This window comes from Lactuca virosa, chromosome 4 (assembly GCF_052849685.1).
Source record: "Lactuca virosa cultivar CGN04683 chromosome 4, Lactuca_virosa_CGN04683_v6, whole genome shotgun sequence".
In the NCBI taxonomy this organism is placed as follows: Eukaryota; Viridiplantae; Streptophyta; class Magnoliopsida; order Asterales; family Asteraceae; genus Lactuca; species Lactuca virosa.
In genome coordinates this window covers 245361277-245433365 of record NC_136429.1, presented here as the reverse complement: position 1 = coordinate 245433365, position 72089 = coordinate 245361277, and the positions used below count along the sequence as shown (strand labels likewise).

The 72089-nt window shown below is 34.5% G+C and overlaps 1 long non-coding RNA gene and 1 pseudogene across 5 annotated transcripts; one reads left to right on the top strand and one right to left on the bottom strand.

Moving 5' to 3' along the window:
• Positions 1 to 42311: 42311 nt before the first annotated feature.
• On the top strand, positions 42312 to 43090 carry LOC145105774 (large ribosomal subunit protein eL32z pseudogene; annotated as a pseudogene). Its single transcript, XR_013707405.1, has 3 exons — positions 42312 to 42414; positions 42498 to 42679; positions 43084 to 43090. The product of XR_013707405.1 is annotated as a large ribosomal subunit protein eL32z pseudogene (transcript).
• A 1255-nt stretch (positions 43091 to 44345) lies between these two features.
• Positions 44346 to 47784, bottom strand: LOC145108164 (uncharacterized). Of its 4 annotated transcripts, none has more exons than XR_013708090.1 (6): positions 47295 to 47784; positions 47091 to 47183; positions 46912 to 46985; positions 45843 to 46794; positions 45070 to 45262; positions 44346 to 44828 (listed from the first exon to the last, which is right to left on the bottom strand). It is a non-coding gene; the product is annotated as an uncharacterized LOC145108164 (long non-coding RNA). The 4 variants fall into 4 exon arrangements; XR_013708089.1 differs by having other exon boundaries at positions 45070 to 45895; positions 46739 to 46794; XR_013708087.1 differs by having other exon boundaries at positions 45070 to 46794.
• Positions 47785 to 72089: the final 24305 nt, after the last annotated feature.

Genomic DNA, 72089 nt, shown 5'->3' with positions numbered 1-72089 from the left:
ACGAAGGGACTGAGTAGGGTTAAGCACTTGCAGCACGCTAGGAGCATTGCGATGAAGGACGATATTAGTTTAGATTAGATAGTATAGAAACGTGTAATAGATAAATTGTAATTAACATTTGATGATTAAATAAAAAGTGTATGATTTATGAGTAAAGTTATTGTCTTATGTTAATTGTTTAACTATTGTTTCATTTTGCATGTTTTGACTTCATGAATAATAAGATTATTCGAATGTTCCACAGTCGCTCATACTTTGGGAGTAGGTATGAAAGAAGATTGTCATGAATTGGTTTGTAGATTGTCTAAAATGTATTAGACATAGCAAAGGTTTGCTGCAAAGTTCATGAGTGCTTATGAATAGGATTTGAGCATTGTAATAAACCCACGCTTCCTGGAATCACTTCATGGAATTTATCTCGAGTGATCGCAAGATGATAATATCATATGGTCTTAAAACCTAGATATATGGTTTATTATTCACAAGTTGGTTGTGCATTGATAATGCGTAAACGCATCAGTAACTTGATGTTATAAAACGCATTGTTGTGCGTGATTCGATGAGTAAATCATAAATGCATATAAGTCGAAGTTTATTTGTTCCATTTATCCTAAGAGGGTAAATGCGATATTTGGGCCCCTCGATGATTTGGTTTGACTTATCTGTCGGGCCCGATCAGGACTGAATTGATGTGTTCAATTAAGTTCTATGTCAGACGAATCAGAGATCGAGAAACAAACTACTGGAAGATAAGTATGACTATGTTCCATGAAATTGTCCGCATGATATCTAGAACGGAGGACTATACGATCCCTTATCTAAAGGACAGGTTACTGATAAGATCAGAGTTCGACAGCGTCTTTGAGAGCTACGATTGCTAATCAGATTATACTTACACTGTAGTTACTAGACTTATCCAAGTGGGAGACTGTTGGATTAGTGTCTAAGCCCGTAACTATCTTTGGTAAGTACTTGACCCGGTTGTGCATGGTCCTTTTGGGTTGACTTCACCAAAGCAACTAGATAAGATGATTTATGAAAAGAGAGGTTATTATGGTTTATTAATATATTATATGAATAATATATTAAAGGATAAATCATATAGTTTAATTAATATTAGACAAGAATTAATTAAGAATTAATTTTGTGGCTAAAAGACATTAATTAAATAAAGGGGACTAGAACACTCAATTGTGTGATAGTTGAATATTGGGCTGAGAAGCCTTATGGATTAGCCATGGACGAAATTAAGGATGTGTCCATCTTAATTTCGGCCATAGAGGCCTTATTCCAGAAGGTTCCTTGGACTGCTTAAGGCCTAAGCTGTCCATTAGGGTTTTGACTTAAACCCTAGTAGCTCAAGTATAAATAGACCCCTAGGGCATCAGTTTTCGGCTACTGGAAACCCTAGAAGAGTTCATAGCCGAAGTTGTGCCTCCTCCCCTCTCTCCAATATCAATATTTTTTGTGGTGTTTGTAAGCCATTAGAGGAGTGACATTTGTGACTCTAAGCTCCAAGAGAAGAAGATTCAAGCTATTCTTGAAGAGATAATCATCTAGATCTGATTCTATATGATAATTTCAAAATATGTATGCTAGATCTAGGGTTTATAAGTCTTTCATGTATTGCATGCACAATAGAGAAACCTAGATCCAAGCTTTAGGGTTTGCATGAGCACATAGGATGTTCTTTTGTATAAAACCCATCAGTAACCTTATACCCCCCTTATAGACCAACTTCGTGAATGAGACCTACTAACGGTAAGACTGACTTTACTCTTATAGATATATATATATATATATATATATATATATATATATATATATATATATATTAAACCTATAATATTATAATAGTATAAGGGTTGAATTTTAAACTTTTAAAATTCTAGGGTTGGAATTAAAGTATACAGGGGGGTAACTTTACAAATTCCAAAACTTGAGGGCAAGTTTTGAACAATTCAAAAACTTTTGGTTTCCATAACTTATGTGTTTAATATGGTTTTTATGGAAGACTTTTCAAGTTCCATAACTTGATGACAAGTTATCAATGACATAAAACCATTTTATGATGACATTAAAATAAGAGACTCTTCCATGTTCATAACCTATGACTTTTAATGACCATTTTAAGTGAAAAACTCTTCATTTCCATAACTTGAGGACAAGTTATGGTGTTCATAAAAACCATTAAAATCAATTATTCAAATTAAAACAATAATCAAATAATTTTTCTATGAACAAGATCAAACTCATAAGCAAAGATAATTCACATCAACAATTTTCAAGAACTTAGCTAACCATATAAACTAATACATATCTTGAAACTTTGACAATTATCTTATAAATTGGATTAGCATGATCATTACTACATCAAAAATAGGTTTATAAGTTCAAAAACAGCTTAGGGTAATGATCCTAGTCCAATTCCAGCTTAAAAACTCGAAAATATGCACTCAGGGGCTCCAACTCGTCGAGTGCAGGAACAAACTCGGCGAGTCCACAGTCCAGAACAGCAGAAAATCGATTTTTTTTCTTCGAAAACCAATAAGAACATCAAGTATAATAGAAAACAACCCATGGCTCTGATACCACGGTTGTGTTTTGTATACTACAACATCATATGGTGGACATACAACCCTAAATGCCTTGGATCTATGTTTTCTCTAATTATACATGTTATGGTGTTTCCAAAGCATCCTATAACTAGCATACAATTGACATAAACAATATAGGATACTATTTAGGATGACATACCTTTTATGTAACTTGAAACCTTGTTGTATTTGGCCTTAAGAGCTTAGCACCAAAAGTATGAATGCCTAAAATGGCTCACAACTCACCTAGGACAAAGGTGGCTCTTGAGAGAGAATCTCCATGCACCAAAAACACCTCCGAGAAATCCAAGAACATGTGTGTGTGTGTGTGTGTGCTTTTTTTGACTAAGGAGTACATATTTATATGTTGGATTCCAAGGGTTATGGGTATAACCTAAATCCATACAATGGGTCTTATGATCCATGGTTCATGTGGCCCAACTCTTTATGTATCCATACATAAACTTAGTCCAACATGGATCATAAGCCCAACACATAAAATATAACCAATTACCATAATTAGTCCCCATAGATTTAATTAGTCTCTTTTGATCACTAAATTAATTCCAAATTAATTATTGATCAATACTAATTAAAACATATGATTTCATATTAATATATTATAACTTATAATATATTAACAAATCATATATAACCTTCTCTCAAGAGTCCATCCTAACAAATTGTTCTGGTGTTATGCAACCCAAATGGACAATGCTACTCTCGGGTCGAGTACATACCAATAATTGTTATGGGCTTAGACATCTAATCGAACAATATATATATATATATATATATATATATATATATATATATATATATATATATATATATATATATATATCTTTACTATTATAGAAAGCATATTAAAAATTTCTAGAATTTTAAGAGGTACAGTTATTTATGCTTAATATACAACTTCCTAATGCAAATACAACTCACTGATGTTAGCCTTATCAAATAAAGTCAATTAACGACTGGTTACCAATTTTGAGAAAAAATGCCAACTATTAAATGACACAAAAAAGGAAATTTAATTTACCAATTCTTTTTTCTAAAGAACTCAATAATAACCTTGTAAAAAATTCCATTAATGGGTTAATTACTAACTTACCATATACTGATCACAATTTCCTCCTATATCCAAATGTAAGTATGGTATTTTATTAAATTGACTATACCTTCTGGTCTCCTCTATAAATATGATTCATGACCCTTTGAACTCATCCACCTGTAATTCTGAAAACTTTACTAACTTACCACAAAAGTCAAACATGAATAACTTTGCACCCCAACATTCTCCCCCTTAAAGTTAGTAATGGATGACCCACTTCAAATCTTCCAAAATCGAGCAACTACGCGATCCGATCCTCAAGCGTGACACATGTCGAAACGAACTTCAATCTTCAATTCTTCCATGATTCTTCAATTTGGGCTCTAAGATGTGAGACCATATGAACCGAGCATCAACGAATGATCACGAGCTTCTCAAACTCCAAATTGATCACCCAAAAGTTGAGCATAAAAGCACACCCCAAAAATCTTCAATAAAACCAAACCCATTTCGAAACGAAATCACTTTCAAATCTCCAATTGCATCATTTCTTGTACTTCAAAAATTCAAGGTCACTTCGGTCTTCAAATCCGCATAATATGAAAAATTCAAGTTCGAATTTCCATAAAAGTTTCTCCCCCTTTTTATAATCAAATTTTGATTATAAAACCTTCAAGGAAAGTGAACGTGCTCTATTCAGAATTTTTCGTGTCAAAACTCCCCCTTAACATGTGGCATAAACTTTCTGCTTCAATCCGAAAAATCCAAAAAATCTTCAATTTTTAGCTTCGTTCACGGACCGCCTTTGACAAAATTTATCAAAATTTGGTAGAAATTGTCAATATCAAAATTCTGCAGTGACCCGGTGCGCCCAAAACAGCCAAAAATGCAAAACTCTCCCCCTTTTCCGAAGCTGGGTAGAAAGCGTCCATTTGCATAAACTGCAGGGGCCTGAAATGCATTTTCTTCAATTTCTCAGCAAAATCAGTCTTTTTTCGAAATTGGTCGAAAACTACCAAACTTACGAAAGTTGCAGGGACTAATTTCGACAATTCTACCCACATCTTCAAATTTTCGAAAGTATACCCCAAAATTCGAATTTGGGTATGAGCTGGCAAAATGTCGAAATTTCAGGGGTCAAATACGAAAATTCTGCCCACTTGTTGAAAACATATGAAATTTTGCCTTAGCTTGCAAACTATCGAAAATTCCTCTCAAATGTCGAAAGTTGTTAACATGTCGCAAACTGTCGAAACTTTAGGTACTAATGTCGAAACTTTTATGCTTTCTTCTCAATTTCGTTAATCTTCTCCAAATTCGTTAACAGGCAATGAAAATTTTCACTGCACAGTATTAACGAAAACTTTTGCATATAACGAAATCGAAGCATGTCGAATGCTTAACAGTAAACAGTAACATCTTAACCTCGTCTTAACCATTCAACCTCTGAATCGACATTTTGCTACAACAGATTTTCGTTAGCAAGCTTGTTCCAAAATCATCGACTTAAAAAAAATTTCGACCTCCTGAATCCAAATCAAGCATTCCTTGTTCATTCCCAAACCATCGATTCCAAATTCATCGACATTAACTTCTCAGTCCAAAACGAAATCATCCATGGATATGAAAGTGACTTCGCCTGTTCATCTTTACAAATTCCATTCGACTTTGTTGATGTCGACTCCAAATCAAAAATCTTCGCTTTTCTTCAACAGCGACTAGACATCAAACATTTTCCAATCTTTGAAATCAGTTACAATCGATTTTAACCCAAAGCAGTCGACTATTGATAACCCACTGGATTCGCTTTTTCAGTCCAATTCAAACCAAAAACTTTCGTTAGGTTAACCCTTATGTTTGTCAATTCGTCTCGTTCCCAATCAATACCCATAAACAAACGAACATTGACCCTTCGTTCTTCATTACTCAGCAACAAGTCTCAAAATCAAAGATTCTTGACATAACTCACGATCTATTGCGAATTAACGCACATAGACTCCAATCTTTCGAAATCAAATTCCTGATTCTTCATTCGTTAATCATTTCCAAATTTGTTTGTTTCTCAATTCGTGAATATAATTACAAATCCTTCGTCATTCAAAGCAAAGTCGATAATGATAATGAATTCATAAACATACTTAGCTTCTCAAAAGCGCAATATCGAATACTTCAAACCAACATCGACATTAAAATCTTAATGCCCCAAAATTAGATTCGATTTCCAAAAATCATTCAAGAAGCAAATATAAATTGTGTTTGACATTAAGAACCGATTTCGAAATTAACCTCCAAATTGAATATGATTTCAACATCCAAATCTTCAAAACAACTTGTATCTATCAATTTCTTCTAACAATTCCATGAATCAACCCATAGAAATCATGTTTGACTTTTTCTGTGATTGACTTTCTGAAGTCAAACATCAAGAAACACGAAATTAAAGATTCCAATGCCAAGTTTCAGATCTAAACTTGAATATTTCACTGTTCTTCATAACCTTCAAGTGTTCTTGATCAACAATTTCATCAAAGTTAAAATACCAGTTTCCGATTTCTAAGATATGACTCGAGTAAAATTGATTTCATCATATAATGAATCATATGAAATCAATTTCCAGTTTCAAATTATCAAATAGTTAAGAATCGATTTCAGAATCGGCGAGATGAAATGCAAGAATCAAAAAAAAATTATCCGAACATCTTTTACAGGTTGGAATACGTATGAAGAATGATATCAGATCAAGGATTAGAGTATCAACTGGAATCACTGGATTGTACAAACCATTGGGCTCACAATTGCAATTTATTGGATCGAAACAAGTATGGCCTCAAAATCATGTGAACAGTATCGGATTTCATAAACAAACAAAGTATTGGGCTCTTGATTATTAGATGAATAGAAACAGATCTCGACATAATGGGCTCAACTACACAAGATGAACAGTAACAAACATATAGAAAATGATTTGGATTTTGTGGTTTGATCTTAAAAAAAATTATTGGATCAACAATGAAATTTCAAACAAATTAGATCCAATGAATCAAAACGATCAAAAATCAAGAACGTAATGCACGAATTCAATGAAATTAAGAGAGATCATAGAGAGAGACTCACCAAAATTGCTCCAATTGTGACAAATGTTGCCAAACCGAGAATCGTTCTTCAAAAATTACATTGATCTTGAAGACCCGCTCTGATACCAATTGTAGTGATTATAGAACATGGTTTGGCATGCGGAATTAAAGATTGCACAATGAACATGGTGATTTGGGTGATCAAGAGATGTATTGATTATGTATTGTGTTACAAAAAGGGATCTAGATCTAGTCTACATAAATAACACACACTTACACACTCTACTTTTACATCTCTCAAGAACACCTCTACAAGTGGTATGAACCCACCTTATATAGAGGTGTTTACATGTCTCTCTCTCACTCTCTATCTCTCATGTCAAAAGGCTAATGCACCACATGCAAGTGGGTTTTACAAAAGTCAAACCATTACAAAGTCAAACCATTATTTACAGCTCACTCCCGCCTACTAGTCCTCTCAAAGCACTCAATCCCACTACCAGCTAACCTCCATGAAATGTGTAACCATAAGTAGCCAGAGGTGAGATAGCCACCCGAACAGATGCTCCTACTTTAAAGCAACAACCAATCAAGGAATAGTCAAGAGAGCCTAGACCAAGAGTTCTCAGGCTATCCTACATAACCACAAACAGTCCCTAGGGCACTCTACCAGATGATAACAAGTAAGTACATATAACATACAGATCCAACAGTTCACTAAGGCGTAGCAATATCTTGCATATCAAGATACTGATCTAACAGCTCACTACAACATAACATTATACTAAATACCATGATGTACATCTAGCAGATCACTACAGCATAACAATATACTCAATACCAGGATGCGGATCTAGTAGATCACTATAGCATAGCAGCATACTCGACACCCGAATACAAATCCAACGGATCACCACAACCTATCAGCATACTCTATACCAGAATACAGATCTAATCGATCACTACAGCCTATCAGCATACTCAATACCTAGGGATGTCAACGGGACCAAACGGGAGCGGAAATAGCTGCCCCCGCCACCGCCCCCGAAATCAGTTGTTGCCCCCGCCCCCGGATCCCCCATTTACATTGCCCCTGATCCCGCCCCCGATTACCTCCATCGCCCCGATCCCGCCCCCGGTTCCCGGGTTTATAGGCTTAAAGTTGGATTTTTGCTAAAAAAACAATTCTATGTTTTAGGCTAACAGATTGCTAATACAATAACAAATTGCTAATAGTCCTTAATAAAAAAAAAGTAAAGCATCTTAGCAACTAAATGAAGTAAGATCTCTCACAAAATGTATATTAACATCAACTAGTCTAACAACAACATCTAATACATTAACATTGAAATTATGGTCAAGTTGAATAAGTAAAGAAAAAATGCAGAAAGTTGTAGGAACGATCTGGTGTTTAGAACATTTGATTTTAACATCAGATACAACTAATTACATTGATGACAAATATGAGAAATCACAGGAACATCACAACAACATCACAGAAATCAAAAATTCACAGCAACAACACAGATATGAGAACTCACAGGAACATCACCACAAATTCATAGAAATCAAAAGCTCTCAAATGTTTTAGAAATTCAGAAATCAAAATAACCACTTACCAAGGTGTTGTCGGTCGATTTTAGAGGGGATGTGAACTGTGAAGTAACGATCGAGTATCCATGAAACACAGCCGACTTTCGATTCGTTTCCAGCAAAACGAAGCTCGTGGCGTGAAGACCGGCGGTGAGGCGGAAGGGCGTCGACAGCCGGCCGATGAATTTGTTCTCGTCTCATTGACGAAGCTGATGACGGGATTGGGCTCTTGGCGTCTTGGGTGGGAGTGATATTTGAGAAGTCGTCGTTTCACAGTGAAGTGAAGAAGGAAACGGCAAACGTGAAACCTAAAGTCCTAAACCTAAAATCAGAAAATTTATTTTTTATATGTATTATATATATATATATATATATATATATATATATATATATATATACAAGCGGGGGCCTCGCGGAAGTACGGGACGGAAACACCTACTCCCGACCCCGATCCCAAAAATGAACGGGGTTTAATCCTGCCCCCGCCCCCGCTCCCGCTCCCAAATTTTTTTAAAAATTAGTCCAGTACGGTATCTGGGTCCCAAGGGAACGGGGTTTCACGGGGGTTTTTGACATCCCTATCGGTACCAGAATACATATCTAATCGATCACTACAATACAACTGTTGGGTTTTGAGCACTATAACACTTCCTAAGTGCACATGCAACCCTAAATGCATTGGATCTATGTTTTCTCTAATTATACATGCATTCACAATTTTCCAAAGCATTCTCCTAACTATCATACAAATTGTCAAATGAACAATACAACTAGTTAGATGACTTACCTCTTAGAAGGACTTGTAGTTCTTAACCTTTGAAAGCTTGAGCACCTAAAGTGTGATGCCTCTAATGGTTCACAAACTCCATATGTAAGAGGAGGCTTTAAGAGAATAAGTTACTTGACTCAAAAGAGTGTGTGTGTGTGTGTGTGTGTGTGTGTGTGTATGTCTAGCCGATTTTGGCTCATGGGGTTTCTATTTATAATGTGGAAAATGTTAGGGTTACACTTTGTAAACCCTAATGCTCCATGACTTTTCACATTCTTATGCTCCATGGGTTTAACCTCCATGGACTATCTATGGGTTATCTTATTGGTTTAGCCCATCTACATAATCAAGGATCATTAGCCCACATTATAAGAATCATTGATTTACATAATGAATTCCCATATATTTAATTAGTCTCTTTTGATCACAAAATTAATTCCAAATTAATTCTTGATCAATACTAATTAAATAATATATTAATATATTATACTTGTAATATATTAATAAATCACAAATAACCTTATTCTCAAAAAACCATCCTATCAAATTGAACTGGTGAAGGCAACCCAAAAGGACCATGCCACAATCGTGTCAAGTACATCCCAATTATAGGTGTGGGCTTAGACACTAAATCCAACAGTCTCCCACTTGGACAAGTCTAATAACTATAACTGCCAATGTACCTCTAGGATCTGACTTAGCAATCGTAAGCTTTCAAAAGCCGCTGTCGAACTCTGACCTAGTCAGTGACTCATCCTTTAGATAAGGGATCATATAATCCTCTGTTCTCAAGATATCAACTGGACAAATACATGGAACAATGTCATACTTATTGTCCAGCAGTTTTTTTCCTGATTTTTGATTCGTCTGACATAGAAAATAACTGAACACATCAATTTAGTTCTAACCGGGCCCGACACATAAGTCAAAACAGAATCATCGACGGGACCTAGATATCACTTTTAATCCTCTTAGGATTAAAAGGGAATAGATAAACTCCGACTCATATGCTTGTACTAACTATTCATTGAATCATACACAACAGTACGTTTTATAACATCGAGTTACCGATGCGTTTTCGTACTATCAATGTACAACCAACTCATAGTCAACAACTCATATATCTAGGTTTGAAGACTTATATGATATTATCGTCTCACGATCACTTGTGATAAATTCCATGAAGTGATTCAAGTGAGTGCGGGTTGATCCAATACTCAAATCTTATTTCAGAAGTACTCATGAATGGTGTAGCAAACCTATTGCTATGCCTAACGCCTTAGACAATCTACAAGCCAACTCATGACAGTCTTCTTTCATACTTACTTCCAAAGTATGATCGACTGTGGATAGTTTGAATAATCTTATTATTCGGGAAGTCAAAACATGCAAAGTGAAACACAAGAATAATACTAATCCTATATGGCCCATAACTTTTGAGCGTAAATAAAACACCTTTTATTTAATCACCATATTGATTACTCATTATTAATTGTATAATGTTTCGAATGATCAACTTGATACTTGAATTAAAACAATAGTTATCCCATGCTCCAAGCATGCACACTATGTTTACCTATGGTCCTTACTTTGTGAAATAAATCAATTTGATAACATTTCCAATTAAACTTATTTCATAATTCCAAATCTTTAAGTGTAAGAATGCCAAATTCTGGCCACTATTAGAATGTGTTAGTTCTAAACTATTATGCAAAGATTCCTTTGGAGATTGTTACAAGACAGTTCCATGGAGATGAAGTCTCAAATTCAAAGTACATTCCTTTGAACATCCTTCTTGCATAAAAGTTTCTAACTTACTCATATATTCTTGATATCTAACTCCCATTATGGAAACTTTTCCATAATTTCCATATGACTATCTATTCTTAATAGAATCTTATCTATTCAGAATTATATCAATATGGTCCATTCATTACGATACATCCAACTATCCATAAGCAACCAATCCTTAGCGAACCTTAGATTGTCCTTGACAGTTGTTTAACCACTTTAGTCATATCTGGTTGTTAGTCCTTTTTCCCTCTTAATGCCCTAGGCATTTGGAAAATTAGAACACGCGAATATTATAGCATATGTAATCGATCCTATATCTAAAGCATATGGGACACGATTCATAATGTCTTACATAAAGACATGATACTTGACCAGTCTTTTGCTATAATATTTCTATTTTCCATGTTCTCACAAATTGAAATATGAAGAGGGTTGCCGCAATCATAATCGAATTTTGAGAACGCAATTAACATTTCCATATATAGAATTTCCTTATGTTGAATCTTTTCAACATAAGATTCATATATGTCTTTGACTAAATTTGATTAAAAAACTCAATCCAAGCTTTTAGAATTGAAAAATGAAGTATAAGTTCCTCTCCCTTAATTATAGCAAAACAACTTTTCAACCCTGCAACTTTGCGAATTGAAACTTTGTTTTCTATAATTAACATTGCTAACTTGCAATACTTACCATAATAATTATGCTCCCACTAGAATAATAATTATTATCTTACTAGCATAACACTTATGCTCCCACTAGCTTTGACATGTATCCAAAATCAGCTGGACTTCTAGAAATCAATACTTATTGACTTTCTTACCAATGTTCAGATTTCTGATACGATATGCTTCGATAAGCCTTTATCTAAGCTTCTCAAAGTCATGCACCTTTCCTTAGATAGCTCACATTGTGTCTTAACAATTTTAGAACTTACAGCAATAAGTCTCAAATGTTTAGACCTTTTGCCATTTCTCACAATTCGAACTATGAAGAGGGATGCCGTAATCATAATTGAATTTGAGAATGCAAATATCACAAATGCTATCTCCTTAAAATCTACTTAGTGAAAGCGTTTCCTCACAATCATTTTCATAAATTAGAGAGAAACCTTATGACACTTAGATTTTTAATGGTGTATGTGTTCTTATCCATGTGAATTTGTCATAACCATAATCTTAAGACAAGGTTAGTGACAAATCCAAACTCATATGGACTGAACTTGTTCAATCTTAATTTCTTGCCACCTAGCAGCACAAGGGTCTGCCATTGCTTCCAGGTTGTTATGCAAACAATTGAGAACTCATAGAACTCACATGCATAGTCAGCCAACTGAAATGGCCACAAAAATAAGAATATGTCAACACAATAGGTTACAAACCTCAAGTTGTGTGCTAGTTATTAACGATATGTTTTATTCTTGATTAGTTCTTGAAACTTTTCAAGACCTTTTAAGACTCCCACTAACCTCTTGACAAGAGTTAGTGGGTTTTCTTATCAAGACAAACAATTCACACAGTTGGTCTTAGTTGGTCTTTGTTTTATCCAAAACATCACAACTTACCAATTTCAAATGTACAAGAGTAGACAACAGTTTACTCTACATTTTCTGATATGTCACTCAATATACAATCTTGGAGTATGACTCTAAGCTTTGATTTTGGAACGAAGCATGATTCATCTTAATTGATTTAACCATTTCAACAATTCTTGATTCCTCTTCTTAGCCAAACAAATGCACTACGGCATCCTTAGAGGATCAAATTGTAATATGGTTTTTCATAATCATTAAGATGATCATAAAACATGATACCCAGGTACTCTCCCATCTTTTCAGATTGGAGAAACGTTTATCTTTCTGCCGATTTTGATTCTTCTTATTCGTTCTGCTATACATTGAGACTTTTCAATGACTCAGAATTATACTTAATCTTGTAAGCATAACCATATTTACTAAGTTTAGTAAACCATAACGAATAGTCTTATCATTCTTTGTGGTGGACCTGATCAGCGCACAACCAAGTTAACTGATCCCCTAGTCCTTCACGTCACTCACATATACATGTGAACAGGGAATTAGTCTTAATTTCCCAAAGATGAAGGTTCTCATTCATCATACACTACAAGTTCAATGACTCCAAGTTTCTATCCAACTGAAACTTGGGTGATGAGAATCTTTCCTTATTTTGTAAATTTAGACACTACCACAAATGAAAGAATCAAATCCATATTGCTAAAATAGAAACATACAAACATCAATTTTCACAAATGTCATTGCAAGGAAATATAAATAAGATAAAAAGTCAAACTTTTATTTATTTATAAAATGCGGAAAACTTTTCCTTACAATGCAATTACAAATGAAAACTATGTTATTACAAATTTCTAAGCAATCTATCATAACTCTTAAACGGCTCAAAAATCTGATCATCGAACCATGCGATTGAAATCCATCTCTTCGCGATCAGATTCAGCATACTCTTCTTTTAAGCTTCCTTTCTTTTCTTTGATCCTACAAAACATCAAAATGCGACCCTGTCACATCATTTATTAAGAATCTCCATATAGAAAGTTAATATAGTTAGATAGTGGACTTACCTGAAGCAAAGTCAAACCTTTTTGACTTTACCAGCTCTTAGATCTTTCAGGTAGTTAGGGCAGCTTTGCAACTAATGCCCATTTTCTTGGCAATAGAAACAAATGGACTCTTTGGGAATGGTACACGAGACAATCTTAGACTTAGCCTTTCCCTTTCTCTTGGAAAGAGAAATCTTTTCTGGACTTCCAATGTTTCCATTGTCAATGTCCATGGAAGTTTGGGAATTAGATCTTACAATCAAGTTTGCTTGACCATTGCGCCAAATCATTGCTGATTCAGTAGCAATTAGCAATTAGGTAAGATCAATAAGGGTCATGTCGTGATCTGTCACATAGTAGTCTTTAACGAACTCACTATATGACTTGGGAAGTGACAGAAGAACCAAGTCAATAGCCAACTTCCTTGGAAACACGACACCCAACATTCCCAACCTGTTAATGTGTGACTTCATCTCCAAGACGCGAGTACACAAAGACCTTCCATCTTGATGTTTCATCGCAAGTAGGGCTTGAGTGACCTTGAAATTTTCAAGTCTTTGAACTTGTTGGTTAAGGAGAATTATTGGAGGAGGTGGAGGAAGTGAAGTATGATATTGTGGAATATCATCATCATTTGGAAAGCTTTTTCCAAAAGATTCGGGAAGACTATAGTTTTCTGAACTAGACATCTACAAGGGAGAAATTAAAGTTAGTTGATTTACGTCCTTAATATAGCACCCAAAACGAAATATTAAGGCTAGGACCCAACACAATATTCTACAATTGCGAACAGGGATGCCGTAATCCAATTGTAAAATATTTGAAGGTAGATAAATAACGATTCACCAATTTCCACCAAGAAAAAACGAAATGGTTTATTAAGTTTTAATTGGTTTGAAATTCCTAGATCTTTGAGATTCATTGAACTTTTCAATGGCATGTTTAAATCACGATTGTGCCCTTCAAGTTTGTGACTGGGATGCCGAGGATCACAAACATGGTGTGAATAACCATGCAAATTAGCTTGGTACACCCAATGTTGCAAATCACCTAATCAATATGCCGGTTAACCACACACGCTCCATTGATCTATGATTAACATCAAGCTACCCTTTGCCACGCACTGTCGTCCCAGATTAGTATGCCGGTTAACCACACACGCTCCACTAACGACTTAACAGGGTGCAAAGTGCAATTTCATGGATTAACACCATTTTCATATTTTCCTAAAATAACTAAGATTGAGAATTTAATAAAAGTTTAGTTACTTTATATTTATCATTATCCTTTTAATAAGGGAGAATTAATGTCCTATCCTACCCATTCGGCTAACGACCCCCCACCAATCAAGGAAGCGGTGGGTGAGAGTAGACACCCATTAAACTGCCATTTTATAGGCAGTAATCTTATACCCCCTTATAGATCGGCTTCGTGAATGAGGCCTACTAACGGTAAGACTGACTTGTCTTATACATATATATAAGAATTAACTTTTAATATTATAAAGTATAAAAGTTGAATTTTAAACTTTTAAAATTATATGGTTTGGAATTTAAATGTTTCAAAAGTGAGACTTTACAAATTCCAAAACTTGTGGGCAAGTTTTGAAACTTGTCAAAACTCTTCATATCCATAACTTATGAGTTTAATGTGGTTTTATGAAAAGACTCTTGATAATCCATAACTTGAGGACAAGTTATGGAGTTCATTAAAACATTTAAGAAAAGACTTTTCATGTTACATAACTTGAGGGCAAGTTATGGAACTCATTAAATAATATTTAGATTAATTCTAACAAGGAAAAATTATCATATAATAATCTATTGATCTAATATAATTCATATAGAAGGCAATTCATATCAAATAATACAAATAATTAACCTATTATCTTAATATTTGACAATTGTCCTTTCATTTTCATAACTTATGAGTTTAATGCCATTTTAATGTATGCGAATTTTCATTTTCCATAACTTGAGGACAAGTTATGGAGGTCATTAAAATTCATTTAGATCATTATTTTAATTAACACAATAATCAAATAATTCATCCATAATCTGGTTAAACTCATAAGAACAAGATAATTCATATCAACAATCTTCAAGAAATTAGCCTAATCATATAAACTAATACAAATCTTGAAATTATGACAATTATCTTTAAATTGGATAAGCATGATCATTACCATATCAAAAACAAATTTCAGGGTTCAAAAAACAGTTTGGGGGTAACGATCCTAAATTCTGGCCAAGAACTCGAAATTCTGCACACAGGAGCACCAACTCAGCGAGTACATGAACTGGACTCATCGAGTTGGTCTATTATAGGGTGGACTCGTCGAGTCAGCCAGCGGACTCGGCGAGTTCACCAGTCAGAAGGCAGAAAATCGATTTTTTTCAATTTTAAAAAACAATAAGCATCAAGTATAATTGAACACAACCCTAGGCTCTAATACCACTGTTGGGTTTTGAGCACTATAACACTTCCTAAGTTCACATGCAACCCTAAATGCTTTGGAACTATGTTTTCTCTAATTATACATGCATTCACAATTTTCCAAATCATTCTCCTAACTAGCACAAATTGTCAAATGAACAATACAACTAGTTAGATGACTTACCTCTTAGAAGGACTTGTAGTTCTTGACCTTTGAAAGCTTGAGCACCTCAAGTGTGATGCCTCTAATGATTCACAAACACCATACGCAAGAGGAGGCTTTAAGAGAATACGTTACTTGACTCAAAAGAGTGTGTGTGTCTGTGTGTATGTCTATCCGATTTTGGCTCATTGGGGTTCTATTTATAATGTGGAAAATGCTAGGCTTACAATTTGTAAACCCTAATGCTCCATGACTTTTCACATTCTTATGCTCCATGGGTTTAACCTCCATGGACTATCCATGGGTTATCTTATTGGTTTAGCCCATCTACATAATCATGGATCATTAGCCCACATTATAAGAATCATTGATTTACATAATCAATCCCCATATATTTAATTAGTCTCTTTTGATCACAAAATTAATTCCAAATTAGTTCTTGATAAATATTAATTAAATAATATATTAATATATTATACTTGTAATATATTAATAAATCACAAATAACCTTATTCTCAAAAAACCATACTATCAAATTGCAGTGGTGAAGGCAACCCAAAAGGACCATGCTACAATCGGGTTAACTACATCCCAGTTATGGTTATGGGCTTAGACACTAAATCCAACAACAACGACATACTAAGTAGCAACAATCGAAGAAATGCCTGACCATATATAATCTGAGGTGAGATAGCCACCCAGATAGATGATCCTACTCTAGAACCACAACCAAACAAGGAAAATGTAAGAGGGCCTAGAGCAAGAGTCCTGAGTCTGTCATACGTGACAATATACAGTCCCTAAGACATCCCTCTACTAACAGATAACTAAAAACTAGTTGGCTGACATTGGTGCCTTCGACCCACACTAAAATGAGGCGAAACTCACCTGAAATGAAGAAACCTGAGAATACCGTGATCTGTTCCCTGTTACACTTCTTGCTCCTGCTGATCCACTAACATCAGAACCATATAAAATCTTAATCACCAATCCAAACCCTCAAGTTTGACCAAAAGTCAACGTAGTCAACAAAAGTCAAAGTCCAAGGTCAAATGGGTCAAAATCCATAAGTCAACCTAGCCGAGTCAACTAAGGCGAGTTGACACAGTGCACGTACGTCGGGCGTACTCCATCATTGACCGTCATCAGGGGCCTAGACCACATACGCGATGCGTACTCAGATTATGTAGGGTGTACGCCCAGATCTCCCAAACTTCATTAAGTGCTTAATGACATAAGTCCTTTCGTCCAACTTTCATATCCAAGGGTAAAATACCCTATAGAGTCATAATATTTGTCCAACTTTATGACTTTACATGTCCATTAAGAGATTAACTCAACATATTAATCCATTAAGACCCTCTAAATGATGCATGGAGCAAAACCAACCACTTAGATCCCATTTTTATGACTTAATACCCCTCCTATGGTCTGAAAGGACAACTTAATGGGTCAAGAACATGCTATATTCATGAATCACCACATTTGGGACAAAAAGGAACCAAAAACCAACCAAACACAAGATCTAAATGAAACTTCACCAAGTTTAGAACTTTATACCTTTAAATGATGCCAAAAGGCGGTGAGATTCTAGATCTAAAGAGCTTCGCTCCTCCAAGATGGTCTCCACTCCTTTCCTTCTTCTTCAAAGGCACAAAATACCCATACTCAAGCTTATAAATGTTTCACAAGATGGATTAGGGTTGGAATAACATTCCAAGAGGATGGAGGCTGATGAAGTGAGGGGAAATGAGGCTATAATGGGGTTTAAATATGCGCCAAACCCTAAAAATAAATGTGTGCGTGATTGGCACGTAGGCCCTGCGTACAGATGTACGCCTAGCGTACTGGAGTGTGCCCTAGTATGCTCAGCGTACACACGTACTCATGGCGTACTCCTTCAGATCCCAAAATTACGAAAATGCCACTACGGCCCTTATTGCACTCTTTATTATACTTAGGGGCCATATTGCAATATAAATAAATCATAGGGTCAAAATTAAAAGTACCTCATCGTCGGGATGTTACAGTTCTCCCCCACTTGACTTAGGCTTCGTCCTCGAAGTCTGCTGTAGCGAATACTCAGGATTGTGCTCCATCATCTATTCATTGGCATCCCAAACAGAAGAACCGTTGGCTACGATGAGCTCCCTGACCAACTACTTCCTGCTACGAGACAACTGGCGTATTTCCTGAACACAGCACCTGAAAAGCCACTGAGGATCACGACTGTTGACCAACCACTGCTGACGAACTCTTCATCCGAAAACAATGCAGCTCCCTAATATAAGCCTCAGAAAGAAAAACACTAAACAATTACGTATCATGCCAGCATATTCTACAACTTCCTAATTAATGAATCGAACTTCTAGTGAAAACCACAGAGCTAGGGATTATCGAAACCACAAACATCGAGTCAATTTCCATCAATATGTTTCCTGAGGCTGGAAACCCATCAAATCTAGACCTCAGAATCCAATTTCCAGGACTGATACCCCATAAACCCTTAACCGCTCACTTTATCCACACCAGCTGGTTCATGAGTCTCCTGACTTCCGAACATGCACCAACCCGGTATGAAACCCTGGCAGAAGGAATAATGAATCGTGGTTATCTCCGAATCGTGAATCAACCACTATGTAGTTATCTAAAACTCAAATATTTGTCGGAATTACAACAACTGACAATGATCTTGATGCAAAACCAAAAAATTCTGCAACTACGCGAAAGCCTTGAACTAAGAGAAATCCGACTGGGAACCGAACCTTTCCACAGGGTCTTCCTGCAGCTAGGTCCCACTCTCCCCCACTTAAATTATGCTAGATCCTGGAAACTTGTTCTCAACCATTGGTATCCAAATACACTGAGAATCTGAACCCGCACGACATTCATAAACCCCAATACACACACAATCTGATGACAATGATAATTAATTCATTCATACAAACAATTTAATTAACCAAGACCAGCTAAGATACTTCCATTTAACTGATCATCAAAGATTACAACTGGGCTATAAAACATAAACGGGAATTACAAATTAATACCAATACCACCCCAAATGCAAATAAAAGAAGAACTGCCAACTCAGCTTCCAGTCTCTGGCATTTCGGTCGTCCCATGACGACCGCCGGGAAGCTACCTAGCTAAGGGTGTAGGCTGCAGCACCTTACCGAACGCAAGAAAAGGAAAACTAGCTCTGAAGTGGCCCGCCTGGCTGCAATGGAAACAAAATCGCGCACCCTGCCTGCAGTACCTGCCAAAATGGCCCTCCCTACCACATCTACGACACACGAGAGATCTGCGCCTCCTTCTAATCGATCCCGAACTCTGGTCGGTGGGCTTGAACCGCTTCGCCGCCGGCTGCGACTGCAACAGGGCCCACCTCTGCTTCCTTTCCTGGAGCTCCATCTCAATCTCTCGTCGCCTAATTGCCTTCTGCAAATCTACCAGTGAACCATAGCGCTGAGTAGAAACTAACTACCGAATATCTGACTTGAGCATGCCTAAATACTGGGTCATCTGAGCTTGCTCAGAAGCAGCAAACTCAAGGTAAAACATAGCTCTCTCTGTGAACATATTAGTGATCTCCATTACCGACTCATACCCCTGACTCAGATCTAAAGACTCTGGGGCCATCCTCCCCTGCTCCACCAATGGAACATATCTCGAGTGGAACATCCCAGAGAATTGCTCCCATGCTATTGCAGCTTGTTGCTCTAGGGTGTATCAGCTAGTAACCATCCTCCACCAATCCTTCGCTCCAGACCGAAGAAGGTTCAGGGCGCACTTGACCTTCTGGTCAGCTGGGCAAGAGCAGGTAAAGAAACATCCCTCCACATATGACAGGCACCTCAGGGCAATGATCGGATCCTGAACTCCGTCAAACACCGGGGGCTTCGAATCGTCGAAGTCCTGGTACCGGAAAACTCTTTCTCCTCGAACCCGAATGGCAACAACAATTACAGTAGCTGCAGCAACAACAACCTCAGAAAGTGTAGCATACCGGTTGTCGAAGTATTCCATCGTAGCGGTCTTGACAGACCCAAAGAGCTCTGGTATCTGCTCCCGGACAATAGAAAAAACCTCTTCATGAATGATCTCCCTAATCCGATACTCAGTTAATCCTGGCCCATCCTGGCCACCTGCTCCAGCTCCTGATCCTGAAGTTCTAATATTTGGCATATTAAAATATACGAATAAAAGATCAGAATTCCTCCTGAATGTCATACAGATCCTGTGCTTTCAGTAGTACAGGCCCACACTACCTTCCACACCTATCTGTAGTCGATTCAGAATTCCTCCCAAGGTCCTAAGTTACTGCACTAGACCACTCCTAGCCATGCTAATACCATTTCCACCACGAGCTACAACAGACTTCCTATGCACTCTTCATAGGATTACCCACGATCTCTCACCACCGGTTGCTTTTGTGCATGCTTGTTGTACACAACACGAGATCAGATAGACTGTCGAATAATTGACTCTGCCCTAATTCCACAACCAAACAAGGAACATGAAGAAAGACCAAGTCGATCATTCTAATTCTATTCAATCCGGCCATATACAACTAATCAACATACACGAATCAATCACAAATCAACTGATATACATCAAACAAGCAACTACCTATATCACAAGGCATCCCAAAAATCAGGCATTTCTACACAGTAGTTTCTAAAAGAACCTTATCCACTAACATGCTTTTCTAACGATTCATATATCAACAAAATCAAAACTCAGCAAACATAACTAGTATGGGTATTTTGGGAACCACTCTCTTGTTCGGGCTCTGGCTGGCTGTACACAGCATATCCTCCTGAAAAAACTCAAAGTTAAGACAAGACCCACTTCCCAATCCCAAGCCAACAATCAAACAAGAACATGACAAGACACCAAGCCCATGTCCTTAGCCTAACCCTTTTATTAAAAATTATTTCTTTCAAAAACATTTTTTAAAGATTCTTGGATCCTAGTTTGAGACTGGATTCACACGAGTGTTCCTCCAATTCACTCAAACCAAGGTTGTGATACCAACTTGTAACGTCCCAATTCACAACCAAACTTTTTCATTTTTATTAAGGTAAAACCTACTAATTTATTAATCCATCATTTAAGAAAACCATTTATTCCAAATTACATTTTATTAGAAATCAAAGTATCATAGAAAATGCAGAATCTTCAATGTTGCTGATGAGTGCGTACAGTCCCGCCTTCGCCTTCCTGCAACAACCGGTGATACCTGAAACCATAACAACTAGGTAGGCATGAAGCTTAGTGAGTTTCCCCTAAAATACCATATACAATAAACATACAAGTCATGCATAACTGCCGTTCTTCGGCCTTCGGCCTAACTGGACCGCCTCGCAGGCCTTCAGTCTATCCGGACCGAAATACTAAGGTTTGTTGGCATACCACCTCAACCCAACCGCTCCTCCCATGCCTTCATGCCATCGGCTTACATCCAACCCGCACAGGGTATCTTCGTATCTAGCACAAACCAGGATCGCCTCAACCCACCACCACCATATATTGATATATAACAAACAACGATCAAGCAGACACATAAAATAGGCAAAACAACAATCATACAGCTCACTCCCGCCTACTAGTCCTCTCATAGCACATAGTCCCACTACCAGCTAACCTCCATGAAATGCGTAACCATAAGTAACCAAAGGTGAGATAGCCACCCGAACATATGATCCTACTCTAGAGCCACAACCTAACAAGGAATAGGCAAGAGAGCCTAGACCAAGAGTTTTCATGCTATCCCACATTACCACAAACTATCCATAGGGAACTCCACCAGATGATAACCAGTAAGTACAGATAACATACAGATCCAACAGTGCACTAGGGCATAACAACATCCTACATACCAGGATACTAATCTAACAGATCACTACAACATAACAATATACTCAATACCAGGATGCAGATCTAGCAAATCACTACAGCATAATAATATACTCAATACCAGGATGCATATCTAGCAGATCACTATGGCATATCAGCATACTCGACACCCTAATACAGATCTAACGGATCACCACAGCCTATCAACATACTCAATACCAGAATACAGATCAAATCGATCACTACAACCTATCAACATACTCGATACCAGAACACATATCTAATTGATCATTACAATACAAAGACATATTAATTAGCAACAATATAAGAAATGCCTGACCGTATATAATCAGAGGTTAGATAGCCACCCGGACAGATGATCCTACCTTAGAACCACAACCAAACAAGGAATAGGTAAGAGGGACTAGATCAAGAGTCCTCAGTCTATCCTACGTGACTATATACAGTCCCTAAGACATCCTTTTACTAACATATAACCGAAAACTAGTGGGCCAGCATTGGTGCCTTCGACCCATAGTACAATGAGGTGAAACTCACCTGAAATGAAGAAACCCGAGAATACTGCGATCCGTTCCCTGCTACACTACTTGCTCCTGCAGATCCAAAAACATCATAACCATATAAAATCTTAATCACCAATCCAAACCCTCAAGTTTGTCAAAAGTCAACGGAGTCAACAAAAGTTAGAGTCCAAGGTTAAACTGATCAAAATCCATAAGTCAAATGAGTCAACCCAGCCGGGCGAACCCAACCGAGTCAACTCAGCCGAGTTAACACAGTGTACGTACGTGGGGCATACTCCAGATGTACGCGGGGCGTACTCCATCGTTGACCGCCATCAGGGGCCTTGACCACGTACGCGCTGCAAACTCAGATTACACATGGTGTACGCCCAGATCTCCCAAACATTATTTAGTGCTTAATGCCATAAGTCCTTTCGTCCAACTTTCAGATCCAAGGCTAAAATACCCTCTAAAGTCATAAAGTTTCCAACTTTATGACTTTACATGTCCATTGAGAGCTTAACTCAACATCTTAATCCATTAAGACCCTCTAAATGATGCATGGAGCAAAAATCAACCACTTAGATCCCATTTTTATGACTTAAGACCCCTCCTAAGGTCTGAAATGGCAGCTTAATGGGTAAAGTGTTGGGTTTTGAGCATTCTAACACTCCTAAGGTGTACATGCAACCCTAGAAACCTTGGATCTATGTTTTATTAAGATACATGCAAATTTGATTTTTCCAAGGTTCTTGACTTAACTAGCATACATGGGGAACTTTAAAAAATAATTGCTAGTAGAAGAACATAACTTTTAGTTGCTTGGATTCCTTGAGAACCTTGTGAGCCTAGCACCTCAAGTGTGATGCCTCAAATGTCTCACATAACACCACAACACTTGGAATAACCTTGAGAGAAATGTACACGGTTCTTGAAATCGGTTAGCCCTCTTGTTCTCTTTCTAGTGGCCGATTTTGCTAGGTGTAAGGTCTCTTTTATAGTGTGTCACAATTAGGGTTACACCATGTAAACCCTAATTTGACATGGCTTTTCATTTCCATGATCCATGGGTTTATTACCTCCATTGAGCATCCATGGAGCACCTAATGGGTTTTAGCCCAATTCAACAAACCATGGATCATTAGCCCACTATACAAGAATAGATGATTTACACAATCAACCCCATATATTTAATTAGTCTCCTTTTGATCACTTAATTAATTCCAAATTAATTCTTGATCAATACTAATTAAATAATATTATTAATATATTAGAACTTATAATATATTAATAACCATAAGTGTTCTTTTTCTCTCATTTAGTCTATCCAAATGTTGCAATGCCATGCAACCCAAATGGACCATGCTAACCGGGTCAAGTACATTCCAAAAATAGTTATGAACTTAGACACCTAATCCAACAGTCTCCCACTTGGATAAGTCTAATAACTATAACTGCAAGAATGACTTCAGGAACCGATCAGCAATCGTAGCTCTTTCAAGGTCTAGTAGAACTGATATGATGATGATACGCCATTTAAGATACATGATCATATAATCCTTTGTTCTAGATATCAGCCGGACAAATACATGGAACAATGTCTTACTTATAGTCTAGCAGTTTGTTTCCCAATTTCCGATTTGTTTGACATAGAACTTAATCGAACACTTCAATTTAGTTCTAACCGGTCCCGGTACATATGTCAAAACAAAATCATCGAGGGGCTCATATATCACTTCTAATCCAAGAAGGAACAGATAAACTTCGACTCATATGCTTGTTCTACTACTTGTTGAATTATACACAAAGACACGTTTTATAACATCGAGTTACCAATGCGTTTTCGTACAATCAATGTATAAACAACTCATAGTCAACAACTCATATCTCTAGGTTTGAAGACTTATATGATATTACCGTCTCACGATCACTCGAGATAAATCCATGAAGTGATAAAAGTGAGGGTGGATTGAATCCAATACTCAGAACTTATGAGCACTCATGAAGTGTTGTAACAACTCTTTCCATGTCCAACGAATTATACATCTACAAGCCAACCTCATGACAGTCTTGATTCATATCTACTTCCAACATATGACCGACTGTGGAAATTTGAATAATATGAAATACCATAACATAATTATTTTGGAAGTCAAACATGCAAAATGAAATGATAGTAAACGATTGACAAAGATAACAACACTTTACTTATAAATAAACAACAACTTTTATTTATCACCAACTGTCAATTACATTTTACAAATTTCAAACTTATCTAACTACTAAAACTAATATCATCCTTTAGCCCTATGCGCCTCGCATGCTGAAGATGCTTAACCCTACTCAGTCCCTTCGTGAGGGGATCTGTTGGGTATACCCTCTTTGCCACGAGGAGTCCTTCTTCAATTCGATGTCTAATGAAATGGTATTTTCTGTCGATGTGTCTGGATCTTCCGTGATCCCTTGGTTCCTTGGCTAAGACAACTGCACTTTCACTATCACAGAAAATTTCCATAGGCTCCTTTATAGCTGGTACTACGCCAAGGTCTCCAATGATGTTCTTTAGCCATATAGCCTCCTTTGCTGCCTCGCTTGCTACTATATACTCTGATTCGCAAGTTGAATCAGCCACTGTCTCTTGCTTGGAACTCTTCCAAGAAATTGCTCCTCCGTTTAAGGTAAAGACCCAGCCTGACTGAGAGCGGAAATTATCCCTATCAGTCTGAAAGCTAGCATCACTATACCCTACAACTCTCAAGTCTTCACTCCCACCGAGGGTAAGGACCCAGTCCTTAGTCCTCCGTACGTACTTGAGGATATTCTTTACCGCAGTGCAGTGAGCCTTGCCAGGATTCCCCTGATATCTGCTGGCCATGCTCAACGAAAAGGTCACATCAGTACGAGTACAAGTCATAGCATACATGATCGAGCCTACAGCGGAAGTATAAGGTACTCGACTCATCTCAGCCTCTATACTTGGACACTGAGTCTTACTCAATATGGCGTTACTCTGAATCAGTAACTCTCCTTTCTTGGAATTCTGCATGTTGAACCTATTCAGCACCTTATCCAAGTAGGTACTCTGGCTACGTCCAATTAGTCTTTTACTCCGGTCTCTCAAAATCCTTATCCCTAGGATATAGGCAGCTTCTCCAAGATCCTTCATAGTGAAACACTTCCCAATCTAGGACTTCACCTCCTGCAGAGTTGGGATGTCATTTCCTATGAGTAGTATGTCATCCACATACAATACTAAAAAGATAATTATACTCCCACTAGCCTTAACATATACACAAGATTCATCTTCGCTCCTCGAAAAGCCAAACTCTTTGACTTTCTCATCGAAACAAAGATTCCATCTGCGAGGTGCTTGTTTCAATCCATAGATGTATTTCTCAAGCTTACACACTCTATTAGGGTACTCTGTACTGAAAAAACCTTCTGGCTGACTCATGTAAACATCCTCAGCCAACTTTCCATTAAGGAAAGCGGTTTTGACATCCATTTGCCATATTTCATAATCATGAAATGCAGCAATGGCTAACATAACCCTAATAGACTTAATATTTGCTACTGGTGAAAAAGGTCTCATCATAATCAACTCCCGGAGTTTGAGAAAAGCCCTTTGCAACCAGTCGCGCCTTATAAGTGTGTACGTTACCATCCATGTCGGTCTTCTTCTTGAAGATCCATTTGCACCCAACTGTCTTGCGACATGGTACATTGTCAACCAAGTTCCAAACTTGATTGTCATACATGGACTGTATCTCGCTCTCCATTGCCTCTTTCCAATTATCAGACTCAGGGCCTGCCATGGCTTCCGTGTAGCTGTTAGGTTCATCCAGACTTGCCAGTGTCTCATCACTGATAAGTGTATCACCTTCCGCAGTAATATGGAAACCATACTAATGCTCAGTTGCATTCCTAACTCTCGTGGAACGCCTCAGAGGTACGGACTCGTCAGTCGGATCAATAGGAGTTTCCTCCTCAGGTTGACTACTGGGTTTGAGGTTCCTTCACCACTTGACTCTTGAATTTCTTCAAGGTCAATTTCCCTCCCACTGTTTCCTTGGCTTATAATCTCTCACTCGCGAAAGACACCCCTCCTTGCTACAAAGACCACATTATAATTGGGTCTGTAGAACAGGTAACCAAAGGATTTATGTGGGTAGCCGATGAAAATACACCTCTCACTTCGAGGTTCGAGCTTATCGTGAGTCTCGCGCCTCACGAAAGTCTCGCAACCCCAAATCTTGATGTGGTCTAGATTGGGAACTTTTCCAGTCCACATCTCATGAGGTGTTTTGGCAACCTTCTTTGTAGGGACTAGATTAAGATATGGGCGGTAGTCTCTAAGGCATACCCCAAGAATGAGATTGGTAGTGCAGCTCGACTCATCATGGAACGAACCATATCCAACAAGGTTCGATTACGCCTCTCAGCCACACCATTCAAGTGCGGTGTCCTGTGAGGTGTCAATTGTGAGACAATCCCACATTCCCTAAGATTTCCGAGGAACTCTATACTAAGATACTCACCACCACGATCGAATCGAAGAATCTTAATGTTCCTGCCTAATTGATTCTCTACTTCCTGTTTAAACTCTTTAAACCTTTCAAAAGTCTCTGACTTATGCTTGATTAAGTAGATATATCCATATCTACTATAATCATCAGTAAAAGTTACATAATAACGATTAGCATCCCATGTGGCTGTTTTGAAGGGTCCACACACATCAGTATGTATGAGGTCCAACAAACCCTCACCCCTCTCACAAGTACCAGTGAAAGGTGACTTTTTCATTTTCCCAAGCAAACAAGATTCACAACTATCATCTGACTTTAGGTCAAATGACTCCAAGACTCCATCCTTTTGGAGTTGGCCTATGCGTTTCTTGCTTACATGTCCAAGACAACAATGCCATAATGATGCTTTATCCAAGTTATTCGAAGAATCAATACACAACATTATTTCCTAGGTTATCTACAACCGACACAGTTTCATACACACCATCACAAGGTAATGCTTTAAAATAAAGAACATTATTAAAGAAAGCATTAATACCACCACATTCATTATCAAACGAAAAGGTAAAACCTTGTTTGTACAAACCATGAAAGGAAATAATATTTCTCGTCATTTCAGACGAGTAACAACATTTATTCAAATCTAATGTTAACCCACTACTTAGCAACAAAGAATAAAATCCAATATTGGTGACAGGTGAAGCTTTCCTATTCCCCATGATCAAGTTTATCTTCCCATGCTCCACATTCTCACTTCTTCTTAGTCGCTGCAAATCAGAACATATGTGAATACCACAACCTGTATCAAGGACCCAAGAATTAGAATAGGGTGAGTTATTAGACAATATAGTGTAAATACCTGCATGGTTGGGTTTTACTTTCCCATCCTTAACATCTTGCAGGTACTTCGGGCAGTTCCGCTTCCAGTGCGATTTTTCATGGCAATAGAAGCATTCAGCCTCTTTTGGGTCAGAAGGAGTGACGAAACCTTTCTTGGTTCCACTTGAAGAGGAGACATCAATAGACTTTCCCTTGGTATCCTTCGAAGGGTTCTTCCTCTTCTTCCCTCTACTTTTGCCGATTGCCAGAACAGGGGCAGAGTTAGGAGTAGGAGTGGTAACAACCAACTTACCTTTAAGACCACTTTCCGCGGTCTACAAAAGTCCTTGAAGCTTGCTGAGGGTAACTTCCTTCTTGTTCATGTGGTATGTCATGCAAAATTGATCATAACACGAGGGTAAGGAGTGCAAAATGATGTCAATTGCCAACTCCTCAGGGAAGTTAACATTCAGCTTCATTAAACGGTCCACGAATCTTTGCATTTTCTGCATGTGGCCCGTGATGGGTTCACCATCTTTCATTCGGGTTGTTATCATGGAGGAGACGATTTCATACCTCTCTTGGCGAGCACTCTGATGGTAGCGGTCCATCAAGTCCTGGTGCATCTCAAAAGGGTAATAGTCCTCATAGGACTTTTGGAGCTCGGCTAACATTGTGGACAACATGATACATGCCACTTTAGTGGTATCTCTCTCATGAGTATGGTATTCAGCGATCTCCTCAGGAGTAGCAGATGACTCATCAAGTTCCTTAAGCTCCTTATCGAGGACATATTCCTTGTCCTCATACCGAGTGACCATCCTGACGTTCCTGATCCAATCCATAAAGTTGGATCCATCGAAGATGACTCTCCCACAAAGGTTCATGAGAGAGAAGGAGCCAGTAGGATTTGAGCCAGAAGCAGCATTGTTGGAAGACATCTGAAAAGAAAAGGACAATTTTAGATTAGATATAAAGATAGTCCTTAATAAAACACCCAAATGTAATATTAAGGCTAGGACCCAACACAATATTTTATAACTTAGAATAGGGATGTCGTAATCCAAGCTATAAAATATTTGAAGGTAGGTGAATGACGATTCACCAATTTCCACCATGAAAAACGAAATGTATTATTAGGTTTTAATTGGTTTTGAAACTCCTAGATCTTTTGAGATTCATTGAACTTTTCAATGGAATGTTTCAATCTCGAGTGTGCCCTTCATGTTTTGTGACTGGTATGCCGAGGATCACAAAACAAGGTGTGAAGTAACCATGCAAATTACTTGGTACTCCTAATGTTTATCACCCAATCGATGTGCCGGTTAACCACAAGCGCTCCACCGATCTATGATAAACCTTAAGTCACCCTTTGCCTACCTTGTTAAGTCAATGTTAGTGTGTCGGTTAACCACACACGCTCCACTAACGACTTAAGCAAAGTGCAAAGTGTAATTTCATGGATTAGCACCTTATTCACATTTTTGCTAAAGTAACTAAGATTGAGAATTTATAAAACATTTAGTTACTTTATAATCATCATACTTTTAATGAGGATTAAAGTCATTGTCCTACCCGTTCGGCTAACGACCCTCCACCAGTCAAGGAAGCGGTGGGTGAGAGTGGACACCGATTAAGCTGCCATTTTATAGGCAGCAACCTTATATCCCCCTTATAGACAGGCTTCGTGAATGAGGCCTACTAACGGTAAAACGACTTGATCCTATACATACATACATACATACATACATACATACATACATATATATATATATATATATATATATATATATATATATATATATACTATTAACTTATAATATTATAAAGTGTAAGGGTTGAATTTTAACTTTTAAAATTATAGGGGTTGGAACTAAAGTTTTTAAGGTGACTTTAAATGTTCCAAAACTTGAGGGCAAGTTTTGTAACTTTCAAAACTTTTCATCTTTCATAACTTATAAGTTAATGGTTTATTACAATGAGAGACTTTTCATTTTATGTAACCTATGTGTTTTTAATGGACTTTAAAAGATGTGACTTTTGGTAATCCATAACTTGAGGACAAATTACGGATTCCATTAAAACACATAATTGATAAAGAATTAATCATTAAACAATTTAGCAAGTAATTCCTATGATCTAACAATAACTCACAAGAACATGAACACTCATATCAAAATTTCAAGAATCATATGAACACATATAAAACATGGAATTTTGATATTAGCCATTGTAAATGGATTAGCATAACCATTACACCATCTAAAACAAGTTTTATAACACCAAAACAGTTTAGGGTAATGTTTCTAGTCCATTTCCAGCAGCAAAACTCGAAATTTTGCATCCAGGACCTCCTACTCGTCGAGTGCAAGAACCTACTCGATGAGTAGGATGAAATAACACATGGACTCGTCGAGTCCCCCCATGGACTCGACGAGTTCACTGATCAGAGTGCATAAAAGTTGAGTTTTTTCAACAATTTGCATCAAGTATCAAGAAAACAAGCCTAGTCTCTGATACCACTGTTGGGTTTTGAGCATTCTAACACTCCGAAGGTGTACATGCAACCCTAGAAACCTTGGATCTATGTTTTACTAAGATACATGCAAATTTGATTTTTCCAAGGTTCTTGACTTAACTAGCATACATGGGGAACTTTAAAGCATAATTGCTAGTAGAAGAACATACCTTTTAGTTGCTTGGATTCCTTGAGAACCTTGTGAGCCTAGCACCTCAAGTGTGATGCCTCAAATGTCTCACACAACACCACAACACTTGGAATAACCTTGAGAGAAATGCACACACTTCTTGAAATCGGCTAGCCCTCTTGTTCTCTTTCTAGTGGCCGATTTTTCTAGGTGTAGGGTCTCTTTTATAGTGTGTCACAATTAGGGTTACACCATGTAAACCCTAATTTGACATGGCTTTTCATTTCCATGATCAATGGGTTTATTACCTCCATGGAGCACCTTATGGGTTTTAGCCCAATTCAACAAACCATGGATCATTAGCCCACTATACAAGAATAGATGATTTACACAATCAACCCCATATATTTAATTAGTCTCCTTTTGATCACTTAATTAATTCCAAATTAATTCTTGATCAATACTAGTTAAATAATATTATTAATATATTAGAACTTATAATATATTAATAACCATAAGTGTTCTTTTTCTCTCATTTAGTCTATCCAAATGTTGCAATGTCATGCAACCCAAATGGACCATGCTAACCGGGTCAAGTACATTCCAGAAATAGTTATGAACTTAGACACCTAATCCAACATAAAGAGCATGCTATGTTCATGAATCACCATATTTGGGACAAAAAGGAACCAAAAACCAACCCAACAAAAGATCTAAATGAACTTCAACAAGTCTAGAACTTTATACCTCTAAATGATGTCGAAAGGTGGTGAGATTATGGATCTAAAGAGCTTTACTCCTCCAAGATGGTCTTCACTCCTTTCCTTCTTCTTCAAAGGCACAAAATACCCACACTCAAGCTTATAAATGCTTCACATGATGGATTAAGTTTGCAAGAACGTTCCAAGAGGATGGAGGTTGATGAGGTAAGGGGAAATGAGGCTATAATGGTGTTTAAATATGAGCCAAACCCTAAAAATTAGGGTTTGCATGATTGGCACATACGCCCTGCATACAATGGCGTGCCCTAGTACGCTCAGCATACACATGTACGCATGGCGTACTCCTTCAGAACCCAAAATTATGAAAATGTCAGTCGGGCCCTTATTGCACTCTTTCTTATACTTAGGGTCCATACTACAATATAAATAAATCATAGGGTCAAAATTAAAAGTATCTCATCATCGGGATGTTACAAATCTATTTGATTTTATACTCATTTATAGCAACATACTTTATAAATTAGTTTTTATGACATTTTAAGATGGTTTTTAGAAAAATGTTTGATTTCATGATCGTTTATAGTAGTGTACTTTTTAAAAATTGTTTTTTATGACATATTAAGATGGTTTCTGAAAAAATGTTTGCTTTTATGCTCATTTATAGCAGCGTACTTTATAAAAATTAGTCTTTATGACATTTTAAGATGGTTTCCGGATACATCTACACCCTATCATCCACTATCATACGTAATTACATATGCCCTTATTGTACATAAAAGTCTAAAAACCTACACATATCTATTTCTCCATTTCCCATTTTGTCCAATGGTTGGATCGGAAGTAAAGAAAACCGAAGTGTTTATGGAGAACTTCAGAAGTGCTATTGGTTTACGTATTAAGGAAAATAAGGAGGTTTATGAGGGAGAAGTAAGAACGAACTATATTCGCCTTAATAGATTCTTTACGTAGTTATTACGTTTAATTTTTGTAATATTTTTGGGAACAAATGGTTTAAGGTGACTACACTATCTCCTCGAGGAAACTGAAAGTGTGACCGGTGGATATGGTAAAGCCATAAGTCATGTAATTATTAGATTAAAACTGAAACCTACGATACGTTTATGTTAATTTATATACAAGAAAATCCAATGGAAAAACCATTATATTTAAATTTTACGACCAAAAAGCCCTTGCTTTTCGTTTATATATTCAACTTTTTTTTATCTTGAAAATGATCTTGTATTTTTTATCTTTTTTTCAAAAAAAACCCTCCAATCTTTTTTTTTTCAAAAACCATTTTTTTACTGGTTTTAGGTCAGAAGCATTGAAAAGAGAAAAAAGATTATTTTGTTAAATCTAATTGAGTCTGATGACATGTATTTTTGCTTCTTTATGTCCCGGGGAAATGGAATGGAGTTCATGTGACTATATGTGTTCAAGTTCATTATAGTTATTGATATCATTTTCATTCATACCATTTCCTCCAAATTACTTACGTTAAAATTTACGAGTGTTGTGAAAAAGAATAGTTGTTGCATTGTAACGGTAAAATGATCATTTTATTAATATCATTTACAAAAGTATTCTATTAAATTGTTGATGATTCATCAAAGTACCTACAGTTTTACCACCTCAGGATTGGAGAGATGTTCAAACTGTTTTGGATAATGGCTTTGTGACATAAACAGATAATGGCTTTGTGACATAAACAAGGTACATTTCTATTGGTTCGGTTGAATATGAAAGTATGGTGCTCTTTTGGTGTTATTAGATGTTTAATGAGGAAGGCTTCAGCTCATCCTTAGGTTAATTCAAGTTACTTTTAACTCATATTTGCTTATATGGTTAATATTTTATTCCATTAACCATTTTACCCCTGACATATGTAGATTAATTTCATTAAGCTTTACAGTTTTGCGAACGCTATTAGATTTCTTTGTATTATTAGACTTTACTATTTTTGTATGATGTACTCTTTTTTCCAACTCCCTGTTGTTGCTTAAATATTACAAGTATTTATCATTAAAAAAAATCAGATGAGTGTTAACAGATGATAAGGCTAATTAAGTTCATAGATTTTGGACTTTCTAAAGGACAATTGGACTATACTAAAAAAAGGAATAGATAAGAGATCATAAATACCACCCTTTTCCATTCAACAAAAAAATGGCTCACATACTTCGTAACAAAAAAAAATCTGATTTGTAAGCGTTCATATGCTGCTTGATGAACCTATAAAATATCTATTATCATTTTATCTTGAAAATCTATTTACATGTTAAATTTTATACATATTAGACCTAAAAAATATCTATTATCATTTCTGTTTACTAATTTTTATACATATTATATTCTCCCCCCTTCTCCCAACACTCACAAAATCAAAAGTTCAAGCTCCTAGTCTTACATTATAACTAATTTTATCAAATAAAATGATATTAACTTAACTTACATCCAATACCAATTTAAAAGTTTTTCAAAATATTAACTAACTCTTGAACGTTGTGAAATATTTACTGAAAAGTATGCAATATTTCATACAATTAAAACGTGTTTGATAATAACATTAAAAACAATATTATATAATACATGAAACGAAAACAATATATTGAAATACATAAAATTATAACAAAATATTACAACATATAAAATTTAAACAAGTTTATCAATGCATAAGTTTTTGAAATACTATATAACACAACAATGTTTTTTATAGACATAGAATGTCACAAACAAATACAACTAATGAGAGAAATATATCGGATTTAAAAAAAAATAAGATGATAAAATAAATACGTTTTATATTTGTAAAAATGGTAAATTTGACATTGCGTTATTTTTTGTCTCAAATTGTACACTCTGTTTCCAATTTGTTACAATTGGGACTACTTAACCGGTCAACCGAGTGTCTGCTGACGTGACATGTTGACATATCTTTGATTTGTCCCTCCACGCTGCTTCCATGATCATCATTACCGACAATATAAACAATTAACATGTAAGTCATCAAATGACATATCTATTAACAAAACGATGGTCTATATATCAATACTATGTCGTCGATGGGATTATGTTTGCTTACGGAGTAGTTAATACTCTTGAAGCTCTATCACGTCGTTTACTACATGCCTTCTATTTGTAATATAAGATTATATGTACGATTATGTTTGTTCTATGAAATGACAATGTCATTGGATATTAATAGAGCTTCAAGAGTATTATACACTAAATGAAATGACAGTGTCGTTGGATAGTAATTTTGTTATGGAGTTATTTTGGAAATATTATTAGATTATATTTTTTATTTATATGTATGATGCTATGGATAATTCATTGGCGTATAAAAAAAATATGAAATTGCACAAAGTCATCATATTTTGGATATTTATTACAAAAGTTTTTTTATTTTAGTTTTTATTTATATTTTATTTTTTTATTTATATTTTATTTTTTTATTTTTTTATATTTATAATTTTAACAGAATGTGATGTCACAAAAAGTGTCACGTCATCATGCAATATCAGAATGTCACGTCATAAAAAAATAATATGTCAAAATGTCACGTCCGTCTACAACCAGGTTGATAACAAATTGAAAACAAGATGTCCAATTTCAGACAAAAAAAATAACTCAATGTCAAAATCGAATTTTCATATAAACATATTAACTTTTGCCGCATTTTCCCTTGTAAAAATAATAAATGAAGAAAATATCATAAGATCATTACATATTTATTGATGATCAAAAAAATCAATCAAAGTATAATAAAGCTTTCAAACGTCAAATAAAATATAACACTGTAGAATATAATACTATAAAAAAATGAGGGTTAATTTTGTACAACTAGGGCCGTTAATTTTGAGGGCCTTGTGCGGAAAGTAAAAAATAGACCCCTAAATTAATATTTTTTATATTTAAAAATAAATAAATTAATAGTACGGTAAGTCAATAATTGTTATAAAAATAATCAAAACAAAAGAATGTCAATTTAGCGTAAATTTGATTTCTAAAGTGGCCGAAGAAGAGATTAGAGTATACTTAGGTGTTGTTTGTTTTTTTCAAAAAAAACATCTTCAAACCACTTTCTGCTGCGCGGCGCAGCACACGCGCACCACTTTCCCTCTCGCAGCAGTTTGTTTTTCGGAAGACTTCAGACTGCAAAACCTTTGCGCGTGTGCTGCGTGGCGCAGCACTTGACTTGCCTCTTCAAACCTCTTCAGCTTTCAATTTTTTGAAGTGTTTTTTTTTTAGAATTTTGGTATAACTTATTTTTTTAAAACTTTTATTTACGGATTTGATACAATTTTTTATTATAGTTTCCACATTTTTTTAACTTGATTTTTTTTTTAAAAAAAAAAACTTTGATTTTTTTTTTTAATTTTTTTACCTTTTCTGTTAATAATATTTTCAGTTTCAGTTTCATTTTTCTTAACGTGTGTAATTTTTTACGAACTTTGTAGACATCGTTTGCAATACTTTCTTAATTTTTTTTATTATTTTCCTTTTTATGTTTTTTAAAATTAGTTTTTTTTACAATAAAGTTGTTAGCTACTTTTATATTTTTGTAAGTTTTTTTTAAAAAGTTTTATATTTTTATTTTTTTACATGTTCTTTTTAGTACTCTTTCAATGTTTTAAGACTAGAATTATTAAAATTTGGGTGTTGAGAACTATTTTCAGTTTATAAAATTAGTTTATTTAAATTTCAGTTTACTGCAGCAGTCTGCAGATGTTAAAAAACAAACATACTTCTTATTATGGGCTGCAACCATTTGTTCCACCTCTTCTGCTACAGAGGATTGCAAAGGTGGTCCGCAGACTTCATGAATTTTCGCTTCGAAAAAACAGACAACACCTTAATGACGTGGGCATAATTGCCGACAAAGAAAATTATTGGGTTTAATGGACTAATGAACTCAAATGTTAATCCATTTACGCATAGACCGGACGTTGGTATTGCGATTAAGGAGGCAATTACAAAAATTGAAAAACAAAATCATATAAAAAATTAATTTTCTTTAATGATATATATATATATATATATATATATATATATATATATATATATATATATATATATATATATATATATATATAGGGCTAGGTTATAATGTGGATGGACAACGTTATTTTATGAGAATTACTAAGAGAATAGGTTGTTTGCTCATTTGAATACGTTAAATCTCACACAAGTATCGTAATTTTCATGCATTCTCACTAATTTTTATTCATTTTTGTTCTCACACATTGTTTTTTACTCATTTTCATTCTTACAGAATACGTCTCAACAAACATTCTGACAGAATGAGAATAATAAAAAAAGTATATAATAACCTTATAGACGATTTAATTAGTGAGAATGCACTATAATGACAATAGTTATGTAATATTAAATGTATTCACATTACCAAACAACATATTTTTTTTGTCATTCTCACTGAATAACACTGTCCACACGTCCGCACAATAGATGTCAATCCACATTATATATATATATATATATATATATATATAAAGCATATTAAACATTTCTTGAATTTTAAGAGGTACAATTATTTGTGCTTAATATACAACTTCCTAATGCAAATACAACTCATTGATGTTAGCCTTATCAAATAAAGTGAATTAACGACTGGTTACCAATTTTGAGAAAAAATGCCAACTATTTAATGATACATAAAAGGAAATTTAATTTACCAATTCTTTTTGCTAAAGAACTCATTATAACCTTGTAAAAAAAACTCCATTAATGGTTAATTACTAACTTACCATATACTGATCACGATTTCCTCTTATATCCAAATGTAAGTATGGTATTTTATTAAATTGACTATACCTTCTGGTCTCCTCTATAAATATGATTCATGACCCTTTGAACTCATCCGCATGTAATTCTCAAAACTTTATACGACGACATCATCCCAACCTAAATGTCCACATTTATGTTTTTGTTTGGTATGCAACCTCCCTTGATTTTGAATTTAACTTTTTATGTACAGTTATTGATTTCGAATAAAATGTTAATATATCACGTACCCATTTTGTTAGTTAATGTGATGTTTCATAGTTAGAGGAAGTTTATGTGAAGGAAGAAGTATCCCACTTCATCAACAAAAGAACCCCATAAACATTCAAGTACGTACATATCCCATTTTCACAATTCTGGATGCTTATATCTAACAAGTGGATAATGACATGCTTTGGAACTTGGAAGCGTGTGAAGGACCATGTATGCTCCATTAAAAAATATTCTTTTTCTTGGATGGTTAACAACTTAATACTCTACTTTATGAGCGCTTTTGCGTTTTTTTCGAAGGTTAGTCCTTTATTGATTGATTAAACCACTTACTAAGAACTTTATCTGTTGAAAAATAGGATTTCAAGTTGAGCACCGATCACTTTTTTTTCTCTTGAGCCATTTCTCTATAGAAGCCATTATTATTAGGCATGGTGTTCGTGTGTTGTTGCAGGTATGCAAACCTTCATATTCAATTCATGATTATAATATAAAATAAAATATAGAGGTTGTAACCATTGTATGATTTTATGTCTTAATAAATTGATATCAACACCATCTATTTTTACATACAGTCCCTTTTAATTATCTACATTAAATATTTTGTGCTCTTATAACTGTCCAACAACCAAATCTAATTGACCATGGACGTATATATGACACATGCATCATAATTGTTCACTGAATAACATTGCTATTGCAACTTCATAAACTAATTTTGTTGAATACGTTGTTGTTGTTGTAAGATATTATTTATAAAAGAAGTCTTAATTTCAATTAGCCATATAATAATAATTTTGTCTTTCCTAGCATATAAATGGAACTAACATAACTTGTTTTTATCGTGGTCTTAGAACATGGCTTCAAGTAACAAATTTTTGGCGGGTGCGAGACTAACAGAGCCTTATTATTTGGTGTGCATTGAAGCAACGTATGAAGAAAGTGGATGTGTAAGACATTTGTTCTATTGTGTAAAAATTGAATGCAATCCTAGATATCTGATTGTTAGATAGTGAACGACTTAAGTATCTTTGTTTGTTTTTTATATTCACTAAAATTAGATATAGTGCATGTGTTGTTTGATAATATAAATACGTTCAATCTTACATAACTATTGTCATTATCACACATTCTTACTAATTAAATCATCTATAAGGTTATTATATACTTTTTATTATCATTCATATTCTGTCAGAATGTTTATTGAGTCGTATTTGGCAGGATGAAAATGAGTGAAAAACGATGTGTGAGAACAAAAATGAATAAGAATTAGTGAGAATAAATGAAAATGACGATATTTTTGTAAGGTTGAACGTATTCGCATTACTAAACAACTTATTCTCTTAGTAATTCTCATAGAATACCATTATCCACACGTCCGCACAATAATTGTCCATCCACATTATAACCAGCCATATATATATATATATATATATATATATATATATATATATATATATATATATATATATATATATATATATATATATATATATATATATATATATATATATATAGGAGGGTTCAATTGAGAAAAAAAAATGTTGAGAATAGGGGAATCATTATCAGCCACACATTTATTTTGCCGCAAAACACTTAGGCGTACCGTCGGAAATGAATAACGGATAAAAATAAGTTTTCCAACCACACATGTTTCCTTAAACTATGCTAATCATTACCTTAATATAGACAAAAACATTTTTTTTTGTTTTTTTTAGAAAGCCATTTTTATCGAAAAATTATTTTAAATATATCAAAATTCATAATTTTTTATTCTCTATAAATAGACATCCATATTGATATAATTTTAAGATAAAATAAAAAATTTATTTTTTTGAGTTTCAGCCATCATTATTCATAAGTGAATAAAAATCTATCAGATTTTTGTTACAGTTCATTCGTTATTAACTTATGAATAAAACGTATGCTTAACTTTTTTTATAGTTTAAGTATCGTTCATATATGAATATGATACGTAATAAAGTTTTCTTACTTAAAATATATTTTTACATCATCTTTCGTCATATATTATAGTTATATATGAATAAAACGTGTATTAGTTGTCGTCATATTTATCAGATTTTTTTACAGTTAATTTTGTTATTCATATATGAGTAAGTAGTATAAATGATACTTAAACTATAAAAAAAATTAATTATATATTTTTATTCATAAGTGAATAACGAATGTATTGTAGCAAAAATCTGATGCATTTTTATTCACTTATGAATAACGATAGCTGAAAATATAAAAAAAAAATATTTTATCTTAAAAGTATATCAATATAGATGTCAATTTGTAGAGAATAAAAAAACATGAATTTTGGTATATTTAAAATCATTTTTCGATCAAAATAGCTTATTAAAAATTAAAAAAATGAAAAAAAACTATGTTTTTTATATATATTAAGGTAATGATTAGCATAGTTTAAGGAAATATGTTTTGTTGGAAACACATGTGTATTCCTTATCCATTTCCGCTGGTACAACAGAGACTTTTGCGGCAAAATTAAATGAGTGACTGATAATGATTCCCCCATTCTCAACCTTTTTTATTTTCTCAATTGAATTATATATATATATATATATATATATATATATATATATATATATATATATATATATATATATATATATATATATATACACAAAAGTGTTTTCTATATTTAATATATGAGTAGCTTTGAATTATACTGTATTGTTTTCACTGCATTGAATATAGACTATATAGACGACATTAGGTCCATGAAATCAGATGTGTCGATTAGATCAAACGTGGGTATAAAAAAATGGAAACTGATTTATTTTTTCAAAAAGGAAAATCAGTAATCAAAAGAAAAATAAAAAATAAAAGGATTCAGCAGCAAAAATGTAAAAAGCTGATTGGTAAAAAAGTTTAAAAAAGTAGCAAGCGCAAACGGATTCGAAGACTGGCAGCCTAGATAAAAAAGTTAACTGATTTTTTTCCCTAAGCCAGTGAACTAAAAGGCATATTAGATCATTTTTTTTATGTAAAACTAATAAATTAACTATATAGCTTGCCTAAATTTCCAGCCTTATTTTTATCGGGGCATGTGCAGTCGCACATCTTACACCCTCTTAGGGCCGGGCTGTGTACAACATAGAACGTAAAAATATAATATTATAAGATGTTGGAAAAAAAAACACTTCACTCTAATAGTAAAAAAATATCGGGATTGATTATTAATGTTTGACTACTCTAAAAAGCTTCATTAATTAAGATGCTCTAAATAAAAACTATAGCAAATTCCAAATCATTACTAAACTCAAATAAATATATAATCGAGTGACGTAATATGCGTTATTTATTATTTATTGTTATTTTTTTTGTATTTCTTCTTTAGATTATCACAAACTTTTTAATTTTATTAAAGGCACAATCCTATAATTATAATGTATTTGACTGCTAAAATATAAATGGAAAGTCAATGTGATTTTTCGAAGAACTTTCGTGTAAGGAAACAGGTCAACTCATTGCATAGGTATTAACATGTTGACACTTACTTCGACATGATATCTTATGTAACATTAGATATAGGGTTTATATATAATTACACGATATCAATATTCCATGAAGCAAGCCGTTTTGTATGACCACTATAAAATAATATGACAAAAAAATAAGATCATTGTTAAAAAAATCTACATGTAGTTTGATAATTGCACAAAAATATATTGACATTTTTCATGGCGTCCGAATGTATTTGGGTCCGGGGCACAAATAGAAAGTAGACCCCTCACAACAAAATTGATTTGAAAAAAAATAAATTACAACACTTGATTTGAGAATTTTATGGAGAACTTGATATTATAACTAACTAGATGTATCTGGTGCGTTGTACAGATTAATATAACATCATAAGATAGATGATTGGAATATAAAAACTATTTTACTCATGTATTCCAATTAAATATAAATATAATTAAATATATTTTTCAATATTATATTACTTTTATTTATTGTTAAAAATAACCTGAATATAACTTATAAAACCATTTTTTTTATTTGGGTCATTTTTGATATTTTAAGTATTAAATATTTGTTTAAAAAAAGTTATATATATATATATATATATATATATATATATATATATATATATATATATATATATATATATAGAGAGAGAGAGAGAGAGAGATATGTTCAAATGTTTTTAACAACTATTATGTACATGAATGCACCAATAGTAATTTAGGAAAAAATAAACAGTTAAATAAATCATTTAAGGGTATTATAGTAATCTTTGTATATTTAATTATGGTAGATAATTAATATATTTATTATCCCTTTAATTATGGGATATCAAAGTCAATCACGATAGAAATTGGAATGCAACGAAAGCGGCTTGGAAGGCAATGAAGGTAGCGAAGGTGGAAGCCCTAATTTAATATCAAAACGATGCAGCCTTCTGTCTCACTCCTCCCTTCCTCTCAATTCTCCTTGTGCGGCACCAAATTCAGCACCAAATCTTGAAAAGCAAAACACTTCTGAAATGATTTCTACTGATTACTAGAGTTTTGGTGTAAAATTTGTAACACAATTACAATAATTCTCGAAGAAGGCCATCAGGTTCACGTTTCATCGGGATCTTTCTTTCCAGGCTATTTGTTGAAGAAGTCCATCAGGTTCACATTTCCTCATTTACCGTTTGTTATCTCCTATTGCATCTAACTGTAAACGAAATACTGTGTCTCTACCTGTTGTTTGTAGATCTTGTAACATATTGGAAGCATTTCTGAAAAAGATATACGTTCATTACTTGTTCTCTATTGATTCATTGAATCTAAATTTCAACAAGTTTTAATTGTTTTAACCCAGTGTACGCAATCTATTTTTTTTAGTTATCGATGTTTTAGTCAGCGACGCGATGTTGTAGATATGTTACTGTAGTGAGATATGTGTATGTATATTTGGTTCATATTGAATAATTCCATAGCATTTTGAGCTTGATAATTTGTTGAAGTACATGACAATATTTTCTTTTAGATCTTAATACGGTTGTAGATTTGATTAATATTTTTGAGCTCTCGTATTATTACTTCTGTTATCTGAATTTGAAGCTGATTGATGCTTCTTTACAGCTACAAGAAAAAAATTGACCCTGGTTTCTTCATCTCTTGTTTATAGTAAGCAATGGCGATTCCAAAGCTTGATAAGAAGATCGTCAAGAAAAGGGTCAAGAAGTTCAAGAGGCCACACAGTGATTGGAAAATCTGTGTCAAGGTACACAATCTATCTCTATAATCTTCTCATTATCATTGAATCAACCTATTTATTTGCTCAAATCGTGTTTATAATTCTAACAGGAAAACTGGCGTAGACCAAAGGGTATTGATTCACGTGTGAGGAGAAAGTTCAAAGGTGTTACTCTTATGCCCAACATTGGATACGGATCATACAAGAAAACCCGTCATTACTTGCCAAATGGTTTCAAGAAATTTGTTGTTCACAACGCCAAGGAGCTTGAAGTTCTTATGATGCACAACAGGTAAACATAATTTCTACAATTCTTCACTTTTAAGTTTACATTATATAATCTAGAATGGAATATCGAATTCTAATTTTGTCAGAATAGAATCTTGAATTCCTTGTCAACTTAAGCAGTGAATAGTGAATTACCGTAACCAATTCTGTCAGAATAGAATTGGTTTCCATTCTTGTTATTGGTCTCGATTCTTATAGAATGACATCCTAAATAATGAAACATTACATTCTTTCAGAATAATATACATTGCAAGTTTAGGGATGATTGTTAATGTTGGTTTGTAGAAATTATAGTTATATTCTATTTGAATGTATATCACATTCTATCAGAATTTATTGTTTTATTCGATTTAATGCACTAAAATTTTTAATATTTGAAAGTTAATTATGTTTTCTTTGTGAATTTAGGTTTTGAAGAGGTTGCCATTAATGTGAAAAATGAAGAAAACATGGAGAACAATATTGTATTCTAGCAGAATGTATTCTATCAGAATTTATAAATTGTTATTCTTTCAAAATGTATTAGTGTTTTTGTTAGATTTTGCGGTTTTTTTTTCTTTTTTAACAATTTTTAGTTTTAATCTTTAAGAATAAATGTAATCCTTAAACCATTATTAGTCATAATTTTTTTAGAATGAATTTAATAATTGTTTATAGTTTTTTTTACGGATGAATGTAAATAGTGATTCTTAAAGAATAAAATCTGTATTGTTTAGAAAATGTTATTCATAAGAATATGTTGTATAATTCTTTAAACATGTTTAATATAAAAAGTATCTTCAATGAAACAATATTCTGCCAGAATAAAACCGCAAATTTATTTATTAGTTTATCGTTGATTTTTTGTTATTCTGACAGAATAAAGTCGGTTATTATTAAAAATAATATTAAAATTTAATTAGAATTAATTTAAAAAATTCAGATTTTTTAAAAATAAGGGAATTAATGATCCCTTAAAATCCGAAAATTTCCTTTTTTAAAGTAGGTTAATTGACCAAAATACTCTTTTGCTGAAATTTGTGTGATTATATGATACATGCTACCCTATTGTAATATCATATATCCTCAGATCATGACTGTTGATTTTATTCATCCGGTGGTCCAGATCTGTGCACTCTGGCACACAATAGTTAGTAAAAACAAAATAACCTAAGCCTATATATATATATATATATATATATATATATATATATATATATATATATATATACTAACCGTTTACCCGCGCCAAGCGACGGGTGTGAATAATTTGTTATGACAATTATTTTCATTCGAAAACATGTCATATTTCAAGGAGCGTAAGTTAGTGCTTTTGGTTAATGTTTCTGGTTTAAATTATAAGATATGTTTCTCGAATGGATTAAAAGTGAGAGTATGTTGTTATTTTGGTTGAGATAAAGAAAGTTGTGAGTTAAAAATAAAATTAAAGTAAACCTGCCAAACAATATTCAAAACTCTCAGACTACACAAGCAAACATAATATGAACATTAAGAACCTTTTTGTCACCATTTATAATAAAAATTTGTTTATCTAATAAAGACATTCACATCTCTGTTTCAATAAGTCTTAAAGAAATAAGTAAAGATTTCGCACAAAAAAAAGCCAATTAAAAGGCATCACGTCGGTCTTCCTATGCAATCCTATTACAACTCCATGCATACAAAATCTATAGAATAAAAAGTCTATTATTGATTATTTCATGTTTCTATAATCCATGAATTAAATGAAAAGACAAGAAGACGCAAAATGATGGGGACCACATTGATACAATTGTACAACAAATAAAGAAATTGGGAGGTGTACATCCTCGATTTGTTCGATTAGAAGCTGAGAAATAAACAAAGTTTTTCAATCCATTTCCATTCATTTTTAACTTTTATATTGGCGTAAAAATAAAGATAGAAGCCTTATTTTTTGTTTTTTCCTGTTTTGGTAGACACAATTTGCATATCATTTTTTTTATATAGCAAAAAAAAGATACTTGATTTTGCAGATCTTTAAACAATCTCCCATTATCTTTTCTATAGACCTCCAAAATTACTAACCAATTCACTGGAAACCTTAGTATCAAAACTACCATCATTTTAAACCCAAGGGAAAAAGCATCCTGCATTTTCAAGTTTCCTCATATCCACTACGGCACCACCCAATCCTACAGAAAAGATGATAATACCTTAGAAATTGCAGAAAATAGCATAATAGCAACATACATACATTTCATAACCCATAATAACATCCTACTTCCATTTCCTAACACATAATAGCAACATACTTTCAAACTTTGTTTCCATAAGTTTCTATTAACTTGCTTACTATAACATTCTACTTGTAACTGCGTCTTTTTAATAATTTTTACAATAAACATAAATAAATTGATTAGCTCAGTAGAATACCTAATTCCATCCACTACTTTACAGATCACATAGCCACAACTTTAACTTGTTGCTTGGTTCTTTCCAACTTGTCATCTTCATATACCTTTTACTAAATAGAAGGAATGAAATTGACACCCAATCATAATTCATTTTCGGTAGGGTATTTGGGTGACTTAGTTGGTTCAACTGTCATTCTTCTCATTGATGGTGCCTATTCAATAATCAATCAACAAAATTAGGGGAAATTGCAAAGAATAATAACATACTTTACTTTGAATTTTTGATTACGATAAATTTTCTCCACAACATCATGCTTTCTAAGTTGGTTAAATAAGAAAATAAAAATAAAAAATAAAGAATAAGAAATAAAAGTAAGATGCTATATTACATTAGACACCAAAATGAAAGAATATTGCTATTTGTTGCATTTGGCCCCTGATTGGGTTAAATGCAAGAAAACACAAGGTACTTTCATTTTGTTGTCTAATATAGCATAATACTTTCATTTAATCTTCTTTTTCAAATTTAGTTTAATGCTCTTTTTTTCTTGAAATTTTCATGGGGCAGTGTTGTAAAGCAAAATTTTGACAAAAATAACCCCATAAAATGCAATAAAAAATAAAGTTATTTATTAATTATTACATCATTTTGCACACAATTACAAAGTGATTCTAGAATCTCATTTCGATCAAACCCCATCTTAATCACTCCGTTAAGAATATCACCAAAACGATATATTTAGAATCGTTAGTGATTTTCATCATAAAGAAAGGGTGTATTTGGAATTGTACCTTTTTTGCATGGTGCATAGAAAACCCCACTAAACCATATCTCTATTGAAACACTGGATTTGAGAATGGTGTAGAAATTAAGTTTATGCCAAATTGGGGTAGTTCATTGTCAACATAGTTAATACATTTAATGATAGCTTTCATATTCTATTATAATTAACAAAGTATATCAAAATCAAGAAGTATATTAAAGCTAGTAACAATAAAATGATTATAAATAATTCGATCAAAATAAAAAGCTAAAAGACTAACAAAATTACTTGCATATCTTCCAATTTCGTGCTAAAAATACAAATAATACCAAATTCACATATAAGGATGCACTGAAGCACAAAACCGATATTATGTCAAATTTAAGGAATTTATTGTAAAAATAATTAACTTTAATAAAGTTAATGACATGAGAACTTACCTAAAACATTTTGCATTATGAAAAAGAGACAAAAATCAAAATTAGGTAATATATATTAGAATAATAAAACTTATTATCGTGCTAGGGATGCCATCGTTGTTGAGAATAAAAGTAGAATAATAAAACCTTTAGCATATAACAATTACTACAAATATTCTAGGCCAACCCTGTAACATATTACAAACTGAAAAAAAGTTTCATGTCAGTAACATATACAAATAGTTATGGGATGGTGTAGATAACACAATTGTTTCTTAAACCAGTGTCTTGTTTATACATAGAAATAGAGAAATTAGTATTAAAATATCCAAATAGATGTCAAAAACATTTAAGAAAATAGAAGATTATTGACAAAAACTGACTTCCAGCCATGAAATATCATTTGTCTTCATCTTATGGGTTCGTTATTTCAAGGTTTCTTAGGGTGATGCTTGTAACAGATTTGTGCCAAAGGGAATAAAAGTTCATAAATTCAGATAAGAACCTATAGAAAGTTGGAGTTTTCTTTAGCTGTTTCCAAATGCATCTTCAAGGATTAATCTGTCAAAGGAATAGGAAATAAAAAATAAAGATTTATGAAATATAAGTTGAGAAAATCATGCCAAATACAAACCTGGCAAATAAAAAAATTGAGAAATACAAATAAGCCACATCTACCTGAGAACAACAAATGTTGGACCAATTTCACAAATCAAGTTGCACATACCGACCTACTGAGATTCAAACCACACCTGCATGCGATTTAAAAATCAAACAATAAATGGTCAAAACCCACAAAATGGTTCATGGGTGGCAGTACTACAATCGAATAAATGATAAATTAGCATTTAGTGTACTTTCTGGATATACATGCAAAGTAATGAACCAAAACTGATTTAGCGACCTCGACGGTATGACTATGGTGTAGAACTGGATCTACGATCAAAAGCCTGTAAGAAGAAATCAAAAATCTTGATAAAAGATAGAGAGGGTTGAAGAGGAGAAGGAGACAACGATTTGAAAACAAATTATGAGGGCTTGAAAAGAAACAAAAAACTAACCGTTCAGTTTGAGATCCGATCGAAAAATCAGAAATAAAAAAACCCTAGATTTGCTTCATTTCCAGTTTCTTTAGCCATGTTCTTGTCCAGAGACATCAGATGCAGACATAGAGAGACCGTCGATTTGAGGGTTAGTCTTGGTGGCGGATAATGATGGTCATAGTGGGCAGATCAAGATGAGGGCAGAGAAGTCGCTATGACATAAAGTGTTGAGGATGGTGTAACGGCTATTGCATCGGGGAGGTGTGCTGGTTGGAAAGGATGTATGGGTGAAGGATGGAGTGGAGTATTATAGGTGATGGCTTGCGAGATGGTATCCGATTGGCGTTACTTTAAGAACCTCCACCTCCAAAACCTTCTGCAAAACAAAAATTAAACAAAATCATTAGAAGAAGAAGATACCGAAGAAGAGAGAACGACATAAGAGTTAGAAAACTGCAATAGATAGGCAACGGTGGTGAAGATGAGTTCGTCTTCGACCAAGAAAGTTTAGAATTTTAGGGTTTTAAATAAGTGAGATGGAAATATGTTAATATAGCTCGTGTTTGAACTGTTCAAGTGGCTGAAAGTAAGGGTTGACCGATTCAAGTGGATGAAAGTGAGGAATATTAATTCAAACGCAAACAATTCATGGATTATTATCTTGACTTTTTCAAATGATTCAAGATTTTTTAATGCATAAACTCATTGTACATATAACATAAGGGCTTATACCTCTTAAAATTCAGCCTTTGACCAAATATGTATATTTATATATATATATATATATATATATATATATATATATATATATATATATGGGAAACATGAACATACCCTAGAAGGTAAATAAACTTAGATACTCAAACTCACCATACTACGTTATTTTTGTATCATATATGCATTGTAATCTTCAAAGTGCTCATAATTAACTCCTAACTTGATTTACTTCCAAAAAATTTTAAAATTTCACTATTATCTTCCTTTAACATAATTTTATTGAAATTATCATATATATATATATATATATATATATATATATATATTAGTTACAATTATTATTGTTAATAATTAACTAAAAACTTTTTTTTTCTGATAAACTAATTATTATAAAAATAATTTATATATAACTTTGAGTAGATATATATTTGATACTTGAATTCTAATTGTATTTAATAATATATTAATACATTAAAATATTTAAGAGTAAATAATACTGAAATATTTTCAAGTTTATTTTATATTTTTATTTAACCTCATATCTATATTAAAAAAATCCAATAGATTAGATAATTAATTCAAAATTTATAGCATTAAATTTGGAAAGAGGTACATATTGGAAACTTGTAAAAATTGGAGACTTAAATGAAAAATATGATATATCGATGACTTTTAATTAATTATTTTTTTTAAAGCAACACAAAATAAACAATCATATATAACATATTAGATTAAATATTATCCACATCACTTATATGATATATGATCGATAAGATGTATCTGATATATAATTTACATTAACGATTCTGTCACAACATGTAAAAAATAATTAATTTATAACAAACTTACACATTAAGAGTCTTAACATAATAACATATCTAATTCACATTAATCATTACACCACAACATATAAAAAAGAATTAATATATAACAAAGTTACAAATTAAAAGTTCTAACATAATAACATGTCTTCAGAAGTGGTAAAAAGACCTCCAATATTTATGAATCATGTGATTAATAACATGTATATGATCTAATTTATATTAATGACTCACCCACAACATATAAAAAAAAGTTTATAACAAACTTACAAATTATAAGTTCTAACAACCAACACAAAATCTTTAAAAAAAATTCCTTATGAATTTTGTATGTGATTTGTATGTGTTTCTACTCTAAAGATTGGTCTTTTATAGTAAAATTTCATTGTGTTATTAAAAATAATATGTAAGTTATAAAACATTTGAGTGATATCACTATTAATAAGACATTCGGATAGTATTATTTAAAAGATTGTGGTTTTAAATGAATATGGGTTGAGTAAAAATGTCTCTTTTTTAGGATATATAGATTGTAATTACATAATAATATATTTTTTATGTACATGAGTCTTAAAAGAGAAAGATTTAAAATAGTTAATCATGTTAATGATGTATACCATACCTCTAAGGGTTTTAACCGGACCGAGAGAGATTAGAACCAAGTAATTGCCTTCCCGTTCTCTTTGTACTAATGAGTAGGATTTAGAATAAGTTACCTCTGACTAAAGTCCAAGTATTAGTTTACAACAAACCGAACTCTTAATTCTGATAATACACAGTAACATAGCTGCTAAAAAACTAAAAGTTACATAATCAGTAGTTGTCCCAATCCTAAGTTGTTGTGATCTGTAGTTGTCACCTTCCAAACTGACCATCAATGCTCTAGTCCGACTTCGAACAACAGTTTTCGTATAGTACGATAAATAACGTCACCCCGAACATCGTCCCAGCCATCTCATACCCACATTCTAGAAAAGAGAAAAAGATAGTATACAAGTTTTGACACACATGGTTCATATCGTTAATCATCAAGGAATACGTTCAAAGATATGAAAGAAGCAAAAGTACTTGAGGAAATTTGAGAGTTCATAAGATAGCAATAAAACAAGATCTTTATGAAAAAAACAATAATCAAAAAACACAATGCAACATCCATATTTCCAGGTACTAATCTTTGAAATTCTATTATGCTTAAGTTTTTGGATTTAGCAGTTTTGCTTTCCTGCGGTGGGGTGGTGACACGTCACCACGACACGGTGGCTTAATAAGACCACATCGCGGCACCGCATGGTACATAAACCCCTAAGTTTCGGGCTTTGGGCCATATATAAAGAATATAGGGTCTAGGGTTTCGACCACCTTCAACCTCCATCACCTCCAGAAGTTCCTCTCATAAATCCTAGCCACTCCTCTTGATATTTTGAGTTTCATTGATGTTTTTAGGCATTTGGAGGTTGATAGAAGGTCTTGTTGAGCAAGGTATCATCAAGCAAACTCACCTCCATCTCCTTGTGCATATTCTGGACCTTTGTAAGTCTCCAAGCTCTCACATTTTTGGTTCATTTATTATAGATCTAAGATATGAGCTTATTTCCCAATGTTGTGTTCATATGAGTGGTTGGTATTGATAAAGTTTGTAACTTTATGGATCTTTCAGGTCCCTTTAGTCTTATATACCTTAGATCTGGACCATTATGTTGATTAGATGCCATGCATGGGGTTTTGTCCCTATTTCTCACCATTTTGGCCTAACTTGGAATATGACATGCATTGGACATGCATGTTTATAAAGTAAGAATTTTTATGGATCATTTGAGTGCTAAAAAGCTTCCTGGAAAGTATGAGTGTTGGGATTAATGGAATAAGAGCTTAATTAATTAAGTTGTTTTGCGTAGTCTATGTGGCATGGTGGGTAGCTCACCACGATGCGGTGGCGGGTTCATCCGTGTCTGTTTTGTTGTGTGGCTGCAATGACGCGGTGGCTGACCGTTGCCTTTGACCTTTGACCATTTAAATTTTGACCATGTTGACTATTTTTCAATTTGTTAGTTTTAGATAGTATACAAAGGTTTAGCCTTTTGTGTTTCCTTAGTTGGTGTATAGCACCAGCCTTGCGATCTTACGTTCCATGGTGTAGTCTATTTCGATAGAGAGGTAAGTCTTTTCATTATACTTTGTAGGGCACTATGTGTCATTGTATGTTTGGTTGTCTTTGTGACTTGAATGAAAGACCATGGTTTGATCATGTCATGAAAGACTGCAATGGGGCTGTAGAACAGAAGTTACTGTAAGACTATAATTGGATCGTAACATTCACATGGGTGAATTAGGTCGTTGGTTGAAATAGGGTGGCGACCGTTGGCTGATATAGGTTGTTATTTGTATGGTATGTGGTATTTCGGGGAAGTCACTAAGCTTTGTGCTTCCGGTTTTATATTTAAATGTTCAGGTACATCTTGTAGCAAAGAGAAGGGTTCGACATGATTGCATTGCATCCACTGGAGATTCTGCACTTTTGATTTATGATACTGATGTTTATTTGGAACCACTCTTGATACTTTAATGATCTTTTGATGAAATGAACTAAATGGTTTTGTTTATTTAAAAAAGAAAATTTTTCTATGAGTTTTGGGGCATTACACACAACAAAAGAATGAAGAAGAGAACCAAGTACCTATATACAAACTTAAACTATTGAAAATCTATCCATGTTTTCGAGAGAAACAACATGAGAAGGAAAATAATGGATGATGAAAGCGACTCTAAGAGAAAAGAAACCCCTATTGGCAATGTCAACATGGTAAAAGAACTCCACATGATCTTCCACCTTATGCAAAAAAACTAAAGGATGTTAAGGATAATTACAAGGAGTATCGTAAGGTGTTCTGAATTCTACCGTTCAAGTCTCTATTTATAGATAAAATTAATGAAACACCAACATACATATGAATTATAGTAGCTATTGTAAAGCGATGTGATAGATCTAAAAATCTAGAATACCTTGTGTATAAATCTAAATGGTTTCTTCAAATATTTCCTTTGAATCGAATATAGGAAATATATTGTGCTAATGTACAAAACCGAAGAAGAAAATAGAAAATGTTGAGGCTTGTGTTTAACACAATGTCCTTAAAACAAATTTGCTTGCTATCGGGTGTTTCTTTTCCGTGATACAATAATTTGAAGTGGTTCTTCTAGACCACCATATCCCTCAAAAAGCCTTGATTATAACTTCGATGCAAAAAGGAAAAAAAAAAGAAGAAGATGAATCGGAGAAGAAGATATTTTAGTTACATTCAGGTCTCTCAATTATTCATCCAAAACCTTTATTTATATACGAAAAATGAAGGCCAAACCTCTAAGAGATAGAGATTAATGCAAAAATTAAGCATACGATTAATTAAGTAATTAATGTGTATTTTCAATTACGAAAGGAAAGTATATTTGCAAAAGATCGATGAACTTTGGTAGTCAACCAGTTGTTCGTTTTTACCTGCAGGATGCTGTTTAGCATATAAGTTCAAGTCTTACAAAGCATAGAAGTATTTGTACTCATATACGCTCTTTTTTTTCATTCTCCCATCAATGTGAGATGAACTAAAACCCATTAAATTCCTTTATTACTTCATCCAACACCCTCACTCTAAGGATTAATTTCTCATTCATCTTAAATCCATTTTCGACTTGTGATATATAAAAACGAAGGTGTCATGGAAGAGAACACCAAGGTATACCCATTCATACATTTTTAATAATGTTTTAGGGTTCGAATTTTGTGTTCAAAAATATGAAAAATGTATTTCTAGAAATTGGTTAAAAAACAATTTTTTAACAGTACCCATGAAAATTGATTAAACATTTTCAAGCTTTGTCGATAAAATCCAACAGTTGAATCATGCATAGGAGAGGTAGGTGTTACGCTATAAACCCTCCTTTAATATATATATATATATATATATATATATATATATATATATATATATATATGTTACAATCGAACCAGTAGACTTGATGTCCTTGAACTGTTCTGATCTATGTGTAAATAATCAATATGTATCTCACATGATTCTTCATGACCTAGATAGGTTCTTATTGATGTGTCCGTTATAGTCATGGACACTTTCCTGGTTCTATAACATCTCTTAGAAATGTGCCCATAAAATTCCCTTTGAAGCTACCCCACTTCTCTCACATAGGTTATTTCATCATAATCATTAAAAGCTAATGTGTGATGATCTGTAATTTATCATATACTACTATAAGCTTAAACTACATCCCTGTTTGTTCTAGGAATGGGTAAGAGTTGACCCCAAAGTGTAATGTCCTAATTTTCACAATAAAATTTTCAATTTTTTTTTAATATAAAAGCCATTTTTATAAAACCAAACATCAATAAAACCATTTGTTCATAAGTCATAACCCAAAAATCAGAGTATAAAAAGTAACGTGGAATCTCAAAACATGAAAGTTGGTAATGAGTGTGTATAATCACGCCTTTACCTTTCCACGATTATCTGAAGTACCTGAAACATTTAATCCACTACTATAAGCAAAAACATAGAGAGTTCTCCACAATACAATATATCACACAATACATGCAAGAATACAAACATTGGCCTTCATCTAGTAGCTAGTCCTCTCATGTTGGCCTTCAACATAAGTTGATCCACCTCTAGCCTTCAACATATAGCTGGTCCGCCTTGAGTATCTTGGCCTACAACACAAAGTCGGACCACCATCAACTCACTACAAGATATGTCGACATATGCATAACACAACTGACAAGTAATACCACATCACAAGTAACTGTCTAACTAGTCTACATGCCTAACAACATACTACATCATAATTACATCCTAACACACAAGGATACAGATTGCAGTCTATGAGTATAGTGAAAAAACTCACCTGAATCAACAATGTGAAAGTGGAGGCTAGGGTTTGGAGGGGAATGTTATCTAGGGTGGATGATGATGAACGAGTTGAAACCCTAGGGAAGTGTACCTTAAATAGCTCTAAATCCCGAGGCTTCTAGGGTGCTGGCCCAACAAGCCTACCGTGTCGCCACTTAAATGACGTGGCCGTGATGCAGTGTGTCTCCACCACCACACCGTGGCCAGTAAAAATCACAATTTAAATAGTTTAAATGCCAAAATATTAATACCTAAAAATGGATATTACAATTCTACCCCACTAGAATCATATTTCGTCCTCAATATCCGCTTCAACAAACAACTTCGGGTAGTGCTCTTGCAACTCCTCCCCAGGTTCACAAGTACCCTCAGAACCCTTTCTGTTCTGCCATATCACCTTCACCAATTCCATTACCTTTAGAGTTTGTGGAATTTTTATCCCTTCTCCTAGTTATTTTATTTTTAATCCACTCTTTGGTGTCATTGGGCGTGATACCATTAGATGGATTCTGGTTGGGGTCCTCTCATCCACATAACCTTGAAGAGGGGGGGGGGGGGGAGATCTCAAGCATGGAGATCATTGACATCACTAGAGGTGTGTTATTCTTCTTTATGTTTTATGTTTTAGTAGAGTTAAAATAATAGGATGAAACTTAGATCCTTATGGTGCATGAACACATAGGATTATTGTTTGTTTCCATTGTGTATGATTGTGTGTTTAGATACACAGAAAATCCAACAAAAAGAATAAAACTAGTCTAACTAATTTATTACATACAAAATAAACAAATGAAACAATATATATTTATCTATTACATCTTATGAATAAATAAATATCAACCAAACACAACACAAGGGTCCTAGTGACTTGTTTATATACAACAACATCATATGAAATATACAAAAAAATAAATTCTTTTTCAAAGGCAACTTTATGCAACCAAATGCGTGAAAAACTTGGTTGCATAAAAATAACAATTATAAAAAACAACAAGTTACCTAAGAAAATATACTTGGTGATTTCCTTGCCAAAAGAAATACCAAGCATATTTTCAAAAACCAAAGTTAATAAAATATGAATATTAATTTTTATAACATGTAAAAGAGGTTCTGATACCACTGATAGAGTTTAAGAAGTTAAAAACGATCATTTTTATAAAACAATTTTAAGTGGCAAGGGAAGCAATATTCAAAATAACTATTGTTTTTAGATCATTTTAACAAAATGAAGAGGATCTAATTACATGATATTAGAAAGATTATGAAAACCATAATATGTAAAGAACACAACCTTTGAAGAATTTGATCCCACTTGGTTTTGGGGAGTGGATGAAGATGGAAAAAACTCAAGGAATAGTTCATCTATAATGTATCCACCAACAAGTATATGTCACCAACAATGCTAGTTCTCTCTTGTGTGAAGTAATTCTTAAGCCTTCAAGTGCTTAACACGAGTAATAACTAAAGGTGAAACACTTCTAAGCACCAAATCTTCACTAACTTCATAGGACAAGAAGAAGATGAGTGGGGACGAGAAGGATTCGGCCATCACAAAGAAGATACCAAAAAACTAGCATAAATGCAAGTCTTACACTATCTTACATACCTACACATGAGATCCATGACCCATACCCTTACACAAGTCAATGGTATGACATCAAAGAGGTATGGTGTGTGTAAGAAGAATACTTGCAAGCAACCTCCTGCACATGCCTTCATACATATGGATTTGTGTGGAGAGAGGTGAGATTTGATGTGTCCAACTCATTAAGCAATTTCTCTTAAGGGTACAAGTTATATCTATTATATATATAAATTCCTTAAGGTCTAAATGCTTGTACACAACATTTAAATCATACAATATGATTAAATGTCTAGTTATTCTCTCTAGAAATATTATTTTCATAAAATAATAACTATTCCCTAATTAATTACAAGAATTGGTTATTTATTAATAATGAATATTTAATAAGTGACAACTTGTTAAAAGTGTGACCCTATAGGATCATATGTTACTGGAAAACATCATTCTAAAATGAATTTTGAGCATGAGGGTATGATAAAATAAGTAAAGGATCGGGACGGGACGGGGATCTTGATTCAAAGATAGGATTGAAGAGATGGCCATGGACCCAAGAGAAAGGGTGTACTCTGGTTGAGTACCTTTGTGGTACCTTATAGGTCGATAGTTGAGGTAATTGTTATTTACATAAATAAAAAATGGTATGGCCAATAGGAAAATCAATGCGGGATATACATTGACGGTTACACTCTCCTATGCATACCAACTATATATCACTTACGTTATGATTAATCTAAGTATTTATTATTATAAAGATTATTTATGAACTTCTTCTTTGAATATCATGGATTGCAGTACGTGTAGTATCAATAAATGAATAATCATTTTAGTGAAAAGGTAAATAAGGAATAATAGAAGTACGTGTAGTATCAATAAAAATGGTTGAAATATTTGGAAATTATAAGATAGCGATACAACTGTCAAATTGATGGTTGGAGATTGAGATTAATGAGATTTTGAATAACTTGCTGGTTAGAAACAATTCAAGTGATATAATCACATTGAGTAACAGTGATAACACAATCAACATAATGGGTGTATAAGACCCATTGGGAATAGTTCGATAAGAACACATTGCATCCAAATGGGGATGCAAGAAACTAATAAAGTATATTGTTATAATGTGTAAACAAATTATGGATCAAAAAATGAATATAGGTGTTTCTGAAAGATTCCAAGGACGAAATATTCTTAAGGGGTAGAGACTGTAACAAACCATAAATTTGAGTATTTCTTTACTCTATGCTGGAAGGATAAAATGAGACAGTAGGATACCATTTGGAGAAAGTCAATAAAAAGTCAAACTGACTAGAACGCGGTGCGTCTGATTACAAAAAACAGCGAGTAGACCATACTGAGTCATAGGACACGTGGCACATGGGTGTGACACATGGAGGGAATCCGGAAGGGGCACGACACGTCCGGGAGTAGGGTGAAACGCGCGTATACATGTTTCAGCCCTTGTAAATAGCTCAGAAGGTTTTCTCGTGGATTCTTTTGAGCGATCGAAACCAAAGTCAGTAAGTGACGATTATGGCATAGAGACGGAGGTCGTGAGGCCAGTTAGCAAGGTTACAACTGCAATATAAGCTAAGGGTTGATGAAACCCAGTATAGTACTTATTATAACGTCGTGATTTTTACCATAATTTTTTTTTCTTTCAGTTTAAACACTTTTTAACAAAATACGATAGCGGAAGACTTAGTTATTTAGTTTTAAACATTTTCAAATCACAACGTTACTTCCAAAATCGAAATCATAATTCCAAATCATTTAAAAGTAAATGTTTAAATTGATAAAACATCAAGCATGTTCAAAATGATATCAACATAACTATCCAATAAGTAACCCCTTTCACCAAGGCCAAACTCCTAAGTTGCATAGACCAATCATAAGGCACAAAAGAGAAAAGACACAAGTGTCAACCCCTACTGAGTGAGTTCATAAAGGTTGCATATAAAATATACAAACCTCAAACGCGTCAATCATTCATTTTACGATGTAGCATAATTTTTTAACTCTAATTCTACCACATAACATATATGATCAACCGTATCACTTTTAAACAACTGCATAGCATATATGAACAACCATATATCATATAAACAATCACATTTTGTATACAACCAACCTTTTATTATATAACCAACCTTTTTGTTATAAATTCAACCTTTTATTATATATTCAACCAATCATAGTCACCAACTTTATTCAACCGATTATTACATATAATTCAATTAAGCCGTTTATTATACGTAATTCCTTTAAAGCAATTATTATATACAATTCATTTCAACTAATTATTGTATATAATCACCTTTCAACAATTATCTACTTTGGGGTTTCTTAGTGACATCCAAACCAATAACTTAACCCCATACACTACTCATGTGCTCATCCAGTTTAGTGCTCTAAGTGGCTCATGACTACCATTCGAGTTCACCAACCCCAAGACTTCCACTTTCGCTACTCCAACCTACAAAGTACAAGTACTTCATGGTGCCGTTTAGGATCGGTACAAATGGTGCCAATTCTACCAATACACCTCCTGATTCCCACGTGATGCTTGATCCGACCACACTATAAAGCCAACACCACTCCAATTCTTGTACACCGGGGGTGTACGCGAACCACGTGTCACACGATCTTCAAGAAAGACCGTGCAACTAGCAACCGATATGGCTTAAACTCTTTCAACCTATTAGACTTGCAAGGTTCTACCCATAACACCATTATACCCTGCAAAGCAAACATACACCAAAATAGACATGTTACTGATACAACCTTAACAATTAATAAACATGTAATAAAATTCATCATATTATCATCATATTAAAGCATATGTCTACCAATTTATAAAAAATCATAACCGCATGCAATTACAACTAACACATAACATGTATATCACCATATCAACCAATTCCAGGGCATAACCATACACAAGATGCAAACAACATAATTTCAAACAATTAACACAAGCATTTTTAATTATACCATGATTCCTAATTTGTATCAACAATCCACTTATGAGATGTATTTTTCGGTTATGCACTATCGTTAAGAAAATTATCGACTCACTCCCAAAAGCTAGCTTGTCATGTACATCAAATTCATCAGGTGAAAGCATCATAACAAATAACTCATAATATGGCACCAACACAAAGCATATTGTAGCATCACAAATATCATGTCATCATCAAACATCAGTAATGATAAGGACATCCTAATATGAATCAAATCACAATTTTCGGATTGCATGTTTCAATATGCACCTTAATAAGTTAAAACTATGAACTCGTCTTTAATAAACAACCGCAAAAGCTAAATGTCAATACACCTCGTCTTGTAATCTCGTTTAATTTGCCAACAGACCTAAACATAAATATTCAATATTATTTAGCTTATGCCCAATATTATTTTTACGGCAGTTTATAATCTAAACTTATGTTTATATAAGTTATTAGATCATAAATTAGAACTTCTTAATTGTTTAACACTTAAAAAGTTTATCCTAAATATTATTATTAGAATTATTTCTAAATTATTATTTTTTATTGTTTATTAGCAAAATGTCATAATGAATCGTAGAGAATTGTAAAAAATATACATATTAGAATTATTTCTAAATTATTATTTTTTATTGTTTATTAGCAAAATATCTTATGGATTGTAGAGAATATTAAAAATCCAAAATGCATCATGTATATCATACTCTATTCAAATGGCCATATCCTTATATATATTTCGGATTTCATGATTTGTCTGCATAAATACTTGATTAAACAAATCTTAAAGTATTACCCACTAGCTAACGTTTTAGCAGCTATAATTTATAGACATGGGAAGGGCCACGTCCATGTATTTGTAGATAACTAGAAAATGAAATGTGTGGATATCTATAATCGTTGAAAGACCTCTTTGTAGACATTTTTTTAATAAATGACAGCAATATTCAGTATGGTTCCTGTTTTTTTAAAAGTAATAAAAGTAAATAGTAATGTACTTTGAAAGTATATTGTTATAAGCTGTAAAGTTGTAAAGCTTTTTTCTTAAGTAACATAATTTACAGCAACGTACTTTTAAAGTACAATGTTATATAGTAACCTAGTGTTTTTTAAAAATTAACCGAAATTGTCCCTATTAGCATATTAAAAGTAAACAATAATGTACATTGATATCATCTATAAAACTGATAATAACAATAACATATTTGAATTTTTATGAAAGGGGTAAAGAACAATGCACACTTTGATTGGAATCAAAAGAGAGAGACAACAAAAGTAGTTTAATTTCAATCAATATGTTTTCATAAAAATTTACAATTTCATAAAAAATGGTAGTTTTCTAATATTTATATTGAAGTTGAAATGAATAATTATAATAATGTTGACAAATTCACATTCAAACAGAATAATAGAGTGAAAAATGATTAAAATTCTAAATTCATCTGAGTTTAAACCCAAAAGGAAAATAGATGAATAATTCAATAGTTCATAAAACCCAAAATGTATTCAAATGATCAAAATTCTAACCCAAAAAACGAATAGTATGAAACAAAGTCATGAAAAATCAAACCTAAAAACCAAATAGTATGTAAACATAATACGAAATAATAGTACTCAAATCACCCAATTACTCAAACAAAATCACGAAAATCATATATTATTTTTCTTGAGATCTGAATTCTGCCGATAAAACGTTAAACGAATCAGATTCTAGTGCCTACATTTATAGCACATAGAAATATGTTAGTTGATCAACTGAAATATAAAAAACGAAATTTAATAAGTATGTTGTTTGTAGTATGTTGTTAGTTGATCAAAAAACGAATGTTACATGTTCGATGTTAAAAAAAAATTCCAATTCAGCAATGATTGTATTATCAACAGTGAACTTTGAGATTTCATGTAACATCCCGAGTTCCAAGTATATTAATTAATTTTATTCTTTTATCAAGGCGACTCGACGAGTTGGGGAGCACCAACTCGCCGAGTAGAGAATATTATGGCCGCGTGATTTTTAGAGTCTACTCGACGAGTCGGAGGACCCCGACTCGACGAGTAGGTGCTGAGTGAGAAAACCCTAATTTTCTGGGGTTGTGTCCTATTTAAAGGACTTTAAGCCCTCATTTCCGCCTCCCATGTCACCTTACTCCTCTGTGTGTAACCCTAATCGTCTAGAGTGATCTAAGAGAGACAGAAGAGCTAACTTTGGGCCTTTTAGGGTGCCTTTGGAAGAGAAGAGAAGAGTATCAAGGCTTGGAATGAGAAGGGACTGTTGGATCTAGTGTTATTTCATCTATAGCTTTTGTTGAAGGTAAAAAGTCTCCACCTTGCTCATTATTTTGATTAGATCTCGTTTTATGGAGTTTTAGGGTTTTTCCATCATTTCTTGAGACTTTGAGTGTGTTGAGCTTGCCATGAGATTGAGACTTCAGATCTGGACTCTATGAGGTCCCTAGAGCCCAAAGGTCCCAACTTTATCCAGCTAGAGAAGAGCTTTTATGCTTAAGACCCTAAATGGAACTTGTTTTGGCATTTCAAGCCCTAAGTGCCATGCATGGACGTAAAGTGATGGGTTATGAGCATAACATCATTCCTATGGTGTTCATGCAACCCTAATTGCTTTGATCTAGGTTTTTCTACTATGAACACAACAACATTGAATACCAAAGCAATAACCCTATGAACTAGCATATAACAATCAAATTGACATATAAACTAGGGTTTAGATCTTACCTTTCTTGTTATGTAGTAATACAAGTTCTCCTTGAATATCCTTGACCTTTGAAAGCTTAGTGCCTCAAATGTTGCACCTATAATGGAGTCACAAACACCACTAGCAACAAGGAAGAAGAAAGGAGATAGGAGAGGAAAAAATCAGCTATAGAACTCTTCTTAGGGTTAGGTTGGCCGATTTTATGATGCCTGGGGTGTCCTTATATAGCTGAGGGATTAGGGTTTCACTCAAAGGCCTCATCTGGTTGCTTAGGCTCTAAGCAGTCCACAAGATCCTTCCAGAATCCCCTAATGGACGAAATCTTATGGTCCATCCATAAGGATTTCGTCCAACCCCTTTCCAAGGGTCCCTTAGCCCATAATGCAATTATCTTATAATTACAATATCAGTCCCCCAAGTTGAATTAAACTCTTTTAGCCACAAAATTAATTCTTAATTAATTCTTGACTAATATTAATTAGACAATATGATTTCTCTTTTAATATATTATTCATATAATATATTAATAAATCATAATTAATCCTCTTTCTCCTTAATTCATCATATCAGTTGCTATGGTGAAGGCAACCCAAAAGGACCATGCTCATAATCAGGTCAAATACATGCCAAAATAGTTATAGGCTTAGACACCTAATCCAACAGTCTCTCACTTGGATAAGTCTAATAACTATTTTGCAAGTACGACTTCAGAACCTGATCAGCAATCGTAGCTTTCAAAAGCCACTGTCAACTCTGATCTTATCAGTAACGCGTCCTTTAGATAAGGGATCATATATTCCTCCATTCTAGATATCGTATAGACATGAGACATGGATTCTAATCATTCTCTCAGTCTATGTGTCGTTTCCCGATTTCCGATTTATGACGACTGACAACAGACTACAATTGAACACATCAACTTAGTCTAGGCTTGGCCAAGCGCTTAGGGTGTCATCACTAAATCATCGAGGGGCCCACATATATCGCTTTTAGCCAACTTTGGATAAAAGGAACGGATAAACTTCGACTCAAATGCTCTCTTGTACCTACTCATCAAATCACACACAACAATATGTTTTATAACACCAAGTTACTAGTGCGTTTACATATGTCAATGTGCAACCGACTTGTAAAATACAACTCACATGTCTCCATTTGAAGAATATAAGATATTATCGTCTCACTAATTACTCGTGATAAAATCCATGAAGTGATTCAAGTGAGCGTGTGTTTAATCCAATACTCAAATCTTATTTCAGGAGCATTCATGAACACTGCAGCAAACTTTTGCTATGTCTAAACACTTTAGACAATCTACAGTCGGATTCATGACAGTGTAGCTTCAATACCTACTTCCAAAGTATTTATCGACTGTGGATGGTTTGAATAATCTTATTATTTGGGAAGTCAAAACATGCAAAGTGAAACATAAGAATAATCGAATCCAATATCATCTCAAACTTTTGAGTATAAATACAACACCTTTTATTTAGTCACCATATCGATTACACATTATTCATTGTATAATGTTTCGGATAATCAACTTAATACTTGAATTATAACATTAGCTATCCCATGCTCTAAGCATGCATACTATGTTTACATATGGTCCTTACTTTGTGAAATAGATCAATTGAATAACATTTCCAATTACACTCATTTCACAGTTCCCAATCCTTATCATAAGTGTAAGTATACCAAATTATTGCCACTTTTAGAATATGTTCGATTCTAATATTTTATGCAATGATTCTTTTGTAATGTCACAACAAAAAAGTCACAAAGACTTTGTCAATGATATTACAAAGTGCTCCATTGGACATTGTTACAAGACAATTCCATAGATACGAAGTCTCACATTCAAAGTACATTCCTTTGAACATCCTTCTTGCATAAAAGTTTCTAATCTACATAGATTCTTAATATCCAACTCCCATTTATGGAAACATTTCCATATTCACCATACGACAACTCATTATTAATAGAATCTTAGCTATTGATAATGCTGATATGGTCCATCCTTTACTATACTTCCAACTGCTCACAAGTGACCAATCCTCGGCGAACCTTAGATTGTCCTTAACAGTTGTTAAATTATGTCCTTGACAATTGTTTAATTATTTTTAGTCACGTCCGGTTCTGGTCCTTTTTCCCTCTTAATGCGCTAGGCATTTGGAAAAATTTAGAACAGTCGAATATTACAGCATATGCAATCGTTCCTATACCCGATGCGTATGGGACACGATTCATAATGAAAAACGTGATACTTTACCAGTTTCTTGCTATAATATTTCCATATATAGAATTCCCTTATGTTGAATCTTTTCAACATAAATTATATATATGTACTTTTGACTAAATTTGATTAAAATTTCTCGATCTAAACTTTTAGATTTGAAATAAAGTATAACATTCTCTCCCTTAATTAAAGCAAAACAGTCTTTCAACCCCTGCAACTTTGCGAATTGAAACTTTTGTTTTCTATAATTAATATTGCAAACTTGCAATACTTAACATAATAATCATGCTCCCACTAACATGATGATTATTTCTTTACCAGCATAACACTTATGCTCCCACTAGCTTTGACATGTATTCAGAAAACAACTGGACTTCTAGAAATCAATACTTATTGACTTTCTTAACTAAAGTTCATATTTCTGATACGAGATGTTGTTGAAGCATAAAAGTGACCTTCTTAAACTTGATAGATCCGAAGCCATCTCAGATCCGCAGTCATTATTTCAACCGCAATTAAGAACCGCATCCACAGTCGACGTTATCAATCTTAGTTTTAGTTTTATCTGTTATCTTATGTCGTTACATTTCTTCACCCAGTGTGCCTTGCATGTCCACCTTAGACAGATTTAACTTTGTAATCTTCGAGACTCTATAAATAGAGCTCTCATTTTCTGAATGAGTACACATCGATTACAACTCATCTCTTGAATCTTATATCTTACTCTTTCTATCATCTCTCTCTTACTCTCTAAGTTCTCAGAACCCAAACAGTTACATTAAGATCATAATTTCTCCTTCGGAGCAAATCAGTCTTGACTTAATCACTCTAAGTCTGATCACATTTACTAACTTGGTTAGATTTCAATCCTTTTTAAGAATCAGCTTAAGTGTATACTTGATATAATACTTGCTGTCATTTATATTTCCTTATTTTTCCGCACCTAACTATCTAACTATCTAACTATCTAACTTATTATTATTTTTGACCTTTATGATCCTTTGAGTTAAACTTTAATTCTGCAATATAAACTTGTTCTAACATTTGTTCAAGTGTGTTTCTCAAGTTTTTCTCTCAACAATTGGTATCAGAAACAAAGTGGTTGCCTTTTGAAGCAAAACTCTGATTCTTCAAAAAGCCTTCTATACCACTGAAGCTCATTTCTTAGAAATTAAAAAAACAAAATCTTTTCAAAACAAGGAAATATGGCACAAGCATTATCTCTTAATGTTTCCAACAGTGTTGGTGGTTCCAATAGAGCTCCAATACTGGTGGCAAATGAGTATCATCACTGGTCTCAAAGAATGGAGAGGTATCTAAGAAGACTGGGAAGAGATGTATGGAGATCTGTAGAAGAAGGACCTCGTGTCCCTATTCTTACTCCAGTTCGACGACGCTCAAACCGGACTAGGATGAGTCAACCAGCCATGAATCGTCCCACTAAAGATGAACTAGATAAGATGGAAAATGATGTTGTTGCCTTTTATGAGATATCCTGCAGAGTTGCACCTGATAACTTCGACATCATCATAAATTGCAAGTCAGCCAAAGAAATCTGGGATGTTCTCAAGAACTTGTATGAAGGTACAGAACAAGCTCAAGACCAAAAGCTTACAACCGCACTCAACGAATTCAACAACTTCAAAGCTCATGCTGGTAAGAGTCTGGAAGACTCCTTCAAAAGGTTCAATCTGATTGTTACGAAGCTATCAAATGTTGGCACCGTCCGAAGTAACCATGAGACAAATCTTCAATTTCTCAATGGTTTGGGTAGACACTGGACTACGACAAATATGATAGTCCAAGGAGATAGAAAAATTCATTCTATATCTCTCTACAAGCTTTATGGTGAGTTACAAGCACAAGAATCAATCGTACTTAAAGATTGTGCTGACTTCGGAGGACCACTCGCTCTCATAGCACAAGCACCGCATACTCAATCTTACTCTCCCTCGTATGATAATCCTCCGCAGTTATACGAAGCTGATTCAGAGTATGATGATGAAGAAGAGTTCCAAAACGGTATTGCTCTAGTTAGCCAACAATTCAATCTTCTACCACCCTCATCTTTTTGCAAAAATCAGCAGTTTACCAAACCTCCCTTTAACCGCAAATTCAATCCTCAGAAAAATGACTCTCGATATCCCAAAAACCCTCACCCATCACCGCAACCCCAAAACACTCAACCTAAAGAGGCACCGCAGCCTGTCAAATCAACTGAGTTCGGTACCTCAACCGAAGACAAAGCTGATGTTATAATTTGTTACAAGTGCAACAAGGAAAATCACTTTGCTAAAGATTGCAAAGACAGTGTGGTGAAAGACAGAGCATTCTACCTTAGAATGGTTCAAGAGTTGGAAGAAAAAGAGAAAGCAAGGGCATACGTAACCCAGGTGAAGAGAGACCATCAAGTATGGTCATCCGGGGATGAGGATGAATATGTGAAGAAAATCAAGGGTAAAGGCAAAATCTGCATGATGGCAACTGCGATTGAGGATGGGTCAACCAAGCTGGAAAAGAACTACTACTACATGGCTAAGGATGGAACTCTGAGCATCGTTGAGCAGGTAAAACTCATGATCCAAACTAATAGTTATAGCATGCATGATTGTCAACCATTCGTAAACAACCTTAATGACACTTGTGCAACCGTCCTTTCAGACTATAACAAAGCCCTAGATGAGAAGAATATATCGTCCCAAGAGATGTTTCATGTGAGAGGATGATTGGAGGACAAAAGACTAAAAGTAGCTATGTTAGAAAGAGATCTAGAGTTAGAAAAGGATGCTAGAATGTTGTGTGAAACACAGTTAGGAATAGCTTTGAATCAAAGAGATTTAGCTCAAGATGAAAATGTACGCTTAAATCTTTTAATCGATTTTTTTAATGAAAGTGAAACTATTAAGAACCTTGTGAATAATGGAACCGTAGATAACACATATAATTAGGGTTGGTCCAATGGGTATCCTACCGCAAAGGATTCTTCACCCCGATTTAACAAAGACCGTCCTTATGTCCCTCCAGACTGAGAGTTTCATTTCCCAATCAATGACAAAACCTTCCCCAAGGACATCAGAACTCATTTTGGTCGACTTCACAATCTGAGTAATAATTGTGTTATTGAGGAAATTCTTCCTAAATTTTCGGGTCACTCTAGTGATGAAATTCCTACCTTTGACACAATTAATCCCAACTCTCAGACTTCATCAGTTGTTGATGAAGAAATTATCGTGGAAGGACCCAAAGTTCTTATGAACTTTCCACCTCTTCCTTCGGACCACAGTGTCTCTCATTGTAGTTCTGAATCGCAGTCTGTTCCATTGCCTTCCATCAAGTGTCCCATAAAAGCATCAACTCAGACTTACTCTGTAGTAGTCCAATCTTCTTTACCGCAGAACGCAGTTAAGAGTTCAGTGACCATTCAGCCAATTCATCATGACTTGCCTATAGAAAAGTTCGAGTATGGTCAATGTTCCCAGAATCCTGAACTTTCTAGTTCGGATGAATCATGTCCTCGTTTTCAAAAACTATCAAAGGTTTCCAGGAAACCGCAGTTGAACAACAACGACTGCGGTTCTCCAAAAACTCAGCCAAAAATGGCTTTCAAAGAGGAACTTCAATCTCCTAGTAAAAAGCAGGAAATCTTTTCGAAAAACAAAAGACAAGCCAAAATTTCAAAACCCAAGAGTCCAGAAAAACTTGTTTTCTAAAAACTCTGCAGTCAAGAAAACAAACAAAAAGGAATGTACAATTCCCAAAACATTTTTAAACTCCTCTGACACAACCCATAAGAAAGTAAAGTCTTTTCGAAGCAATGGTTTTCAGATCTATTGCTCAGATGATCCAAAATGGAAAGGGGATTTTACTAACTCCAACATTTTTAAAGTCACCTCAACCTTTTAAGAAATCACATCCTAGGAGATCTACACGTGATCACACACTCTCCAATCATACTTTTTCAAATTCCAAGAGCACCACTGTCAGATCTCACTCTTCTCGGACTAGTCACAAGACTATTCCCACACCCTTCGGACCGCTGACCAAGCAGAGTGTCAGGGTAAATGACAAAAACTTTTTATGTAAATATCATTGTCAAAAGGGATCATCTCAAGTCAATTCTCGCACTCTTCAAAAACCTCATAATTCTTCTAAATCTCACAACACTCTAAAGGTTCACAAACACCCAGGACTAGGTCTCAAAGCTGACACGAAATCAGCCCCTGCAACCTCGGTTCATGCATCAATGAAAAATCCATCTGTAATCCCGGGCTCCAAACTTGTTTGGGTGCCCAAACTAACCGTGTAATTTTTAGGCAATGTGCAAGGAGGAACAAGAAGAGGAGTGGTTAATCGACAGTGTCTGCTCCTTGCACATGACCGGAAGGTTAGAGTACCTTCGAGATTTTAGGCCAATTTGCAACGGTAGAAATGTTACATTCGGCAACAATGTGAATGGAACAATCCGAGGTTATGGTGTTCTTACTACAGGGAACTTCTCAATTCAAAAGGTTGCTTACGTGGAAAGTCTCAACCACAATCTCATCAGTGTAGGTCAAATATGTAAAGCAGGCCACAGGGTTGAATTTGATAACGAATACTGCTACATAATGACAAGTGATAGAAGCACCTGCTTGATCAAATCCAGGTCCGAAGGGACCATGTATCCCTTGGATGTCTCTCTGATCATTAGGAAACTGCAGCTGTGCTTTCTGTCCAAAGCAGTATCCGAAGTCAGCTGGCTATGGCATCACAAGCTAGCTCATCTCAACTTTCGATATATCAACAACCTGGTCACTGAAGAACTCGTCTGAGGTCTCCCCATTCTCAAATTCAACAATGATACTCTCTGCTCAGCCTGTGAATGTGGCAAACAGTCCAAAGCGAGCCATCCTATGGTGATAGATTCTTCAATTTCTGAACCACTGGAACTCTTACATATTGATCTCTGCGGTCCATCTACCGTAGCCAGTCTCCACCACAAAAAATACATATTGGTTATAGTTGATGACTTCACTCGTTTCACTTGGGTCTTCTTTCTGAGACTCAAATCAGAAACACCGCAGGTGCTGATCAATTTTATCAAAGAGATTGAACTTCAAATCAAATTACCAGTACGCCGCATCCGAAGTGATAATGGAACCGAGTTCACTAATCATCTCCTGAACAGTTTCTTGGTTTCAAAAGGTATCAGTCACAATTTCTCAGCTCCTTACACACCGCAATAAAATGGAGTAGTAGAGCGAAGAAACCGAATTCTGGTAGAAGCAGCCAGATCTATGCTCAACGTCGCAAACCTTCCTCTCTACTTCTGGGCCGAAGCAGTGGCCACAACATGCTTTGTCCAAAACCGAAGCATTGTCTGCAAGCGTCTCAACAAAACTCTGTATGAGGGCCTTAACAACCACAAACCAAATGTCAAATTCTTTCACATCTTTGGGTGTAGATGTTTTGTGATCAATAACAAGGATCATCTTAACAAATTTGCACCGAAGTCAGATGAAGGAATTTTCCTTGGCTACTCAACAAATAAGGTAGCGAATAGGGTTCTCATCAGACGCACGAGACTAATAGTCGAAAGCTTCGACGTTAAATTCGATGACTATTACGTCCGCAACACTGCTCCTTCAAATGAAACAAAAGCAATCCTGGAAAGTGATATCTCTGCCTCCTCGGGTCCCTTAAACATAGTTGAAATAAACTATGATGATCTCTTTGACCCCGTAGAGACTGCTCAATTATCTGAAGTTCTTGTGTCTCCGGAAGCTCAACAGTAGCATGCCGAAGTTTCTGGTCCTACTCTATCCGATGATATGTCACTCAACACTTCCACCTTGCCGGTTGAGGGGGAAAGTTGCTCTCCGGATCAGGTGGCAACCATCTAGGTTCCAGTGCTCGAGGATGTAGCTCCAGTTCCTACCCGAAGAATCACTCTTCTATCAAATGTTTCCTCGGACTCAGACGATGAAAATATAGAGACCATTGACATAAGAACAGATGCAAGGGTTATCACTCTTTCAACAATCCAGGGGGAACCATCTCAGGTTTAGGGGGAACTCCCATCCACAATCCAGGGGGAACCTCACTCAATTGCTCAAGAAAATGCTGATCTACCTCCCTCATTCCAAGACAATTTTGCGGGCTGCTCTCAAGTCTAGGGGGAACTGCCGTCTCCAACCGCAGAGTCTTCTAATATTGAAGACGTTCCCTCCACCGCAGACGCTGACCATCTGCAACCCCGTCTACATGTATGGACGAAGGACCACCCACCGGGTCAAATCATCGGCAACCCGTCCGCAGGTATCCAAACTCGATCCTCAAAAGATTTATCTGATCATTGTCACTATGTAACATTTATGTCCTCGGTCGAGCCTCGAACCATAAAAGAAGCATTAATGGAGCCTGACTAGATAGCTGCAATGCAAGAGGAACTGGAAGATTTTAAAAGAAACAAAGTGTGGCAACTCGTTCCGAAGCCAAAAGGTCACACTGTTGTTGGTACAAGATGTGTGTACAAGAATAAATTAGATGAATCCGGTGCAGTCGTCAGAGACAAAGCGAGACTAGTCGCTAAGGGGTATAGTCAACTTGAAGGTGTTGATTATGATGAAACATACGCCCCCGTAGCCAGGATTGAGGCCATACGCATCTTCTTAGCGTATGCTGCTCACAAGAATATTAATGTACATCAAATGGATGTAAAGAGTGCCTTCCTGAATGGTGAATTGAAAGAGGAGGTTTATCTTCAACAACCTCCGGGCTTCGAATGTCTTGAATTCCCATATCACTGGTACAAGCTTGAGAAAGCAGTTTATGGTCTAAAGCAAGCACCAAGGGCGTGGCACGAGACTCTCTCAGAATTTCTTGTCTCATCCGGTTACAAAAGAGGAGTAATTGACCCCACTTTATTTAGAAAGGCAAACGGTAATCACCTTATGCTTGTACAAATATATGTGGATGATATCATCTTTGGATCAACGGATCAGGGGATGGTGGATGAATTTGCAAAGCTCATGACAAACAAGTTCCAAATGAGCATGAATAGAGAGATTAATTTCTTTCTAGGACTTCAAGTAAAACAGGTCCCTCAAGGGATATTCATCCATCAAGAGAAATACACCTCTGAATTGCTAAAGAAATACTCAATGGACAACTCTTCCTCTGCCAAGGTTCCTATGGCCTTCGGATATAAGATTTCTGCTGATCCTTCCGGAGAATCAGTAGACCACAAAACTTATAGAGGAATGATTGGCTTGTTGATGTACCTCACCGCAAGCTGACTACACATTGTCTTCGCAACTGGTGTATGCGCAAGATACCAAGCCGATCCAAAAGTATCTCACATGACCGCAGTTAAACTAATTCTCAGATACTTAAAGGGCATCAAGGCTCTAGGCCTCTGGTATCCCGCAGGGAATGACTTCAGTCTACAAGCATTCACAGATGTGGATTGTGCTGGATGTAGATTGGATAGAAAAAGCACTTCCCGGGGCTGTCAATTTCTCGGTGGAAGACTTGTCAGCTGGTCATCAAGGAAGCAAAATTGTGTCTCATTGTCAACCGCAGAAGCTGAATATGTGGCCGCAGCCAGCTGTTGTTCACAAGTCTTGTGGATGAAGACGCAACTTATGGACTACGGATACAGGATGTTTCGGATACCGATTTACTGTGACTCAGAGAGTGCTATAACGATTTCTGACAATCCTATTCGTCACTCTAAGACGAAGCATATTGAACTACGGTATCATTTTATCAAAGACCACATTCTGAAAGGTAACATTGAACTAATTTTTGTTAACACTCATGAAGAGATTGCTGATGTATTCACAAAGGAACTTGACTCTACAAAACTCAACAGTTTCTTACAAATGTTAGGAATGATGAATCCGGACCCACAATTCTTTTTGAATTGATAGGTACCGCAGACCATCTCTGGTCCCCGTTGCGGTCCTAATAGAATATATCTATCATACATGGTTTCAGTATACTTTGTGTACCGCAGTATACATTGTGTACCACAACCATATATCATACCTATATTTCTAAGGTCCTTATTGGTTGTTATTTCTGATTTTGTTCAAGTGTTTCTCTCAGTTCCTTTTACCACAATCTTATAACCATCCACGACAACGACGAATGCATCCGCAATGATGTCTCAATCCGCAATGACTGATCAATCCGCAGTCACATTGAATGAACCTTCAACTACTTCATAAATTCCAAAGAACTTTGTGTGCTATTTAATGATCCTTCATTAAATAAGAAAAACATTCTCAAAAACATTCGTTGTGTTGCACATCATCGTTTCAGTTCTTCTTTTTCAAATAATCCTTTTGTCAGTCCTATTTTGTGTTTGATACCAAATAAAACAGTTTCCCAATAAAAGAAATCTTTTAGAAATCTTTTTCCTTAAACTGTCTAATCCCCCTTGCCCCAAGATGTGAAATCCGTTACAAATTCCACCTTTATTCAACAGAATTTTGCCCCCTCACCACACGATCTCCAGACGTGTGATATTGGGCCTGACACTTCATTAAATGCTACATTTTCGAAAAAAAAAACAAAAACATTAAAAATTTTATTTTCATTAATTTTATTTGTGGTTGTTATTCACTTTTCCGTAAAAAATAAAAACTCAAGGGTTTTTATCTTTAACCGCCACATATAGGGTAAAAACAATAACCTTTTAAGATCCGCCCTAATAAAAACCTTTTTTTCTCACCCAAGAAAGCTTTACGCTTTCTGAACCCTCTTAGACGATCTTCATCTTCTTCACCCGCTATCATTCAAGTTTTTCTACAAGTTCTTCAAACCTTTTCTCAAAAT